The 72,089-nt window shown below is 38.5% G+C and overlaps 1 protein-coding gene across 1 annotated transcript; it reads right to left on the bottom strand.

Moving 5' to 3' along the window:
- Positions 1–40,935: 40,935 nt before the first annotated feature.
- On the bottom strand, positions 40,936–44,456 carry LOC132050102 (pumilio homolog 2-like). Its single transcript, XM_059441159.1, has 2 exons — positions 43,322–44,456; positions 40,936–41,156 (listed from the first exon to the last, which is right to left on the bottom strand). Exons 1-2 carry the CDS (start codon positions 43,472–43,474, stop codon positions 41,037–41,039), a joined length of 273 nt encoding a protein of 90 aa, XP_059297142.1. The 5' UTR covers positions 43,475–44,456; the 3' UTR covers positions 40,936–41,036.
- Positions 44,457–72,089: the final 27,633 nt, after the last annotated feature.

Genomic DNA, 72,089 nt, shown 5'->3' with positions numbered 1-72,089 from the left:
TCGGAGTCTAGGCATATGCATCCCTGACTCGAACTAAGTGGTAAATACGCCCTTTGAAAATCATCTTTTTGGCTCTAAGATAGGAAATAAATCTACCCCTGGGTGCTATTGAATTACCCTTCTATTCTATAAGTTCATCGAAAAAATCAAAGGTTACTATTTTGGTTCTACAACCCACTGAGGCATAACAAAACTCTAACCAATCCATTCCCATGATTACATCAAAGTCTACCATCTAGAATTCTACTAAGTCTGCTATGGTACTGCGGTGGTAGATTAACACTGGACAACCCCTATAGATACGTCTAGCTATAATTGATTCCCCAACTGGTGTGGATTCTTCAAAGGGTTCATGAAACTTTTTGGGTTCTACCCTAAATTTCTTAAAGAATATATGGGGTTACATAAGACAGGGTGGATCCTGGGTCTATAAGAGCATAAACATCGAAGGTGAAAGCGCATGAGCATACAGACAACATCTCCACGAGTTTCGTATCCCACGGCACCGCGCATACAAACGTATTTCTCCCGACCACCGTCCGTGTTGCCGACTTCTGTCGCCCCACACCTTTATCGGGGTTTCGAGAATCGCGGGGAGTCGTCGGAATCAGACCGGGGCTACATTACCTCTGGTATTCTTTTTTGCGGATGGGCAATCCCGCAAATAGTGACCCTGCCGACCGCACCCAAAGAAACCATCCATGCCTGAAAGGCATACTCCTGAGTGCCTCTTACCACACGTATTGTAAGTGGGGTGGTGGAAACCATGGTTAGCCACGCTGTCCAGTGACTGCAAGCCCGCTGCCCTGAAGTTTCGGCCTTTCTAATTAAATTTAGACCTCTGAAAAAGGGCACCGCCTGTAGAAAGAGCAGGTCCTGATGGCCTATTCTTGAAAAACTGATGATTTCCACCTCCTTGAGATCCTCTATGATTGAAACTACCTGCAGACTTGGCTCTCTTACTGAATTTTCTATCTTTTTGCTTCTGCAAGGCTTCTTCTCCCTTCAACCTAGTCTCGTTACCTTGCACAAATGCCAGTATCTTGGAAATAGTCATCATGTCATTCTGAGCAGTTGTATTGGCATCTCTATGTAATTCGGGTTGAAGCCCAAGTACAAATCTTCTAACCACGACCCTCATATCAGGAACCATGTGAGGAGCATGTCTGGCTAACAACACAAACTTGAGATAGTATTCCTAGACAGTCATGTCATTCTGCCTTAGGTTTTCAAACTCAATAGCCTTTGCTTCCCTAACTTCGATTGGCATGAAGTGCATCCTCCCCTCGGGGCTGCTCCTATGTTTCATACCAAATGTGGGCCACATTTTGCAACTAAAAAGCTCAAAATTCTGCTGCCTCTGTATCAGTAACATGCATCACACGAAATACCTTCTGGATCCCATCAATGTAATTCTGCAGGTCCTCCTCCTTCTTAGACCACATGAACACTGGTGGCTTCATGCGCTGAAATTCCTGAGTTCTAGAACTGGTTGACCCACCACTAGCACCTGAGCTAAGGACATCTTCTTGTCGCTGAGCCTGGTTAGCGACAATTTGAGTGAGTGTGCGAATAGCTCCCCCAACATCCGCGTACGGCACGGGCGGAGTAGGCCGTGGTACGGGCATCCGTAGCCTCTCGCAGCGTGCGCGGTCGTCCGAGCTCGAGTGTTCTCTTCGTAGCCGCATCAACGGTAGCCCTCTCGGCTAGTAGCCTTTATTCCTCTTGTTGTACTTTCTTTTAGGATTTCTAAAATATGTAATTCGCACGAGTTAGAAGAATTTCTAAAAGTACTGCTCTAACTGCACGAACTAGAGTATGAAAGAAGTGAAACAAATCCTGAATGTCTTGGTGGTTAACGGTTTATATGTGTGGGTGCCACACATATATAAAAGTGACCCCACTGGACACGGCTTCATAGACTCCCTAAGACACTTGAACCTAAGGCTCTGATACCAAGCTTTATCACGCCCCGAACCATGGCCTAGGTGTTACACAACACTCGGTGCTTAACTGCATGTGACCGAGCGGACCCATTGGCTGGCTGAATCAACACGTGATTTCAAAACATACTAATTTGCGAAAATAAAACTAACACATGCTGATCTACTAAAAGTCTGACTGTAATATATTAAATGCGAAATTATTTCTTAAGTATAAAACATCTGAAATCAATGCCAACAAGGCTATCACATCAAAGTTGTTAATATCTGACTGACTGGACTATGTCTATGAAGCCTCTAAAGAATACTGAAAAGATAATTGTCTAAAATGCTGGAAAGAAAGGCGAAAGCAGGATAATGCCCCGGAGGAACTACGGCTCACCAAGCAACTGATACGAGCAGTCCTAGCTAGCTGAATCGTCAACCTATATATTGTTGCCTGCATCGCGAGATGCAGGACCTCGAGCAATAAAAAGGGGCATTAGCACATTTGAATTGTACTGGCATGTAAAGCGAACTGAAAGAAAGAACCACAACTACTGAAACTGATAACTGATAACTGATAACTGAATATATAAAGTAAAGATATGAATACTTCCTGGTTCTGAACAAAGAATCACCTGTATCACTGTAAATATAAACTGTGGCCTAGGGCCTAAATAATGTGCACAAAATCAGTGTCCTCAGGACCAAGCAATACATATGCATAAACTGTGGTCTAGGGCCCAAAATACAGATATAGGTGTTCAACATTAAACATTTCATGATACTGAGACTGAGATATAACTGACAGCATGATAACTGTTTCTAATTATGGAACTTAAGCCAATAACTGATTATACACTGAATGTGACTCATGTGATTTTGATACAAAAGTCCATAATGATTACGTACTGAGTTCATGATATTCAAAATGATAACCATGAACGAATTATGGAACTATAACCCTAGAAGATAGCAGTTCTGCAATTATTCATGAAATTAGGGCATAACTATATTATGAGTCAAATCACTGATAAGCATGAAAAATGAGGTGTAGGGAGAATCATGAACATTCCCTAACGTAGATAGTTAGCCTCACATACCTGTATACGCTCCAAAACTTTTATCTATTGGTTTGAACTTGAGAAGAATCCCAAAAGCCTAAGTCTTGAACCCTTAGATGGGTTTTGTTAAAAATCCTAGGTTAAGAACAATGAATTCTTGCTTAACTTTCATTAATATATGTTAGAATCTATTTGGAATAGGCTAGGATTGCTTACCTTAGTGTTCTTGGTGATGGAGAATGAGAGCAGTTCGTTCTAGGGCTTCGAGATTGGTGAAAAGTGAATTTAGGACTGAACCCCTGATATTTATAGTTTTTGATGGACATGGGCAATGTACGGGCTAAGGTACGTCCCGTACTTTGCAGCCCATACTTGGATGCTAAATTCCACTGGGTGGCCTAGTTGGTCGGGTAATGTACGGGATGAAAGTACGTCCCGTACTTTGATGTACGCCCTATACATCACTGGGCGTACTTTTCCTTGCAAAACCAGTTAGCTCAGAACTCCTTCCCTCAGTGTATGTCTTCATTGTAAGTACTTTCGACGTAAAATGTACTTTTAATGTTCTGGCCCTATTTTTCCTCTTTTAACACTTTTGTCTTGGTTTCTAAGTCGCCGAATCATGAACATAAGCTAGTTAGGGGTACGAGGTGTTACAAGAGATATTCCATGTACCCACAAATTCCACTAATGATTGGAAATTTAGAGTTATACAAAATCTGTATCCGGCAGTAAGTAGAGAATTGTATTTTGAAAATAATAGGGTTTCGGGTCAAGGTGACGCGGCGGTTAGTGGATTTGAGTTTCATGATGTGGCTATTGAATCCCCGGTACATGATATGAATTTGAGTGATCTTCAACCGGTTCAAGTTGGAGAGGTTTTGTTAGCTTCTAAGAAGAGGATCGAGCAGCTAAGGGATTGTGAGTCTATTAAGTATGTTCAGGTAACTTCAATTTGTATATATTTTTTTAGTTGATTAGTATATTCTTTCCTTGTTTTTGTATGAATATAAAATAAATGAATTTAAAAACTACATAAAAGTAGTACATACAGTTAGAGCTGTTCAAAATTATAACCCAACCGCAAAATTGGCTAATTGGTTTATTGGTATTAGATGTAAAAATACGGCTGGCTTCTCAATTTGATGATGTTGGTAAAGATGTACCTGATTTTGAGTACACTCCCCCAAGCATTGCCAAATTACACAAAATCGCCACCCTATCCATCCCAAAACTCAAGCTGCCACAATTCTTTTCAATGATTTTCATGAAAAAGCAGCTGCGTACAGATCACAAGGTGCCTTTTCTTAACATATAAATTCTTGCTTATAGATAGTAGTAAAGTAATTTACAAACAATTAAAACGCCATATATGTATTCTTGCAATATAAAATCACAATTTTCGTATATTAATTAAATATCTCCATTAAGAGCATCAGGTAAAGAAAATATTAAATGAGATACAAACTACTAATAAATTTTTTATACCTCATTAAATAATAATACTCTCTTCAACCCATCTTAGGTGTTTTTTGGTACACCACTAAGAAATTAATTTACTATCAATTTTAAGAATTATTTGACTAATTTACTTTTTATCACTCTTCAAGCGTCAAAATACTTTCTAGAGAGTTGTGTTCCTCCAGTTATTTTTTACTTGTCCAATTTATATTTTACACTTCTATTTAGAATATATCACTAAGTGCTTATTTTACTAAGTTACCTATTAACTATGTTTTAAAAATATAAATTTCACTATTAATACTCCAATAAGTTTAGAAAATGATAACTTAAGGGTAAAATTGAAAAGCCAACCAAAACTACAAAATGCGTGAAGTATGCCCGAAGATGAGGCCGAGATCAGACCAATTAGAAAAGAACACATCAAAACAAAAAAGAAAAGAAAAGTGTGTGTTTAATAGGTGCATATCAGCCAACTTTAGGTGTTTAATAGTCGTAGCCCGAGAATGTAGGGCGAAGTGCATAGAAAGCCAACTTCAAAATCAATTTTGGTGGTGCGAATATGAAGTTCAAACATACATGTTTGAAGCTTGGCTTGACAAAGCTTAACTATAAACAATTTCGAAGCAAGCAACTTAAGACATTTTTGTATGAAGTTATTAATAAGGGATGCACGTGCATAGCACGTTTTCATTAACTATTTATTTTTTCGTTCTATTATTGTAATAGATTTTAGTATTATTTAAAGTTTTGATGCTTTTTAGACGTTTGTCCAGAAATAAGATGCTTGTCACGAATAGTCATCTTCTTCCTCTATAAATCAAATTACGTCATCCCTGCAAGAGGCTGATAATCCTGCCTGATGATTTGGCTTTGACGAATTTTGAAGAAAATTGTCTCTGTCTCCTAAAGAATATATGGATAATATTTTTTTAAGTACAATAATACTATTCACGCTTCACAACTCTCTCTCAATTTGTTTTTATCTCTTTCTTTTTTTTTAACGAAAAAGTCAAGTTAAAGAGTCTTTTTTCGTGGATAAAACTTAACGAGGCGAGATTTTTATTTTTATGTTAAATGCCTTTATATTTGTCTGTTCCCAGCTCCCATAGCAGAAATTAGAGGGTTTGCAAATATATGGGACTATCTACTATATAAAAATTTTGTTCTTATTATCTGTATTTTTTGGTTCTGAATTTCATAATTGCTGGGTAGTGTCATACAAAGAGGTATGATAAGTAGTACTTAATACTCTATATTTTTTTTATGTGTCTTTGTTTGATGACGCATGAAATTTAAAAATGTAAATGATATACCTTTTAATATTTGGTCTTATATTCTATATCATATAAAAAATAACCTTTGAATCTTATAGTTTGAAAGCATGTTAAGTGATTCCATAAGACCGTGTCACTAAGGGTAAAGTGAAAACACTAAATTAAAAACTTACTAATATTAAAAGATAATATCTTTTTCTGAAACAAATTAAAGAAGAATATAAACCTCAAATTGAGATCGAGGGAATATAGCATCAAAATAGTTTTTTCCCCTTTTTCTTTTAACAGCTATATACTTACAATTGTATGTTTTGAATATTCAGCATCTCTCAACCAATATGTTATAGTAACTCGCATGCTAAAAGTTCATACTTTTTTAAGATACCTTGTGTGATTTACAATACTTTTTGAGAAATAACATTTATTTTTAAACAAATATTATTCTTGATTTTCAAAGTATTATTCCCTTAATTATATTTTGTATGGCATTATTGAGAGTATGTAGATTAAGAAAAAAGAGAAAATTTAAAATTTATAGTCTTAAACATGTTACAAATATTTCTATGCTCATAAATTAAAGCTTGTCAACTATGGATAAGACCTTGAAAATTTCTTTTTCCAAAGTGTCAGTCTGATCGTCCTGGAACTTTTACGTTTTAAACAGTCTTAAAATGTGTTCTCCTATGTATGGTTCTCAATGATGGTGTAAAGTAGTCGTCCTCAATGTACGTGTAAGTACTACTACTATATATGGTGTACGTGTAAGTACTGCTACTATACATGGTGTACCCTAGCATTTAAATAAAATCTCCCTTTCGCATAAAAAATAGTAGGCCATGCGCTTAATTATTGCGTTGGGGCAGCTTTTCAATCACAATTTTTTTCTTTTTAAGAAATGCAAAATTATTTTTGGAGCGCATATATTCATGTTGTTAATTCCCAATTTGCACATTTTTCTTTTCTGTACCCTTTCCTTTCATTTTATTTATTTCGGCCACTCAAGTGTAAGGTCTGAGAGAGGCCACAAAACCTCCGAAAACATACTGATTCATGGGTAGTAGTTCCGATTTACACTACGGAAAAGGGCCAAAAATATCATTTATCCACCTTTTGGTCTGAAAATATCTAACCTGTTCTTTTGATTGAAGAATACCCATCAAACTAACAATATGAACGTTGGTGGTTTTTATAATTTAAAATAGCCATGTAGCTTGCTATGATTTGCCACATATATTACTTAATATAAAAATTAAATCCATTCACTTTTAAAACTCAAACCTGAATTTCATTTAAAAAAGAATTTGAACATCAATGAATTATTTCTTCTTTCATTAGAAGTTAAAACATACTCTAGAGACTGACAAAGATAGAAGTACCGGACAGATGCTTAAGCTGAGCATGTGATAACAAAGATCAATCTTGTTCTTGCATTAGTGCAGTTGGCCTTAACTTATTCCAAGAGTCCAGGACCTAAATGACCCAAAAGTAGCCATAATGATCAAAGTATTGGCCAAAAACTATTATGACAAAAGATACTTTTAAAAAACAAATTTAGTGCGTTAAAGGAGTTAACTGGACGGACCTAGCCTGACGGTCTTTATGGTCCAATTGATTCCTTTAACGCACTAAAATTTGTGCATTAAAGGAGTCCATAAAAACTAGGGCAGACACCATTTTCTTTCTTACTCCATTCCTTCATCTTCTCCATTTTCTCTCTTACTCCATTCCTTCATCTTCTCCATTTTCACTGTTACTCCATTAATCTTTGGCCAAAAAGATTAGTGATGTCTCAAGAGTCCAGAAACTCAACGTTTTCTACAGAAACCGACGTTTGTTTGTGCGCAGAATAATGTAGGCTCAAGATAGTAAGGACCCCCCTGAAAACCGGGGGTTAGATTTTAGGGTTATAAAGTGCCCGAAGTAAATTCTTTTACTACTATTAATTATAGAGTCTTTTATCATATTATCTACATGTTTTAATTTCAAATACTGAACTTTTTTGTTATTTTTACAAGCAAATGGTGGATGCGACTATTTTAGGTGGAATGATACAATTCCTGTTGATAAAACGGTTTTGGCGCGGTATCGAAAGCCTCCGGTTGATAAAGATACAACGACTCCACAAAGCAATGTGAAGTTTCATATGCATCTTAAACTTAAGGAAGTTGAAGAAGATATTGATTTTCTAAAGCGATTGCTAAAAGAATCGGAAGACAAAACAAATTACTTGAAAGATAAGCTTAGAGTCACTCAACACGAGAAAAATGTTTTGAAAGGGAAATTGAACTTTTGGAGGCTCATTTGTGGTCTCTCGTTGTTGTTTGTAATTTGAAATATTGCATCGTCGGTTAGGTTTATTATGCTTAATGTAATGTCTTTTTTATTTTTGCTTAGCCCAAAAAAATTGGTATGGGGATATTTTTAGACCCAAAGGTGAATGGAGGGTATTTATGAGTCATTTTCCATATGGTAGGTGTATTTTTTGTCCTTTCCGTTTATACTATGAGTGAGAATTGATGTTTTATGAGTTCCGAGTTGTCATTAAATTCACAACTTTTCTTAGCTAGTGGGTTCACAACTAAATATTGATATATTTAATAATTTTTAATATGAATATAGAATTTAAACAAAAGCAATTGGATTCATCAGAACCGTACATAGTACTCAACCTCTGCTTCTAAGAGGAAAAGTTAATGCTGTTTCATGTGAATAATGTTTGCTCAATTAACTTTAATTCCAAACAAGTTGGCACAAACAAGAGGACAATGGGTGTCAAGATATGTGACGAGAAAAAACATTCAAGTTTCTCGTTACATATAAATTGTTGAATTCAAGTTTTGATGATTAACAAACATTGCACAAGATTCAAGTCCTTAACAGATCTCTTAGAGGAACTAGTTATGCTGTTAAGGTTGCAGAAATTTTATGCAGACGTTGAAGAACCAGGTGGAGATGACTGTCGATCAGTAGTTACGAAGCATTAATCCAAATCAAAGAAGGGTTCCTTGAGGAATTGAGTTAGTATGTTAAACGCATGGATCTAGGAAACTAGTGCAAACATAAAAATATTTCTACACTTGCATACATGGAAAGAGCTTTGAAAATATGAGGAAACACGTGGAGGTTGAAACAAATAGCCTTCGTAACCAAATGATTTAAGAGCATGCAGCAGACGTACTTCTATACTCTGCCTCTGTAGATGACTTCGATGTTCGAAATTGTTTCTTGCACTTCCAAGAGATCATTCACGAGCCAAGCATCATGCACCAGCCCGTAGTGGATCGCCTTGAATCAAGGCTGTTATATCTCGCATTTTGTACATTTGGATATTCCGAGTCAATGGCGGAAAGTTAAGGACAAGGTCGTAAATTTTTGAGAATGCATAAGTTGCATATTCATCTTTATGGTATGGAATATTTAGGGCAAACTTGGAACTTGGAAATTGTTATTATTCATGACTTCTTGGAGAAGCTACAAGTGGTCGTGGGCTCCACCCCTAGTTTGGCCAATTGTTTTAAGCCATAAAAGGGGGTTATGTGTCCATCTCATATTTTTGTAAGGGTCAAAATATATATATATATATACAAAGATGATCATGCAAGACTAGAGTTCATCCTTTACAATTCAAGGAAATTTCTATAAAATTGGAGAAAGAAAAAAAAAAAAGGGAAAGAAAAGAAAGCATGACCGGCCATGTATATATATATATATATATATATATATATATATATATATATATATATATATATATATATATATATATATATATATATATATATATATATGATGATGATGACCAAAAAAACACAAGTCATCATAATTCTCACCTTCAACCTCTAGAAATTTCAAGAAAATTTGGAGAGGAGAAATAAGAGGCCATTCGGCCATAGACTCTCAAGAAAGAACCTTGGAAAACTTGATCAAAAAAATTATTTTCCTTAAGCATTTCAATTCATTAGAAGGTGAAGAACAACGTGGAGTGCTTGTTGGAGTAGCAAAAACAAGAATTAGTTCAAGGCACAAGTTTAGCTAAGTGGGGAAGACAAATGCTAAGGTAAGATTCAATCTTCTTTCTCATATGTTATGAATGATTTGTGCATGATATAGTATGTAAAAATGGATGAAAATCATGAAAACATGGATGGTGGTGTCGAACCGAGTATGTGTGGGTTGGTCAAAGTGTAGTGTGGTGTTATGTAGGGGTGATGAATTAATGGTATTTAGCATGGTTGCATGTTGTTGTAGTGGTTAGAAATGGATAGAAATCATGGAAGTTGTGTGTGTGTGTGTGTTTATGGCGAAATGGGTTGCCTAGTGTGGCAATGAATGAACAAAATCTTTCGTGGTATTTTGGTTGTTGTCATTAGGGATTCTATGATGAAAATGAGAATCTAATGATTCAAATTGATGTTGTGATGGTTAAGGGATGATTTGGAAGTTAACGCGATTCTTATGTAGATTTTATATTTATGATAATGATATTGTTAATGTGTAGATTATTAGTGTAGTTCATGAATTCAGAAGTGAGGAATGTGTTAATGATGTTGTTCTCGGGTTTGGAAGTGATTTCGGGTGAGTTGGATTTTTGTTTGGGTTATTTGAAATGTTGTATGAATTGTTTAAAGCATTCCCGAATATTGTTTGAACGGGTTCGGATTAGTAATTGAATGTATGAGCGTTTACGTTGATTTGAATGCGAGAAGTCGATTTGAATATAATGAAATTTTGAAGTATGTGGGAAAGAGTTACTAGTGTTAAAATACGTTTTGAATTGATTATTGATATTGCTAGTATGTTGTTGGTATGGTTGTTGATGAATTTGGCCGAATTGAATTCTCGGGGTGTTACATTTATAGGGGAGATACTGCCCAATTTTCTGTAGAATATGGTATTCGTTTGGAATCGGGTTCCTAAATGCCTTTAGCTAATGTTGGGTATGTAATGGCATATGGTAGATCTTGGGAAGTTCGTGACGTAAGTTTGGATTATCTTGGAGAATAGACGAGGTATGTAAAGCTCAACCCTTCCTTCTTTGGCATGTCTTAGTTGAAAGTAAGTTATGACACGAATCTCGAGGTAATTCCATTCTCGCGATCCGAGCATGTTTATGATCCTTATTTATTTCTTGATATTCATATTCTTAATGTAGTCAAACTATGGTCTTTATGTTTTTCGCATGAATGGATTTCAAAGGTTGCATAAAAGTTGTTTTCAAAAAGAGTTTTGTTCCTAAATGAATCCGAAACTACGAACGTCCGTAACTTTCACAGAAATGCTCGGATCGCTTCGATTTGTTCGTAGAAAGTTCTAAGGTGAATAATGATCATAACCTTCCGAGGCGGACTCGGATTGGTTTGGCATATGACTATGGCCCCTATGGTTTGCTAATATGTTATGATATATGTTATATTTCCGAATAATGTCCGAAGGATATTTGATATAGCTATGGTCCGATCTTCGAATGACATTCCGTATGGATTACTTCATTGAATCTGTGAGTATGATTTTATGTGCATATGGTTTCTCACTACTCTACTCGTGCAAGCTCAATATGTCTTTCACCGAGTCCCGGGCCGGGTACGTATTCGTGCACACTTCTCTGCACTGTTCACCAAGTCCCTCGCTAGAGGGCCGGGTATGGTATATGATGATATGACTATTCACCGAGTCCCGAAAGGGCCGGGTACGATCGAGTCCCGAAAGGGCCGGGTATGACCGAGACCCTCACCAGAGGGCCGGGTACGGTATGATTATTCACTGAGTCCCTTGCTAGCGGGGCCGGGACACGCTATTCACCGAGTCCCTCACTAGAGGGCCGGGTACGGTATGTATATATGTACATGGACATGCATACATGATTATGATATGATTTTGCTCACCGAGTTCCTCACTAGAGGGCCGGGTACGGTATATATGTACGATGATCTGATGATATGATTATGATATGATTTTACCTACCGAGTCCCTCGGCTGGGGCGGGACACGCTATATGTATATATGATGATTACATGATTTTGATATGCATGATAAATGTTTTCGAAGACAAGTCTTATGATTTTCTGTACTCTTTACTACAGTATGATCCCGCCTATTGTATTCCATGCTTTACATACTACATATTCGTCCCCCGCACCCCTTCTAGGGGGGCAACGTTTGCCACGCGAGGTACGCCGGCACGGTAGAAGATATTAGTAGAAGATGTTCCAGCGGGATTGGCGAGCTCCACTTCCTTCGGAGTAGTGCCGAGTCAGGATGTTTATGTTGCGGTTTCATGGCTATGTTAGAGACTTTGCAGACAGAGTCCAGTGTCGTATATGTCAGTCTTATAAGCGGCTATATAAGCCGATTTATGGTTATGCATTATATCACAGATTTTATACGATTATAGATTTTATTTGATTTGAAGTAAAAAGACGAAAAGCATGTTTGTTTTCCGAAAAAGTTCCATTATGTATTATGTTATGGTTACGGGCCCAGCATGACTACGAGTATTGCGAAAGTCTGCGGGTTCGCTCGGTCCTAGGTAAGGGTCGGGTGCCCGTCACACCCTATCGGATTAAAGGTGTGACAAATTGGTATCAGAGCAGTTCGTCCTAGGGGTTGTCTGCAAAGTCGTGTCACCAGAGAGTCCTGTTTATGGTGTGAAGCCGGCCACATTTATAAACAGGAGGCTACGGGGCATCTAGGATGGTTACTCTTTCTTCACATCTTAGATCGTGCCATAGAGCCAAGTCATAGGAAATGGGATTTCTTATACTAACTTTCGATTTCGGCAGAAGAACGACATCGGTAGAAGAAGGTGACCAACGATATTGGAAGCTATAAAGCACGCAGGTAAGTAAAGGTACGAAAGATATATGTTGAGTATGGTATTGATATACGATTGAAATGCGGAGTTGAAAATCGAAAGGGGAAAGTAAGTAAAAAAGGGGTAACACGTGGGGTCGTGTTGAACTTATGAGGTAAGTCCATTATTTTCAGACTTTTATGAATATTGAGAGCCCTGTGCGGCTGTGACACGATACAATATGATATGATATATGTATGTGATAATGGCCCTGTGAGGCACTGTTGGTATTTCTGCGTGCGAGTTTGGGATAGTAAGGAATACAGAGGAAACTCTGCCAAAATTTTTCTGGAAATAATACGAGAATGAAATGTAAGTTTGGAATGTGTTTTGAAAAAAAAAAGTCGTGTTAATAGCAACAATGGGATTTAACTGAGCCGTGAGTGCGGCTGCTTTTTAGGAATAAGTTAATTGGGGAGTCGGTGATAATAGTGAGCAGGAAGTTGATGGGAATATGGTAATAAGAAATTTAGAATGGACTAGCGATATTAAGAGGTGATCCAGAAAGGATTGGTAGAGTTGGATGAAAGGATATATTAAGGCACCGACTGAATCGGTAGGTAGGAGAAAAATATGATGAGATTATAGTTAAAGGAAGTAATGATACGATTAAGACAAGGGTATGAAGGAAAAAGAATTGTGACGGATGGGAACGTATTGATAAGACAGCTGCCAGGATGTGTTGTGAGGACGTTTGGGAATATGTTAAGATCTCGACTTACCCCAAATTAGGTGACGAAGGTCATACGGTGAGGTGGACGCGATCGAACCGGCATTAGCGCACCCGATTTTACTAAAGTTTCGAGGTTAAGCGTGCTGAAGTGAGGGGAATTTCAGGATGGGTGACCCCCTTGGGAAGTTTTCTGAAAGATTTACAAATTTCGACGTAAGAGCCAATGAGGAGGTAGAGTAATCTAAGGAAGATTAGAAGCTGCGAAGTGAGCAGAAACCTTAAGGAATCGTATAGGACGGGGCAGATCAGACCGGTAAAGAGAAAGGGAGCCAACGGAAGAAGGAGACAAGAAGGAAGCGAGACATCAGTGTAGTAATAGGTTATGACGTGTGACGGAGGACACGAGTGCCATAAGTGACGGGACGGTGAAAGACCAATTATAGGAAGATAAGAAACAAGGTAGAATGAGTGCTAGAAGATGACTGGTACGATACGGATAAACGCGGATGAACAGAATACGTTCTGAGAATGAGAGAAGGATTATGTAGGAGTAGTGTGTTCTGAGAGACACGGAGATAGTATAAGATTCCCCGTGTGTAGAATAAAAGACGGACACAAAACGGAAGAAACGACAAGGGATGCCAAAGAAAGCACCAAGGTATGCGGAATAAAGATAATATTCGAAAGACCTTTTGATACTTATTGTCGGAGTAAGGATATTGCCAAATTGGGGATCGGAAGTAAGGACATGAGGCGAGTATAGATAGATAGTGATATAAGTACACCCCTAAAGGGGGGAAGCGGGTGAAAGAAATGTAAGGATGAGATAGAAACAATTGACACGATAATGTGTTTGATATGGATGTCTGAGCTACAAATGAGACCCTCTTACGGAAATAAGCTAGTAAGATCGGAAAACCAGCAGTATGTGGATAAAAGTCAGGATGGTATTTAAGGCAGTGCGAGAAGTTTTTGCAGAAACCTTGGATGACGGGACGTTTGAAAACAGACGTGTATGGAGAAAAAGAGTATGACAAGAAGACGGTATTGAAAACCTGAGCGATCCTATACTAGAGTAAAGGCCAAGATGTTGGCTATAAAGTTGTTCGCTAGTGCTGTTGCAACTTGTAAGTAATACAGAAGAAGGAATAGAAAACCCTTTATGGTAGGAAGTGAGGAAGTCAAGAGCGATTAAAGGAAAGGGAAGAAATAGGACAAAAATAGGACGAGCGGGTTTTGGTATGAATAAGATATGCAGAGCAGGACGAAAGAACCACGTCTAAGATTGAACGTACTGTATATAAGTTGTACAAGGACAGTGATGCCATCTGTGAGTATTGGTGTGCTAAGAATAAGACTAAGTAAGTATTTGATAAGAAGAACGAAGGTTTAGCAAGGACAAGGCGGTTGTGACATTTCGGGGACACTACGAAAAAATATAACGATGGTTTAAGCCAATTACAAAATGGAATTAGTGCGGGGGGGACGGAGACGAGGCGCGGTATGATTGATTAAGGATGTCCCGACACCGGAGGTAAGACAAGAGAAGGAAGACAAGGTAGAACATAAGGACTAGTAAGCGACGGCGAGGTATCTCGGGGGCTAGTCTGAACACCTTCGCATATTCTTGTAGAGATTGCAACATAATGAGTGTCAGGAGAGTAAAGAGCGAGAAAGATTTTCGAGCTAAAGGTGCAAAAGGTGTGTCAGCAAAGATAATGAACCCGAGAGAACACTTGGAATGATGGTGACCGTCGAAGTAAAAAGAACGGCGAGTGATAGTTTGAAGAATCTTGGAGGAAGGAGAAAAGTTACCCTCACAAATGAAATAAAAGAGTCCACCGGATGCTAGAAGAAGGTTTATGGACCACTAAGTAATTTAAACATGAGGGCACATACCAGGGAATCATATGAGTCACTAATGTGGAAACGGCATTCAACTACAAGGATGAAAAAGTTCGCATCGGAAAGCCAACAAGGAATAAGGACTGATGAAAGGACAGTCAAAACTGCAATAATGGAGATAAAGATTTGAATAAGTGTCGTGGTGATAGAGGAAACCCCCCCCTCCAAGATCCTTAGAAGACCTTACGAGACTAGTTGAACATTCGAGGACGAATGTTCTAAAGGGGGGAAGGATGTTATATCTCGCATTTTGTACATTTGGATATTCCGAGTCAATGGCGGAAAGTTAAGGACAAGGTCGTAAATTTTTGAGAATGCATAAGTTGCATATTCATCTTTATGGTATGAAATATTTAGGGCAAACTTGAAACTTGGAAATTGTTATTATTCATGACTTCTTGGAGAAGCTACAAGTGGTCGTGGGCTCCACCCCTAGTCTGGCCAATTGTTTTAAGCCATAAAAGGGGGTTATGTAGGGGTGATGAATTAATGGTATTTAGCATGGTTGCATGTTGTTGTAGTGGTTAGAAATGGATAGAAATCATGGAAGTTGTGTGTGTGGGTGTTATGGCCGAAATGGGTTGCCTAGTGTGGCAATGAATGAACAAAATCTTTTGTGGTATTTTGGTTGTTGTCATTAGGGATTCTATGATGAAAATGAGAATCTAATGATTCAAATTGATGTTGTGATGGTTAAGGGCTGATTTGGAAGTTAACGCGATTCTTATGTAGATTTTATATTTATGATAATGATATTGTTAATGTGTAGATTATTAGTGTAGTTCATGAATTCGGAAGTGAGGAATGTGTTAGTGATGTTGTTCTCGGGTTTGGAAGTGATTTCGGGTGAGTTGGAGTTTTGTTTGGGTTATTTGAAATGTTGTATGAATTGTTTAAAGCATTCTCGAATATTGTTTGAACGGGTTCAGATTAGTAATTGAATGTATGAGCGTTTACGTTGATTTGAATGCGAGAAGTCGATTTGAATATAATGAAATGTTGAAGTATGTGGGAAAGAGTTACTAGTGTTAAAATACGTTTTGAATTGATTATTGATATTGCTAGTATGTTGTTGGTATGGTTGTTGATGAATTTGGCCGAGTTGAATTCTCGGGGTGTTACATTTATAGGGGAGATGCTACCTAATTTTCTGTAGAATATGGTATTCGTTTGGAATCGGGTTCCTAAATGCCTTTAGCTAATGTTGGGTATGTAATGGCATATGGTAGATCTTGGAAAGTTCGCGACGTAAGTTTGGATTATCTTGGAGAATAGACGAGGTATGTAAAGCTCAACCCTTCCTTCTTTGGCATGTCTTAGTTGAAAGTAAGTTATGACACGAATCTCGAGGTAATTCCATTCTCGCGATCCGAGCATGTTTATGATCCTTATTTGTTTCTTGATATTCACATTCTTAATGTAGTCAAACTATGGTCTTTATGTTTTTCGCATGAATGGATTTCAAAGGTTGCATAAAAGTTGTTTTCAAAAAGAGTTTTGTTCCTAAACGAATCCGAAACTACGAACGTCCGTAACTTTCACAGAAATGCTCGGATCGCTTCGATTTGTTCGTAGAAAGTTCTAAGGTGAATAATGATCATAACCTTCCGAGGCGGACTCGGATTGGTTTGGCATATGACTATGGCCCCTATGGTTTGCTAATACGTTATGATATATGTTATGTTTCCGAATAATGTCCGAAGGATATTTGATATAGCTATGGTCCGATCTTCGAATGACATTCCGTATGGATTACTTCATTGAGTCTGTGAGTATGATTTTATGTGCATATGGTTTCTCACTTACACTATTGCAAGCTCAATATTTCTTTCACCGAGTCCCGAGCCGGGTACGTATTCGTGCACACTTCTCTGCATTGTTCACCGAGTCCCTCGCTAGAGGGTCGGGTATGGTATATGATGATATGACTATTCACCGAGTCCCGAAAGGGCCGGGTACGACCGAGTCCCGAAAGGGCCGGGTACGACCGAGACCCTCGCGAAGAGGGCCGGGTGCGGTATGATTATTCAGCTCCAGTCCCTTGCTAGCGGGGCCGGGACACGCTATTCTTAGCAGTCCCCTCACTAGAGGGCGGGATAGTATGTATATATGTACATGGACATGCATACATGATTATGATATGATTTTGCTCACCGAGTCCCTCGGGAGGGCGGGTACGTATATATGTACGATGATATGATGATATGATTATGATATGATTTTACCTACGAGTCCCTCACTAGGGCGGGACACGCTATATGTATATATGATGATTACATGATTTTGATATGCATGATAAATGTTTTCGAAGACAAGTCTTATGATTTTTACGTACTCTTTACTACAGTATGATCCCGCCTATTGTATTCCATGCTTTACATACTCAGTACATATTCCGTACTGACCCCCTTTTCTTCGGGGGCTGCGTTTCATTTCACGCGGGGTACACCCAGTGTTGAAGATATTAGTAGAAGATGTTCCGGCGGGATTGGCGAGCTCGCTCCCGGAGTAGTCCGAGTCGAGGATGTTTATGTTGCGGTTCATGGCTATGTTAGAGACTTTGCGGACGAGTCCGGTGTCGTATATGTCGGTCTTATAGCGGTATATAAGCCGATTTGGTTATGCATTATATCACAGATTTTATACGATTATAGATTTCATTTGATTTGAAGTAAAAAGACGAAAAACATGTTTGTTTTCCAAAAATGTTCCATTATGTATTATGTTATGGTTACGGGCCCAGCATGACTACGAGTATTGCGAAATTCTGCAGGTTCGCTCGGTCCTAGGTAAGGGTCGGGTGCCCGTCACACCCTATCGGATTAAGGGTGTGACAAATTGGTATCGGAAACGGTTCGTCCCAGGGTTGTGCGCAAAGTCGTGTCCCGGTAAAGTCCACATTTATGGTGTGAAGCCGGCCACATTTATAAACAGGAGGCTACGGGACATCTAGGGTGGTTACTCTTCTTTCACATCTTAGATCGTGCCATAGCGCCAAGTCATAGGAAATGGGATTTCTTATACTAACTTTCGATTTTGGCAGAAGAACGACATCGGTAGATGAAGGCGACCGATATTGGAAGAGCATAAAGCACGCGGTAAGTAAAGGTACGAAAGATATATGTTGAGTATGGTATTGATATACGATTGAAATGCGGAGTTGAAAATCGAAAGGGGAAAGTAAGTAAAAAAGGGGTAACGCGTGGGGTCGTGTTGAACTTACGGTAAGTCCATTATTTTCGGACTTTTATGAATATTGAGAGCCACGTGCGGCGTGACACGATACAATATGATATGATATATGTATGTGATAATGGCCCTGTGAACCTTGTTGGTATTTTACTCGCGTGCGAGTTTTGGGATAGTAAGGAATACGAGGAAAACTCTTGCCGAAATTTTTAAAATAATACGAGAATGAAATGTAAGTTTGGAATGTGTGTTTGAAAAAAAAAGTCGTGTTAATAGCAACAATGGGATTTAACTGAGCCGTGAGTACGGCTTCTTTTTAGGAATAAGTTAATTGGGGAGTCGGTGATAATAGTGAGCAGGAGGTTGATGGGAATATGGTAATAAGAAATTTAGAATGGACTAGCGATATTAAGAGGTGATCCGAAGGATTGGATTGGTAGAGTTGGATGAAAGGATATATTAAGTAGGCATAGGAGGAATCGGTAGGTAGGAGAAAAATATGATGGGGTTATAGCCAAAGAAAGTAATGCTACGATTAAGACGAGGGTATGAAGGAAAAAGAATTGTGACGGATAGGAACGTATTGATAAGACGGTACACGGATGTCTTTGTGAGGACGTTTGGGAATATGTTAAGATCTCGACTTACCCCAAATTAGGTGACGAAGGTCATGCGGTGAGGTGGACGCGATCGAACCGGCATTAGCGCACCCGATTTTACTAAAGTTTCGAGGTTAAGCGTGCTGAAGTGAGGGAAATTTCAGGATGGGTGACCCCCACGGAAGTTTTCTGAAAGATTTACAAATTTCGACGTAAGAGACAATGAGGAGGTAGAGAGTAATCTAAGGAAGATTAGAGAAGGCTACACGAAGTGAGCGAAGCCTTAAGGAATCGTATGGGGACGGGGCGGATATCGGAGGCCGGTAAAGAAAGGGAGCCAACGGAAGAAGGAGACAAGAAGGAGCGAGAGACATCAGTGTAGTAATAGGTTATGACGTGTGACGGAGGACACGAGTGCCGTAAGTGACGGGACAGTGAAAGACCAATTATAGGTAGATAAGAAACAAGGTAGAATGAGTGCTAGAAGATGACGAGGTACGATACGGATAAACGCGGATGAACAGAATACGTTCTGAGAATGAGAGAAGGATTATGTAGGAGTAGTGTGTTCTGAGAGACACGGAGATAGTATAAGATTCCCCGTGTGTAGAATAAAAGATGGACACAAAACGGAAGAAACGACAAGGGGATGCCAAAGAAAGCACCAAGGTATGCCGGAATAAAGATAATATTCCGAAAGACCTTTGGATACTTATTGTCGGAGTAAGGATATTGCCAAATTGGGATCGGAAGTAAGGACATGAGGCGAGTATAGATAGATAGTGATATAAGTACACCCCTAAAGGGGGGAAGCGGGTGAAAGAAATGTAAGGATGAGATAGAAACAATTGACACGATAATGTGTTTGATATGGATGTCTGAGCTACAAATGAGACCCTCTTACGGAAATAAGCTAGTAAGATCGGAAAACCGGCGGTATGTGGATAAAAGTCGGGATGGTATTTAAGGCGTGCGAGAGGTTTTTTTTTTTGCGAAACCTTGGATGACGGGACGTTTGAAAACGGACGTGTATGGAGAAAAAAGTATGACAAGAAGACGGTATTGAAAACACGAGCGATCCTATACTAGAGTAAAGGCCCAGAGATGTTGGCTATAAAGTTGTTCGCTAATCTTTGTGCAGCTTGTAAATAATACGGAAAGAAGGAATAGAAAACCCTTTATGGTAGGAAGTGAGGGAGTCAAGAGCGATTAAAGGAAAGGGAAGAAATAGGACAAAGTAGGACGAGCGGGCTTTGGTATGAATAAGATATGCGGAAGCGGGGGCCAGAAAGAACCGCGTCTAAGATTGAACGTCTTGTATATAAGTTGTACGCAACGGGGCGGTGATGCCATACGCGGAGTATTGGTGTGCTAAGAATAAGACTAAGTAAGTATTTGATAAGAAGAACGAAGGTTTAGCAAGGACAAGGCGGTTGTGACATTTCGGGACACTTACGAAAAAATATAACGATGGTTTAAATAATTCTGAAAATAGAATTAGTGCGAGGACGGACGAGGCGCGGCTATGATTGATTAAGGATATCATCCGACACCGGGAGGTAAGACAAGAAGGAAGACAAGGTAGAACATAAGGACTAATAAAGCAATACGCCGAGGTATCTCGGGGAGCTAGTCCGAACACCTTCGCATATTAACGCATGAAGAGTTAACGACATAATGAGTGTCAGGAGAGTAAAGAGCGAGAAAGATTTTCGAGCTAAAGGTGCAAAAGGTGTGTCAGCAAAGATAATGAACCCGAGAGAACACTTGGAATGATGGTGACCGTCGAAGTAAAAAGAACGGCGAGTGATAGTTTGAAGAATCTTGGAGGAAGAAGAAAAAGTTACCTCGCAAATGAAATAAAAGAGTCCACCTGGATGCTAGAAGAAGGTTTATGGACCACTAAATAATTTAAACATGAGGTCACATACTGTGGAATCATATGAGTCATTAATGTGGAAACGGCATTCAACTACAAGGATGAAAAAGTTCGCATCGGAAAGCCAACAAGGAATAAGGACTGATGAAAGGACAGTCAAAACTGCAATAATGGAGATAAAGATTTGAATAAGTGTCGTGGTGATAGAGGAAACCCCCCCCCCCCCCAAGATCCTTAGAGACCTTCTGAGATTAGTTGAACATTCGAGGACGAATGTTCTAAAGGGGGAAGGATGTTATATCTCGCATTTTGTACATTTGGATATTCCGAGTCAATGGAAAGTTAAGGACAAGGTCATAAATTTTTGAAATGCATGTTGCATATTCATCTTTATGGTATGGAATATTTAGGTAAACTTGGAACTTGGAAATTGTTATTATTCATGACTTCTTGGAGAAGCTACAAGTGGTCGTGGCTCCACCCTAGTTTGGCCAATTGTTTTAAGCTCATAAAAGGGGGTTATGTGTCCATCTCATATTTTTGTGCGGTCAAAATATATATATATATACAAAGATGATGTTACAAGACTAGAGTTCATCTTTTACAATTCAAGGAAATTTCTAGAAAATTGAGAAAGAAAAAAAAAAAGGAAAGAAAAAAGAAAGCATGGCAGAGCCACATGTGCGAAATATATATATATATATATATATATATATATATATATATATATATATATATGATGACCAAAAAAAAAACACAAGTCATCATAATTCTACCTTCAACCTCTAGAAATTTCAAGAAAATTTGAGAGGAGAAATATAAGAGGCCATTCTGCCATAGACTCTCAAGCAAGAACCTTGGAAACTTGATCAAAAAAATTACTTTCCTTACGAAGTCATTAGAAGGTGAAGAACAACGTGGAGTGCTTGTTGGAGTAGCTAAAACAAGAATTAGTTCAAGGCACAAGTTTAGCCCAAGTTGGGAAGACAAGTGCTAAGGTAAGATTCAATCTTCTTTCTCATATGTTATGAATGATTTGTGCATGATATAGTATGTAAAAATGGATGAAAATCATGAAAACATGGATGGTGGTGTTGAACCGAGTATGTGTGGGTTGGCCGTGTGTAGTGTGGTGTTATGTAGGGGTGATGAATTAATGGTATTTAGCATGGTTGCATGTTGTTGTAGTGGTTAGAAATGGATAGAAATCATGGAAGTTGTGTGTATTTGGTGTTATGGCAGAAATGGGTTGCCTAGTGTGGCAATGAATGAACAAAATCTTTCGTGGTATTTCGTTGTTCATTTAGGATTCTATGATGAAATGAGAATCTAATGATTAAAATCGATGTTGTGATGGTTAGGGCTGATTTGGAAGTTAACGCGATTCTTATGTAGATTTTATATTTATGATAATGATATTGTTAATGTGTAGATTATTAGTGTAGTTCATGAATTTGGGCTTTGCGAATGTGTTATTGATGTTGTTCTCGGGTTTGGAGAGTGATTTCGGGTGAGTTGAGTTTTGTTTGGGTTATTTGAAATGTTGTATGAATTGTTTAAAGCATTCTCGAATATTGTTTGAACGGGTTGAATATTTAGTAATTGAATGTATGAGCGTTTACGTTGATTTGAATGCTAGAAGTCGATTTGAATATAATGAAATGTTGAAGTATGTGGGAAAGAGTTACTAGTGTTAAAATACGTTTTGAATTGATTATTGATATTGCTAGTATGTTGTTGGGATGGTTGTGGATGAATTTGGTAGAGTTGAATTCTCGAGGTGTTACATTTAGGGGAGATCTTCAATTACCGTAGAATATGGTATTCGTTTGGAATCGGGTTCCTAAATGCCTTTAGCTAATGTTGGGTATGTAATGGCATATGGTAGATCTTGGGAAGTTAGCGACGTAAGTTTGATTATCTTGGAGAATAGACGAGGTGCATGTAAAGCTCAACCCTTTCCTTCTTGGCATGTCTTAGTTGAAAGTAAGTTACTTGACACGAATCTCGAGGTAATTCCATTCCTCGCGATCCGAGCATGTTTATGATCCTTATTTGTTTCTTGATATTCACATTCTTAATGTAGTCAAACTATGGTCTTTATGTTTTTCGCGATGAATGGATTTCAAAGGTTGCATAAAAGTTGTTTCAAAAAGAGTTTTGTTCTAAAGCAGATACGAAACTTTAACGTCCGTAACTTTCACGAAATGCTCGGATCGCTTCGATTTGTTCGTAGAAAAGTTCTAAGGTGAATAATGATCATAACTTATCCGAGGCGGCTCGGATTGGTTTGGCATATGACTATGGCCTCATGCAGTTTTATAATACGTTATGATATATATTATGTTTAGAATAATGTCAAGAGAAGGATATTTGATATAGCTATGTCCGATCTTGAATGACATTCCGTCGCATGATTACTTCATCGAGTACGCGGAATGATTTTATGTGCATATGGTTTCTCACTACTCTACTCGTTAAGATCAATATGTCTTTCACGGAACCGGGCCGGGTACGTATTCGTGCGCAACACTGCACGTTGTTCACCGAGTCCACTCGAGGGGGCTTCGGGTACGGTATATGATGATATAACTATTCACCGAGTCCGAAAGGGCGGTGACAACCGAGTCCCGAAAGGGTTTGGGCACGACCGAGACCCTCACCAGATGGCAGCACGGTTGATTATTCAACGAGTCCACTTGCTAGTGGGGCGGGACACGCTCACCGAGTCCCTCACTAGAAGGGCCGGCCACGGTGTATATATATTTGTACATGGACATGCATACATGATTATGATATGATTTTGCTCACCGAGTCCCTCGCTTAGGGCCGGGTACGTATATATGTACGATGATATGATAATATGATTATGATATGATTTTACACCGAGTCCCTCACTGTAGGTCGGGACACGTTTATATGTATATATGATGATTACTTGATTTTGATATGAATGATAATTTTTTTCGAAGAACGGGTCTTATGATTTTACGTACTTTACTACGGTATATCCCCCGCCTATTGTATTCCATGCTTTACATACTCGGTACATATTTCGTCGACCCCTTTTCTTCGGGGTCGCGTTTCGTACCACGCGGTACGCCGCAACAGCCGATATTAGTGAAAGATGTTCCGGCGGGATTAGCGACTCCTTCCTTCGGTCACCCGAGTCGGGATGTTTATGTTGCGGTTTCGCTGTGTTAGAGAACTTGCGAGACGTAGTCCGGTGTCGTATATGTCGGTCTTATAAGTCGCTATATAAGCGATTTAGTTTGTGCATTATATCACGATTTTATACGATTATAGATTTTTATTTGATTTGATAAAAAAGCCTAAAATCATGTTTGTTTATCCGAAAAAGTTCCACATGTGTTATGTTATGGTTACGGGCCCCGGCATGACTACGGTATTGCGAAAGTGCGGGTTCGCTTCTGCCTGTGGGGGTCGGGTGCCGTCGCACTTTGCCATTAATTTGACAGAGACAAAGGCATCTGCCTAATGATAGCGTGTACTTCGATTCAGTACCCCTTATTGTCTAATTAACCCCCGAGCAAAAGCTTAGTAGTGAAGATAACGCAGGGCTTCAGTAACAGAATTGACTTAACACTTGTCTTGAATAGAAGATACGGTGATTTTACTCATCGTGAGATATATAAGTGATCCAACCAAACATCTATACAAATTCTGATCTCCAAAAAGCTCTCCTTCTTCTTTTTTGTATTTTGTATTCGCTTCCATTGGAGTAGGAACCTTCTTATGATCAGTAAGATTGGCTAACTGAACAAGATCTTCTGCATACTTTTGTTGACTTAATCGTATGCCTTCTTTTTCATAACTCACCTCCAAAGCCAAAAAAATATGTCAGCTTTCCTAAGTCCTTCATCTTGAATGAGGAGTCTAACAGGTTTTTCAAATGAGAACTTCCAACTTCATCATTTCCCGTGATAATCATGTCATCTATGTAAATGAGGATAATAGTAATGCCTGAGCTAGACTGATGTAGGAATAATGAATAATCTGAGCTGCTCTGAGTAAAACTGGCATCTAGGATTGTAGTTCTAAAATTTTCAAACCAAGAGCAAGGAGCCTACTTTAATCCGTAGAGAGATTTCTTAAGACGACACACCTGATTCGGACTCGAATATTTGTAACCTGGAGGTGGATTCATGTAGACCACTTCTTGCAAGTCTCCATGCAGGAAATCATTCTTCATGTCCAATTAATGTAACTTCCAACTTCTTATTGACTCTAAAGCAAGAAATATATGTGCTGTCGTCATCTTAGCTACTGGAGCAAAGGTTTCATCGTAGTCAATTCCATACTGCTGCTTGTACCCTGATTAATGGGGGAAAAAAACTATGCTCTGATACCAAGTTGAATAAAGAGAGAACAATTGGGAATAAAGAATATGATCTGATTCAATGAATAGAACAGTGAGATATACAGTAGATGTATACAAAAAAAATAGTCCTAATTGTCTCCTAATTACTAGACTAATCACATGGGAAGATCACTGATTAATGGGAAGCTCCCTCATTAATGGAGAGATCCCTGATTTTGGGATGCTAAATAAGGTCTATTCAACATAGGAAAATCTAGGATCTCTAGAATATGGGTGCACCACTAAAAAAAAGGAAGAGAAAATGTATTAAATGGGAATTGATCCCTAAGTTCTCTAGGTAAATAACTTAACCTTCAACCAAGTGCGCACAATTTAGGCTTCTTGTAACATGGGTGCCAATAGATAATATTATACCAATTTTAGAAAATATATCCATAAAATACCTAGTTTTACGGAAATACCATGAGTTCATGTTCCCCAAATTTAATACGTAAAAATGCCCCTGCTTGCTGCCAGTAATGATATCATCCATCTCCTTAGCTGAGATAACATCTTCGCATAAAATGAGACTGAGGAAGTAATAAATAAATTATACAAACAATAGTCTATCCGTGGGATAGTACACATTAACAGTCGGACGATTTTATGTACCATAACATATATAGTTAAACTATTCAATCGTGGAATTAATTCGTGAAATTTTAACCTACTTATTTCTTAATTAGGAAATCCATCCCTCAAGAAACGTAACTATTATTTGTACATGAGTCAATTTAAAGAAGGTTCCAAATCCTACTGACTTTGAGAAACAAAATGTTAAACATCAATAATCCTAATCAAATATGGAAAAGGACCATCGTGGAGGGATTTCAAGATGACTTCGAGATCATAACTGAAAGATTGACAGGACCACGATCGGATCTAGACATCGTCACAATATCAAGCATAGGTGGCATAGGCAAACCAACACTTGCTAGAAAAGCTTATGACCATCTCACACTCAGGTATAATTGACATTCTTGCTTGGGTTAAGTATCTCAAGAATTTCGAAGTAGAAATGTGTTGTTAGAAACTTTACATTGCATTTCAAAGCACACAAATATTGTCAATAAAAAGATTATGATACGAGTGAGAATGAGTTAGCCGACCTAGCGCAGAAAAAACTAAAGGGTCCAAGATACCTTGTTGTTGTTGATGATATTTGGAGTACGGATGTCAGGGATAGCATAAGAGGAATATTTAATAGGAGTCAAATCTTATTGACTACTAAGGAAAAAAAGTGTCACGACCCAATTTCATAAGTCGTAAAGGCACTAACTCCCACCAAGTTAGTAAGACATCACAACCAGCCCCAGAAACGATTTAATAAAGGAATTAAAGCAGAAAAAAAAATCATTCGAGTTATTTCAAATACTAGTTATCCTTATTTTCATAAAACACGATAATAGAGGTACAACCATCCCCGGATCTAGTGTCACTAGTACAAGAACGACTAAATGAAGTATAAGTCTAGGCATACATCAGGAAAGTACGTAAGTTGTTCGAAATAAAAGACAACCTTAAAGATAAATGAAGAAGATCCGGTGCCATAGATCAACTGATGGCTTGCCCCGAATCGTCCAGATGACCCTCACAATGGTCAGCATTGTCTCGAAATCACTCGTATCGGGAATAGAATCTGCACATGAAAAGAGTGCAGCACGTGTAGCGTGAGTACGGTGAACAACGTGTACTCAGCAGCATCGTCGACTGACCCTAACGAAAACGGAGATGAGGGCTGGCCTACGATTACTACTTCCACACTTAACCACCATTAGTTCACAATAGTAATAATATATCAAGCTATAATAATCTCATTTTAACCCTATGTGAAGCTTCTAATCCATAAGTACATTAGGTAACCGAATAAGCAACTAAGTCCTTAATCCATCAATCATCAAAAGCCGAAAAAGACAATTCAAACCACAGTCAAGGCATAATAGATAATTAAATCATTCAACCACTGTAACAACAAAAGAGATAGGATAAATGATATGATATAAAGTGCAAATGCATGTAATGCCATGCAATGCAATGCAAGGCCTTTCCATTACCGGGCATACACATGTTCGAATGTCAACGAATCGTGACCCATAAGGGACTCACGAGGTCCATATACCACTGCTACCAAAAATCGTCGGATCACGATCTCCATGCTCATATCTCAGCCCCTTAGGCTCGTATAAGTCATGTCTCAGCCGCTTAGGCTCATATACCTGTCAACTAGCCCATTGGCTTATAATTATCATCACTTCGTCCAGAATCATTTCCCTTCGGACCTTTCATTAGTGCCATCAATGCATATGAGAAGCCATGATAAATATGAATGTGACATGCTCAACAACAAGAAATCAATGCATACAGTAAAGGACCTTACCTTTAGTCATGATAAGTATATAGGAGATATATGATAAGCATGGATATGGCATGCATCACAATAAGAAGCAGGAATACACATAAGATTCCCATTTTCAAGTTCTCATAATCACAAAGGTTCCACCTTTAGCTTCTTATACACAATAAAGTTCTGTCTCAAGATATCATCATCACTCCGTCCGAAAAACATTTCCCCTCGGACCCACACATGTATACTCAAATATATACAAAGCATGAGATACCAAATAAAGCATGATTATGACATGCACAATAACAAGAAGCCAATAAATACAGTAAAAGATCTCATCTTTATTCATTATAAGCTGTAAAGGCCTATCTTTAGCCGATTAAGCAATAAAGTCATTATCTTAGCTTCTTTTCCACTTTTCGACGAGCATTTAGGAGTGATGAGTACCATACATAAAAAAAAAAAAGATAGACACGCAATCAAAAAGATAGAGAACTACGGGCTTCATACCCTACTCAGAGATCCATAGGATCATACTATCTACCAGCTAGTGCCCAAACATGGCATTCAGACCAACTATACAATTTAAATTGCACAAGTTCCCATAACATGTCACCGGTACCCGATACAAGTGCTCATCACCTCACGATTATTGGGACTCCCATATTATCCCCGTTACACTCTCTTATTTAGTTCAATTTATCAAGCACGATGCTTAAGTTAGAGTTTACAGTCTCAATATGCCAGGTAAGAAGTCCAGCCAAATCACAGCAGAGCCTTGCCCTTCCATAGAGCTTCCGAACGATCCAATCTACTCAAATACAAATTAAGCATAAGAATACGAGAAAAGCGACGTCCATATTACCTTATAGAAGATAGTGGTCCAAGAAGTCACCCCATAGACCCCTTTCCAAACCCAAAAAGTCAATTTCATAATTTTATTGGAGAACGGTTTCAATATGGTCTAATTAGCATTCTAGGGAGTAATACGAATCCATTGATACCCATAATAGCATTCTTTAATCCAAACCCAAATTAAGCCCTAAAATTAGGATTCCGAAACCAAAAGGGCAAAACAATAAATTGAACCTAGAATCATGTTCCTCATACTTAATACAACTCATAACCCATCCATTAATAACCACTAATTCATGCACAATCACCAAAAACCCTAATTCATAGGTTAGGGCCTAAAACCCTTCAATTACCTCTTTAATTTAAACATTCTAAGCATGAATTATAGGTCTAAATCATAGGAATAATCAAAATACCAAGTTAAGAAGACTTACCCAATGGTTTCTCCTTGAAATCTCCTAAATTCTCCTTAAAAAATGTTCTTAAGGCTTAAGGGTTTAGGATGGGAAGTCTACAGAAGAATGACTCCAAAAACACATTACGTTCGAGCGATTTCTGCTTTTGCACTAACTTGCACGCTACTTTTGCGCACTCGGCCGGCGAAAGACACCTCGCTGATGCGGAAGCTCAACAAATATCACGAGTCCCGCAGCGGCGGAACCTCGCTCGCAGCTGCGGCCTCGCTTCTGCGGGATAACCTTCGCAGAAGTGAAACCAGGCCAAGTCACCAATGACTCGCGCTTATGGGCCCCCCTCTCGCTGGGGCAATTCCGCAGGGGAGGAACACCCTTCGCCGGTGCGAATACACCAGAACTAGCAAAAATCTGGTTTTTGACACTTACACCCGAAAATCCCGAGACTCTACCGGAACCTCCCCGATACAAACCAAATATGCAGACACATGTAAAACTGCGCTACGAACTCGTTCGAGCACTCAGAATTCCCAAAAAAGGTCTCGTTGAAAATGTCAACCCCGAATGACCAAAAACTAACTTTCCAACCAACCTAAATTCGACGTTCCAGAGCTAATGGAATCGACAAAATTCCCAAAATGACACAGTGTCCCCCGATGTTGACTTTACTCAACCCAACACTTATGAAATGCAAAAACTCTCATTTTTCAACTCAAATCACATACTATCGCCTCGGGAATTGCGTCACCCTTCCCCACAAGTCAAATATACTCTAACCAAAGCTATAGGAAAAGTCAAAAGGGGTAAAATGGTCAAAAGCACTAAAATGACCTAATGGGTCGTTACAAAAAGGTAGCAATTTGTACAAATCCTACTAGCCCTCTTGAGATGAAGCTCTTGAAATTTGAAAATAGTTGGAAGTTACTTGGGGGAGTTTGCTGAAAGGCCACTTTAGAAACTTAATTAGCTAAAAGGCCATAAGTCTCAAAGAATTGGAGGAAAGGCCACCATTTATGGCGTTATTATTGTCAGACGCGTCAGTTGACAACCCTAGCCCCAAAGTTTTGAAAATTACACTTTGGTCCCACACCCCTAACATTTTAATTACCCGAAATAGAAATAAAAAACAAAATATTACCCTTCAAAAGCTCCCGATTTCTGCAATTTTCAGATCTCATTTTCGGCAAAAATTTTGACTTTTCGCCAGAAACTCAGTCCCGAACGACGGAAAGGTTGTACATTTCAGTTATTGTAAGTAAAAGCTGGTAGAAATTGTTGAGAAGGAGATTTCCTTATTGTTTTAAAAGCTCACTTTTCCAGCGAAAATTTCGGCCTCATTTCGTCAATTCTCTATTCAAATATCTCAGTTCGTAACTGGTAAAAGCTTTATCCCTGCCCTTTTTGGTTCTGCATCGGGTACAACTCATCGTTTAGTAATGGACCACAGTCATGAATGAGTCATCGACCAGCCATAGACTAAAGTGGTAGTCTATTATAGATTTATTATAGCGTCGATTGCAGAATATATTATTGTAGCTGGTGATTACATGGGTGAATGGGAGGAGACCCCAAAATATTTGAATTGGAATTCTGTGAGCAAGGTGACAGTGCCGATGGTTGTGCGTCGCAATGGTACGTGTAATGACTTGGTTATGAGCATAATGGAAAACAGGGAGTTAAATTTTGAGCCTAGCAACTTGCGCATTAGTTATATAATTAATGCTCTGCCTACTAGGGGAAAACCCCATCCTTCTTTCATAACGAATGATAGGCAGGTGGGATTGTACATGCTTGATGTTGTTGCTGATGGTTCTAGGCCTATTTTAAGAATAAATTTTATTGAGAGGTCTCAAGTCAGTTCTACATCAGTAACACCACCCCCACCCACAGACCCACCACTGCCAGAGCTGCCAACCGATGACGATTCAATACAATATTAAGGCATGGGTGATCATTTAATGGATGTAGATGATCATGATAGTGATGAAGAAGAGTGTGATGGAGATGATGGGAGTGATGGGAATCCAAGTGGTTCAAAAAGCAACCACAACTTCAATGATGGAACCAGATTTTACAATGGGCAAATGTTTGAGAACAAGGATTATTTGAAGGTTTTGTTGAAGAAATCTGCAAGAAAGACCCTTTTTTTTTTAAACCGAACATGAGTAATAACAAATATTATAAGGTGGAATGTACATCTCCTAATTGTGGTTGGATGTTGCGGGCCAGTAAGTACAAGAATTCGGATAGGTTTCACATTTACAAGTATGTTCGTGATCACACTTGCGGGGTTGAACATGTTACGAGCACTCATAAGCATGCCTCGGCAGTTATCCTTGCATCAGTCTTGATGAATGACTATATTGACAACAAAAGGCTAAGGATAGAGGAAATCTAAAGGACAATTTTCAGGGAGTTTCATTGTAAACCAAGCTATTAGAAGTGTTGAAAGGCAGAAGTAATGGCTAAGAACATGGTTAGGAGGACACCGGAGCATGGGTATGCTTGATTACCAGCTTATTCTTACATGGTTGAAACTCTAAATCCAGGTTCTAGAATTTGCATTAGCCTTGATGGTGCAAAAAGGTTTAAATATAACTTTGTTGCTTACGCAGCTTGCATTCGAGGATATAACCCATATGCGAAAGGTTATTGTCGTTGACGGCACACATTAATACGGCAAGTACGATGGTGTGTTGTTGTCTGTCGTCGCACAGGATACTGATAGCCATATCTATCTAATTGATTTTTGCGTGGTGAACAAGGAGTGCGATGAATCTTGGACCTACTTCTTCGAGCAGCTAAAGCATATAATCGCCTATGAACCTGACTTGTGCATCATCTCTGATAGGCACAAGAGCATAGCCAACGGTGTTTCCAGAATATTTGAGCATGCTTATCATGTACTATGCATGAATCATCTTGGTGATAACCTTCAAAAAATTAACAATGTGGAGAATCTCTTGATGTATACTATGATGCAGCAAAGGCATATGGTTATCAGGAGTTTAGTGAACATTTTCATCAATTCAGGGATAAATGCCCCGAAGTAGCTAATTGTATTGAGTTTGATATTGGATTTGACAAGTGGAGTGGGGCACATTTTCTAGCAAATAGGTATGATGTTTTGACCACAAACATTGCTGAGTCGCTAAACACAATGTTAAGGGATGAAAGAGAGTACCCTATGACTGCCTTATTCACTTGCATTTCGAGGAGGTTTGCTTTACATTTTTCGGCGAGAGGCGTGCGGATATGAGCGGTTCAAGAAATTTATTTGTGCCTTCTCCTGAAAAGACAGTAAGGGAAAAAATGAATGAGGGTTACTCCTTGTTTGTCGATAATATAAACGAGGATGCAAACGAGTTCACTGTAGTTGGTAGTGGCCTAACTGTCAAAGTCAATCTACTTAACAAAACATGTTCTTGTAGAGAGTATGACTTGGTGAAATTACCATGCACCCACACGATGGAAGCCTTGAGATTGAAGTACGGAGATGATTATGGTTCAAGCATCTAGGGGTATTCCTCGCCTATGTATGAAGTTCAGTCTTATATTCTTGCATCTGCTGAAACTACTTATGTAGTCCCTTTAGAGTAAGAATGGGATGTCCCAGAGAAGTATGCAAACATGTACATTCCTCCACCCCCTCACGACCCCAAACTTGGAAGAAAGAGAGTGAAGCGTATTCGCGACATCACGGTGTAATATCCCGTAAATTTGAGTTAGGTGTGAATGTAAAATAATTGGGGTTTAGATGTCATCATAGCTATATGGATCCTTTCAGGATGGGTACAGGTGTTAAATGATCTTTTCAGGGTCAAACGAGATAAGGAAGTTCGTTAATTAGAAATCCTGCAATTCATCTAAGTTTGAGAAAGTTTTCAGTTATGTCCAGTTTTTGGGTAGTTGTGTTGGGAAATTGAGAAAACTCAAAACATGAAAGTTGTAAGTCTTTGAAATACCTTCCAATCATATATTAAGGAGCTCAATCGGAGGTCTGTGCTAAGAGTTATGCCCATTTTACAGAGCACTACTCAGTCTGTGCGACAGGCTGCGTGAAGTGGCTTCGGTTGTGCGATCGAGCACCAAAGGCAATGTTACTTCCATCGCTGCACTAACAGCTACGCTAAGTGGGCCTCCAGCAGCGCAGCCGCGCATCGAGAACGACCCTTTTAAAATCTTAACTTTGTTATAAATTTTCCCTACTTCTTTTTTGTTGACTTTTTGGAGGAAAATAACCCTAGAGATCTCTCTCAAACCCTAAGGTGAGTTCCTAGTCAATCTCAATCAATTCTGCACCAAATGCAATCCTCTTTGACATTAGTTCATCTTCTCAAACCCTAGATTCTTGAAAACTAAAGGACAAAATAAAGAAGGGGCGAGTGGGATTCCATCAAAAGGTAAGACTTCTTATTTTTATGAGATTATTAATGTGGTTTGGACTAGTATAGAGCATACTACACGATTACCATTCACTAATGATTCACCTAAGGATTCAAGAATAAGCTTTAAGGCTAGAAAAGCCCTAGTTTTTCGAATAAGGGTAGAAATCCCTAGAATTGGTTAAAGTTCTAAACCTTGTTATTAATAACCATTGTAGAACTATTGTTGAACTTGAAAGAACCCGTTTTCTAGCTTTTAGCTGGAATTGAGGTATGTCTACTTTTCAAAAATCTTTTTTTTTGAAGTATGTTATCTTGTTTGAAATGTGTAGATGATTGTTCGTGACTTGAAATCTTTCTTTGGAATATGAACATGATTAAAACTCTTGTTTGGTGGAAGTTATTTTGAAATTAAAGATGATTTCTTTTAGACAAGGTCATGCGTGTGTAGGGTCAAGCCCGCATCGAACCTTATACGAACTATACTTTGTGAAACTTGTTTTTCCCATTATTGGATGATTGAACTCATTTTTCTAAAGGTTGGACCTAAAAATTATTTTGCTGTTGAATGGACTTCTTGAACTTGAAATTTAATAAGAGGTATGAATAAGATTTCTTCATCGGTTATGATCTGAAATGTCTCTATTGTGAGATGATGACTGGAGAAGTGAGATTTGGCTCTAAGCCTTGATTCATGATTCGATTAATATGCCATGATTTGTATTTTGTTTGTGTTTGGGCCTGTATGGGCAAACTGTGCTAGTCCAAAGAACGATTAGCCGTTATGGATCCTAACGTATCAATACGAGTATTGTTGTGTCAGGCCAGAGGACGATTGACCTCTGAGGCGTATCGCCCGGTGCATCTATTGCTATGTCAGTTCAGAGGATGATTGACCTCCGAGGCAGGTAACCCGGTGCATCTATTGTTGTGCTAGTCCAGAGGACGATTAGCCTCTATGGTTTCCTAGCATGGAGTATCGATTGATTGATTTGCCTGTGAGTGGCTTGTTTTGGTATTTTGGTTACTTGTGAGTGGCTTGTGGTAATCTTGAGTTCGTAAGTGACATATTTGACATGGTAAACGACAACGAGTTAAAGTTGATGTATTCTTCATTATTGGATTCTCTGATGATTTTTCTGAGTTTATGGCTTACTCTATTTCTGGGTTTACAAATTATTTCATTTATTATTGTTTTATTGATTATGATTGTTTTATGATTACTTTGATTTGTTTAACTATTTCCCTTAGACACTCACTGAGTACCCAGTACTCAGGCATACCATTTTTTTTTTTTGATGATACGTTAGGTAACAAAGAAGAGCAGGTACAGGAAAATCTCGCGGATTAGGGGTACTTGCTGCTTTTCAGACTTTTGGTGAGCCCACACATTCATTCGTGGGACACCCTCTATTTTACTCATTGCTTTTAGTTTCCGGGCTGCGTCCTGATGAGTTAGACGTTTATTCATTATCTTAGAGGCTCCTTAGATAGATGTTGTTTTGTGGGTATTGGTTGAGTCGAAGTATTTCTATGCTTTGACAAATCTATTTATTAAAAACTTTCGCTGATTTTATTTCTTAAATTATGGCATGAGTTTATTTAGTTATTTTTATAATGTCTTTTAATTAGTTAATGAATGATTATTAAAACGGACTTGATGGTTATTGATTCATAAGGTGCCTCCGGTGTTGTTCGTAGCATTAGATGCCTGTTATGTCCAGGTTCGGGTTTGGGGCATGACAAGCTTGGAATCAGAGCCTTGGTTTAGATGTGCCCTACGATTTGTCTGTGGCTATGGAGCTATGTCTAGTGGAGTCTTCCTTATGCAACCTGATCACTTGTATGATCAAAAGACTACCAGGACATTTATAGGTGTTTCTCACTCTTCTTTATTCTAGATTGTGATATAGAGCTTGAACTTCCGTTAGGATCTATAATGACCCGCTAGGTCATTATGGGGGTGACTTAGAAAACTAGACCTCAGTTGGGAATTTTAAGGCCGCGGGTGGGTCCGCAACATGTTTTTATGTATATGTGCATGTTTTGTTTTAAGGTCTGTAGGGCCTCGGATTAGTGTTGTGATTTTTGGGTGAAAACTGGTGGAAAAAGCCGAGCTACTTGTCAAAATGGATCGCCTAGCCGGTGAGGGCCTTTCCGGGGCCTGGTAAAGCGGGTGCCATGTAACTATTGCATTATTCCGCTAGGCTTCGAGGTAGGTTAATGCCTACTTGAGTTAGACTTAATTAGTTGATTAGATATGTTATGAAATCGATATATAAGATGATTAGGGCTTCAGACATAAAGTGCGTTCGGAAATTCCTTTACTTGATATTGGTTGATTGATTATGTGATTAACGATTATGATATGATAAAGAAGGAGTTAATGAATACTCTTCTTGTTGACTTTGTTAATCCCTTTATTCATGCTATCGAGGACCGATTGCTGAAGTCTTGATATGGATCAGGATACGCTTAATTTATGTTCCCGTATTGACGGTCGCATTGTTCACATTTCACTGATTGTGGAACGGAAATACATTGTGATAAAAAAGATCATATAAAATACGTAAAAGGCACATTCGGCTGCGCGACGGGCCTATACGTGGCTCAGCTTATCCCAGGTCGGGCTGAGCCGGTGGTACACGGACACCATGGGTTCTCAGAGGTCATGGCTATTTGGGCAAACATTAACATTTAGCGTAGTGTACAGACATGTAAATGGAATAGATAATTCACAGTTACTATTTCTATCGGACAGATACGGGTCAGAAAGCACTGCAATGATTGTTGTTGTTGCTGGCCTATATTATTCGGGTAATAAGACGCATTCTCGTTGATAAGTTCTTGTGGCTATGTGTTGTTGTGCCTATCTCCGCTCATTTTATCATTTTGTGATGTCGCGACAATAATTAATCTTAGTCGGCTAACGATATCTATAGTACATGGGCGGTTTGTATCGATACTATTCGCCGCATTCCTTTTAGTGCATTGTTATCCGTGAGTAGTTCACTAAACCTTATATTTACGTGAGTCCAAATAGACAAGACTGAGGGTAAGCTCCTATCCATGCCAGTCGCCTCAAGATCATTCTCATTTTCGATGTCTATTTATTTTACATTTATGTTTAGTTCGCATAAATTGTTCATTCTTTCGATGTATTATGTTTTAGAGTCCTTGTACGATGACTTTCGGATTTTGGGGTTGTAATAGTTAGGATTTTCGCTCTTTTATTTGTTTATGGAATGACTAGACGTTTTGGATGATTATTACTTTTGTTATATTTCTAATATGTCTAAAAATGGCTAAGTAATCGGGTAACGTTGGACGGGTTGGTTATGGACTGGGTTCGCTCAATAGGAATTAGGCGGGTGCCACTCACGCTTATTTGGGTTGTGGACAGATCATTCCGACGTGTCCGACACCTCGCGCTCGTTATAAGGCTTTCTTCGACCCGCGTGACCCGCTAGTTACGAAATAATGTGAAGTTTCTTGTTCATCATCTTGCGACGAGCCGCCGCAAGGATTGACTATCGTGGCAATGTACCGAGACTAATGGTAGGGTTGAGAACGAGAGTGGAGACCAACAACCACCGCGCTGGAAGACTAACCTGCCCAAATCGCTCCCCCGTCATGCGTACGATATCAAATAACGCAATGCAATTCGATGCTACTACTTCGTCATGTTCCCACCGCAGCGTGAGGGTTCCGCATCCGACATCAGGCGGGGGAAGGCTTAGCGTACTTTTTGGGGCCGAATCCGCCTAAGTCTTTGGTTCGCGAGAGGGGAGGACGATCCCGCATTTTTATGACGAGGACTTTCTGTAAGCTCTAAAGGCTACGGGTGTCACGCTCAACATGGAATTCGCATCATATTAATTGAAAGATGTTGCTCATGCTTGGTTCGAAGTGTAGGAGATTGAGCGAGGTAATAATGCTCCAGCTCCTACTTGGGCTTAATTTGAGGGGGCATTCATAAAGAGGTTTCTATCTAACGAGGAGCGGTTTGCTATGGCTACTAAGTTTGAGAAGATTGAGCAGGGCACTATGTCTGTTCGTGAGTACAGCTTGAAGTTCACCCGTCTGGCGAGGTATGAGCCGTATATGATTTCGATTAAAAAGCACAAGTTGACCCGATTTGTGCGTGGTTTAGTGCCACGTATCAAGTCTCTGTGTGTTGTTGCTGCTATGTCTCCTACTTGTACATTTTCATCTTTGGTTGGGTTCGGTGAGCAATAAGTGAATTATAAGGGCGAAGAGACGCTTGAAAGCGAACAAATTAATAAGGGTCGATCTGCGGGTGGTTTCGCTGGTTCGTATGATTGAGGGCAATGAAAAGGAAATTTCACCCGATTCACCGCCTCCGTTTCCGCAACGTGGCGTTCCATCGTGGGACAAGGTCGCAGGAACAATACCAGAACATACGTATCTCGTTGTAGGTGGCACAGACACTTATCCGGACGAGAGGATCGCATTATTCTATCGGGTGCGGGGCGGGTCACATTAAGAGGAGTGTAGGAAGTGGCCGCATAAAATGGCGCTAACCCCTTCCGGCTGCAGTGAATAACCCGTCCGACGTAATGCTAACAACACTCCTAATGCTCGTGGTAATGGGTCTGGTAAAGTAGTTGCTAACACCGCTAATGGGGGACAAGTTCGACTTTATGGTTTGACTCGTAGGGAGGTGGCGGAATACCCTGACGTCGTGGTCATAGTTATTCTAACTATATGTTCTCTTGAAGCATATTTGCAGATCGATTCGAGTTTGACTGTTTCTTATATAACTCAGTATCTTGTCCTTGATTTTAGTGTGGAATGAAACAATTGGTAGAACCCTATACTATGAATACCCTTGCTAGTATCCTCGTTATTGCTACTAGAATCTATAGAGATTGTGCTGCCGTAGTTAAGGGCCGTGAGACTACTTCTGATTTGTTCGAAATAGGAATGGTGAAACTTTGAAGTGATTATTGGGATAGATTGTCTTTCCAAGTGTTATGCAATTCTAGGTTGCCGATTAAAAATAGTTATGCTTGTATTTCTAGATGAACCCGTTACAGATTGGAAGAGTAATATCGTTAAATCTTGAGATAAACTATAGGTGTGAATCCCTTATTTCATTCTCGTGTTTGTTCCGGGTGTAGTCGTGGAGTCTCTGCGAGGACCATATGGTTATTGTCGTATATTAAATGAGATTCGTTTGAAGACAACTTGCAATACAAAAGAACTCTAGAAATTCTAAAAATTTGGAGGTTTAGTGAAAAATCTTAGGCCCTGACTTTCATTCGGGGACGAATGATCCTAAGGGAGGGATAATGTAACATCCTGTAAATCCGAGTTAGGTGTGAATGTGAAATAATTGGGGATTAAATGTCATCATGGATCCCTTCGGCGTGGGTACAAGTGTTAAATGATCTTTTCGGGATCAAACAAGATAAGAAAGTTCGTTAGAAATCCTGAAATTCATCTAAGTTTGAGACAGTTTTCAGTTATGTCCAGTTTTTAGGTAGTTGCATTGGGAAATTGAGAAAACTCAAAACATGAAAGTTGTAGGTCTTTGAAATACCTTCCAACCAAATCTTATAGAGCTCAATCGGAGCTCTGTGCTAGGAGTTATGCCTATTTTACTGGGCACTACGTAGTCTGCGCGAAGTGGCTTCAGCTGCGTAAAGTGGCTTCAGCTGCATGATCGTGCACCGGAGGCAGTGTTACTTCCATAGCTGCGCGAAGTGGGCCTCCAGCTGTGCAGCCGCACATCGAGAACAATCCTTTTAAAAGCCTAACTTGGTTATAAACTTTCCCTACTTCTTTTTGGCTGACTTTTTGGACGAAATAAACCCTAGAGATTTCTCTCAAACCCTAAAGTGAGTTCCTAATCCATCTCTATCAATTCTACAGAAAATTCAATCCTCTTTGACATTAGTTCATCTTCCCAAACCCTAGATTCTTAAAAACTAAAGGAAAGAAGAAGATAAGGGCCAAGTGGGATTCCATCAAAAGGTAAGACTTCTGATTTTAATGAGATTATTTAATGAGGTTTGGACTAGTATAGAGCATACTACAAGATTAGCATTCACTAATGATCACATAAGGATTCAAGAACAAGCTTTAAGGCTAGAAAAGCCCTAGTTTTTCGAATAAGGGTAGAAATCCCTAGAATTGGTTAAAGTTCTAAACTTTGTTATTAATAACCATGGTAGAACGATTGTTGAACTCGGAAGAACCCGTTTTCTAGCTTTTAACGGGAATTGAGGTATGTCTACTTTTCAAAAATCTTCTTTTTCAAGTATGTTATCTTGTTTGAAACGTGTAGATGATTGTTCGTGACCTGAAATCGTTCTTTGGAATATGAGCATGATTAAAATTCTTGTTTGGTGGAAGTTCTTTCAGAATTAAAGATGATTTCCTTTAGACAAGGTCAAGCGTGTGTAGGGTCAAGCCCGCGTCAAACCTTATACGAACTATACTACTTTGTGAAACTCGTTTTTCCCATTATTGGATGATTGAACTCATTTTTCTAAAGGTTGGACCTAAAACTTATTTTGCTGTTGAATGGACTTCTTGAACTTGAAATTGAATAAGTGGTATGAATAAGATTTCTTCATTGGTTATGATATGAAATGTCTTTATTGTGAGATGATGACTTGAGAATTGAGATTCGGGTTTACAAATTATTTCATTTATTATTATTTTACTGATTATTATTGTTTTATGACTACTTTGATTTGTTTAACTATTTCCCTTAGACACTCACTGAGTATCCAGTACTCAGGCATACCATTGTTTTGATGGCATGTTAGGTAACGAAGAAGAAGGGTACAGGCAGATTGTTACGGTTCACTTTTACGCGGGCACATAAAAGCTAATATGAGGTTGTTGGTGCTCTAATTGAATTTTACGTTTTTTAGAGTCGCCACCTAATTTATTTAAGGAAAACTAGGAAAAATCGGGTAAAAAAGATTTTTCAAGCAAGAGAGAAATATTTTGGTACCAAAGTTCGAGGTAAGGTTCTGGTGATCCCCTAGGAAAGGTTTTAAGCACCCTAGTATTAATGATCCATAGAATACGGTTGACCTACGAGCTTCAATGTGTGATTATTGTAATTATTTATTAAAGATGTTTAAGTTTTCCGCAAAAAAAGTGTCATTTATTCTTATCATAAGTTCGAGAAAAATTTCGGCAAAAATTCCCCTTAGAAAAGGGGTTTTTCGGTTTGAAAATCCTCGTAAGTGTTCAACTCACTTTATTGCCGGACTAGGACACACTACTAGAAAAATGGCCTACTGCAACGGTTCAACTACCGTTGCAATAGATAGGAAAACCGTTGTAATAGATCTATCGCGATTTTGTTTCGGGAATCCATAACAAAGTCGCAGTAATAGGTCTACCGCGACGGTTTTTAGCAACCGCTACAAAACCGTTGCAATAGACAATATATAGCAACAGTTTTCTGAACTGTTGCAATAGCAAAACCTGTTGCAACGGTTGTTTAAAGTAATGGGACAGTTTGGGAACCGCTGCATTATCATCTTATGCAAAGGTTGTTGTGTCATTTGCAACAAACTTTCGATACTGTAGCAACAGCTATGAGGGGCTATTGCAACGGTTATTAAGAGCTACTGCAACACTTTTTAGGAGTTATTGAAACTATTTGGTTGTCTATTACAATAATTATTCACCTAAATGATAAAATAGAATACAATAAAATTTATATAGATCCGCGAAAGTAAAATGTTCATCAACAAAGTCATAATCCAAATCATCCGATTAGTATTATTCACATGTAAAAGTAAAATATACAATATTGTTTGACAATTCAAGAGTTAACATAGTGTAAGTCTACAAAATTTTCCGAAGTAAAAGTTTCACAGAACATCTAAAAGGTCCAAAAACAATGAATAAATATTCTAAAGTAAAGGTCTTCATTGCTTTCATCAACTTCCTGTTCATTTGCCTTGCCTACAAAACCATCAAAAAAGTAATCTTTTATCAGATGTAGATACACTAATTATTTGCCCATTAATTAAAAATAAAAGACATCAAATTTGAACGCTAATACAAAATAGTAATGTCTGGGATATGCATTACTCCTGTGTAATAAAATAATTTAAATACTCAACCAAATAATGTTTCTTCTCCAAGCAAGAAAACAATTCATGGAAGAATTCTTAAGTTCTCTTCTTTTAACTATTACTAGTAATCATAGACAAAGGTTAAACCACCAAAGCATAAGCCACAACATAGTCCCTGCAACTTATCCTGTCCATATACCATTTTCAGCTGAAAAGGTACTAGCAAAAAGCTATATTCAATGAAATCTACTGCAGGTCTAATCCCTTTAATGTAATGCATCGGGTGTAGGAAAAAAGAAAGAAATATAATTCAAGATAACTATCTCATGTACTCACCCTTAAACACCTTTCTTTACAACTTAGTTGTAGTAAAAAGGTATCTGAATATTCAGCAACCATGATAAAAAGATATCCCCAACAAGCATTATTTGAAATTGTTCTGTGAAGAACACTATGATATTAGAAAAGAGAAGGCTAATTACCTTGCTAACTGGAAAAATTCAACATAGTCCCAAAAAATTAGAAATAAATATAAAATAGTGCGATAAAACTGATAATAGTAAATGATAAGTAACTTCATCAAAATGAAATGAAAGACCATCATTTTACCCGCTACAATATGTAAAACCTAACTTTAATGTAAAATTTGCTAATGCTTTGAATTTAGGCACACACATCTTAAATATAGAGTGCGGGGAACAACTCTTGAAATGCTTCTTAGTTATTACTTCCACAAGAAGAGTGATTTCCCCAGCTTATTTTTATCCACTTTTTAAATGAGAGCAGAGAGTAAACGAAAATCTGAAGAGCAAGAATACAAATTACCTTCCAGGACTTCCAAATCACATGTTAAGAAAACACCCCACAAATCACATGTTAAGAAAAGACTCCATGTACAGACCAGTCACAGGAGCATATTATTAAATTCTCTAGCTAGCTCTGCCTATGTAAATAGAGGTTTGTGAGTGCCAACTATACTCTTTTTTGTCCCAATTGATATATGCCCTATATATATTCAAGTCATATACAAATTTTTTTTTCTTAGTCTTCCAAGAATAGCATGAAGTAATAACCACTCATATGGAGATGTTCGCCTTTCGGGGACGCAAAAGTTAATTAGGCACTGATCTTAATGTAAATAGAATAGTAAAAGTAAAACACAAGTAGACAAAGAAATGATGTAGAAGAGGGGAGTAACGAAGTTTTGTTTGAACAAACAAAAGAGTACGGGTAGAAGCAAATGGCCGTTTTTTAACCGCCTTTCTTTTATTGTCCTGCAAGGTGAATCCCGAGAGGAGATGCTCATAGAGGTGTGGAAGGGCTTCACGTCAAACGATCGCACGAACTTACCAAGACATGTCATGTCCAATGCACTCAAAATGAAAACACCAAATAGAACTCATCCGATAAACAACATTCAACACAATAATCATATAATAAATTTATAATGGATTCCTTCGTATTACATTTCCAAGAATACAGATAAATCGAGTTAGAGTGAGAGGGATAGAGAGATAAACAACAAAGGAACAAAAAGAAGGCCATAAAAGAACTCATCATGGTGATGATGCATTAGAATTATACATAAACTTGTATATAGAATGAGGATGTAACAGCAAGTGCCCACTATATATGTGTATTCCTATCTTATCTTCATATACATGAAAAATATGAAAATAAAAAGGAGAGAAAGAGAAGCAACAGAAAAAAGTACAGCTTTCGCAACAACCTTCTTTTATAAATTTAGTCGTAGAGTTATCTATTGTCACAATTCGACTTTTAAGTAATTTTTAGCCTGAAAGTGCAGCAGTTTAAGATTTTACTTCTTGTCTTAAAAATGAACATTCAGATTGAACTTTTTATTGTTTCACAGATTTTGAATTCTTCAACCTTGGTCAACAAAGAAAGCTTTTCCAAACACATCCATAGTAAAAACGGAGAATGCCTCAACATAGCAAATAACAAACTTTTAGTTGAATCTTGGAATCTAAACAGCCATTGGTCAAAGTTGAAATTATAAGAAATGCACAAAATAAAGTTTCAAGTATGCACCTGGAACATCTTAGCAATGCTCTTCTTTTTACTACCCAGTCCTAGTCTTGGCAAACCGATGAGCCCATCACCGCCCCATTCCATTAAACCTTGCAATTTATCCGTCTCGTTCTCGCTCTTAGCTTTTTTCAAGTTATTAAATCCAGGAGGCATCGCAAAGGATGACCTCCCACCTTACAACCACTATCATTCTTGTTTACTTTCCTCCTATCACCGATTGCGGAACTCCCTCCTCCTTGCAACGCCAATTTTCTCTGGACAATAGTAATACTCATGAGTGACAAAATAGGATACTGAATGAAACAAAAACTGAAACAATTTCACCATATATAGTTTATGTCCTTGCTCAGAGCAAAATAAGTACTAATCCAAGTTAGGGGCAGACAAATAATTCCAACATCAGATTATCTTATTTTTTTTAAATCTAAAAAAAAAAAAGGAAGAAGCCCAGATTCTCTTCATAAATCCCCAATCAAAAAATGGCCCAAAGCATATCTTCTAATTTCTACTTAATTTCAGTTTGACTAATTGATATTCTAAGACTGAATAAATAGCACAACGAACCACTTCCTAAACTCTAATAATTCAAACAAAACTCTTTCATGACGATCACAAGAGAGGGGGAAAGCATTTTTCAATGCTCAAAATGAGGATCGAGCAGACTTCGCACAGAAATTAATACAATCGACACATATTTTCTTGTAGATTATTGTGGGAAAATGCTTACAGGCTTAAACTGATAAAATCAGCCTATCACCATCATCGTTGCTCTCTTTTCAGAACCCTACTTCTTCCCACAAAATCCGTGTCCGGCTTCTGTATAAGAAAAATTTGCAGTTCCTTTCTATTATTATTACTCAGAATTCAATATACAAATCAGCAGAGAAAGAGCATGAAAAAGCCGAACAGAGAAGTACTGGAGTGGAAGATGTAGAAAGGGAGTGATACGTGTCTATTTAGGCGAAGGATAAAAGACACGTAAACTTAATAGTGAAAGTCAAATATACCCTCAACTTGAAATTGATTGACACCTAAGCTGACACGTTGAAACCAGATAAGTTATATATATATAAAATAAATATTACAAAAATGTATATGTTTCTAAATATTAGCTTTATATGTTTAATGAAAATATAGGTAATAAAAAAATACCTTTCAGAAAGTTTACAAACAAAAGAGAAGGGAAAATCACTATCTTCATTGTTATCAGGTTCCATCACCTTTTAACTTCACCAATACTGGAAGACCGTGCTTATTTTCTCTTTTGAATTAACCGTATACACACAACTGTGTAAAATATTAACTATCAAACACCTCAAGGTCATCAGCTCAATCATATAACTTAATTACACTACCATACATAGAGGAAAACACGAGAATTGAGAGGTGTAAGGCTAAGCAATGCGTACCTTTTCATAGCTTTACCAGAATTTTGATCGAAGGATACATGCTTGCCAGAAAATCTAAAATGCTACCCTGCGCAGTTGCAACTAAAGCTAGAGCTTGGGTACCGACGAAAGTTGTGGAAGATTTAGGAAAAGCCTACATGGTCATGTTTTTTTTATACATGGTTATACATGGAGTTGTAAAATATTATGGACACATTGCTTAAGTTCTAGTCAAAAGATGAAATTGCCCTCGATTTAGTATTTGTTGATCCCAAGCACACATGTCGATCCGAACTTATACTCATTCTTCTACAATAGTTAAAATGTTGAAAATTATAATGTAAAAGCAATTAAAAATTTATCAAGAATTGAAGAAATTTGGGAGAAAAACAGATCAATTTGTCATGTGAAGAATTGATAGAAACAGGGGAAGTAGTGTGAATCAATGTAGTAGAAACAAGACATTGAGTTTGATAATTGTTTCAGTTGGGAAAAAGGCTCTAGCTCTAAAAGCATGTAGTCTATCTCACTTGGGTAATAACTCTGCTTTTAGTGCTTCAACTTTTGATAGTTCTTTGTTGATTTCTTATCTCCATAGTCGTTACTTTCTTTAATTTTAACCAACAAGATAAAAGCTTGCCAAACCATGATAGTTCAGTTCACCTTTATCTAAAGTAAACAATTTAGCTACGAGCATAACCCCAAAATAAGTATCAAATAAGATGATCCAAGCATATCATCAAACAACTTTGGTGCGTAGCCCACCTCAAACCATTCCGCAACTTAACAATGAAAAAGACTAATTAGGTGAAAGAAAGCACTATTTATGCAAAACCTAAAAATGGAATCTTAAAACAACAAGATTGGAACCTATGCCAGTGCAAAAACGTGGAGAAGACCATGTAAGAACAAAAATCGTAACTTATCACAAGAACCAAAACTTGGTCTAGATCTACATGGAGCTTGATTGAAGCAGAGTTCGTCTAGAATCTAGATCTATAAAAACCATAGTTGCTCACAAATGTAAACAAGCAAAAAAAATCTTAAGAAACAATGAAATCAAACGAGTATGGAGATAATAGAAAAAGTGACCTGAAAATTGACAATGAAATCAAACGAGGGATGAACTGTTCGAGCTTGGCAACGAGATTGCAGTGGTACAAATTTATCAGTGTGTTCTACCAAATAAAAAGCTCTGAATGGGCATCCTGAATCAATTACACCATAGATTATTTAATGAAACCTAAAATTCGCTCTTAATAAGAAAATGATGGACAAGTCGAAGCGCTATGGAGAGATAAAGAGAAGTAGAAGATGGGGAAGAGAGAGAATGACCAGAAGATAGGGGGATAGGGTTGAAGCGGATAGTAATAAGCAAATGAAAAAGGACAAAAAAAAAAGAAATAGAGAGAGAAGTCAACCGTTGCAGTAGAAGTGTATTGCAACAGTTATGCAACCGTAACAACATAACCGTTGCAATTGGCATCTTATTGAAACGGTTTCATAATCGTCGCGAAGTGCCTGTTGCAATAGACATCTATTGCAACGATTGTGAAATCGTTGCAGAATAACTGTTGCAATAAATAGTCTATTGCAACGGTTCAACAACCGTTGCGACAAAACCGTTGCTATAGTACCTATTTCTAGTAGTGACACACCCGGGATTTCTTCCAAGTAGAGTCGCTACTATTCCAGTCCTAATAAGATGAGTTTAGTTCTTACGGGTTTTTAATCTTATATAAGAAAATATGGATATATATATATATATATATATATATATATATATATATATATATATATATATATATATATAAGTAAATACAACTTTTGTTTAAGTCCAATTCCTTTTATTTGAAGCTCATAATATCACCCATATTCTTCGAGAAACAATTCATTTCGACTCTATTATGGAAATCCTACCCCCATCGATCTTCACATTATGCAAAGTTCCACTTCTTCGTTCCCTTCCATTAGTAGCTCTGCTACCCCGGCCCCTTCTTCACGTTGAAGTGAATCGTGGCAGTAGCCCAAGGTGGGAATGAATCCTTCTTGTGCGCTTTCTAATTCTAGACCGTCTCAATCTCAAACTAGCCCAACAAGTTTCTCTTTTTGTTTTTTGGTCCAAGGTCAGTACTGGGCTTTCAAGCCCAAAATAGCCTTTATTTTTCCCAGAATTTCGTTCAAGTCCAGATCTAATTCTTAAAATTGTCCAGATTAGCTCAAGTCCAAAATTCGTTTTTGGTACACAACAAATTACACATTTTTTAAAGTCAAGTCATTCCTTAAATTAGTTTTTGGAAAAAAACACAATTATCCAACGGTTTATCATTCGAATCACGGGCTTGAGGCCCAAAATCTATTACTAAATACAATTTGCTATGGACGAAAGGACCAAAACTGTTTGCTAAATACTCCTAAAAATCATTTTAGTTCTTCAATAAACTTTTACTATTATGAATTTCTATTTCGTGCCATTTAGAAATGATTAAGTTTGAAAGTCATTTTTAGCGACCTTCCTAAAATACTACGTTTTCCTAAATTCTAACATGCATAAGGGTTCCATTATTTTACATACTTGTCATATATTCAACATAAAAATAAACACATAATGTGAAAATGAAAAGAGGAGGGTATTTAACTGATGGGCCTACCCAAGCCCCTCAATGCCATCTTCACCCATGACTGGGCCTTCAAACATATTAGCTTCCATCTTTTGCTTTCCTCGGACTCGATCAAAAAATGATGTACGAGGTCATAGGTAGAAGTGGCCCAAATGGCCCAAGTTGGATCACATGCACAATAAAATAATAAGGATTAGAGTGTTTATATTAAGTAATGACTAGTTGGATGTATATTTCATATGTACAAGGAAAAGAAGCAAAAAAAATACAAAGCAGTCCATAACTCAAAACTGAGTGACACAAACAGAAACCCACCTAGCATTTTAATAATAAATATGACTAATGGCCCAATAACACAAGGAATTAATCGAAGCCCAAACGCAGTAAAGCAAACAGTCAAGCAGTTATGTCATGGAAATTCAAGTATGATTTAACCCAATATGATCAAAGTATGGATTTTTAAAACAAGATCATCTAGTCACACTTAAAAGGGGAAGAAATGGCCCAAACTTTAACAAGATGAGGACAAATTCAACATTTACCCGAGAATAAACCAAATATATTCCATTGTATACACTTCCATGTATACAAGTCCTGTATACTTTGTATATCCCCGCTCAAGGTACAAGTATAGATGACACAAAGCAGGTAAAAGCAGAATTTTCATAGTTATTACTCAATTTACATATAACAAACCAGGCCAGTATACATTGAGGATTTCATAGAGAAAAGGAATGCCAATATTTCCAACTTACAATTACTGTCAGACAAACAAGACCTTCTTAATATGGCAAAGTTTTTAATCTTCCCAGAATATGAGACAGAGTTACCAAGGGACTTGTTTTTTTTTTTACCATAAGTCAAGTATGGATTTCCAAAACTGACTCAAATTACACTTATTTTAAATATAGCAACAGGCCAAGTGTGCTGGGTCTATTCATAGAAGTAACTGATAATAAACGACTATGATCTATAATAACTATTATAGACCATTAAGGTTGATTATAAACCATGGTAATAAAGGCGACTATTGGAATGAGAAGCCTGCTAAATTTGCATAAGTCCAACAGTATCAAGTATTTTTATTTATTTTATTTTATTTTATTTTATTTATGCCTTTTTAGACCAATATTGTGATTTAAGGACCATTATGTGTGCTTAAACTCTTAGGATCATGTGTCTAATAGATGGGGACTCTCACATGATGTATTAAAATGTTATTATAATGTTTAAATAGTAACAAGTCTTTTTATTTATTTTATTCTATTTATTTGCCTTTTTTAGATTTAGGGTTTGGGGTTTGCCCTTTTTTTGTGGGGGGGTGGGGGTTTGTTGGACTTGTGCAAATTTAGCAAGCTTCTCATTCCAATAGTCGCCTTTATTACAATGGTTCATAATCAACCTCAATGTTCTATAATTTTTTTTTGGTAATTAAACAATTTTATTTACCAAAGTAGTATTTAAAAATCAAGGTTCCAAAATCGAACAGACAGAAGGCCCCATGTTTGCAAGCATCGTATCTCCTTTTATCTATCTACTAAGATAGCTAATTATTACAACCTTATGGATAGTAATTAAGCTTCCTAAGTTGTGTATCGAATATCCTCCTTAGAGCTCCCCTGCAGATTACCTCCTGAATGATTGATCTGATAATGTGGTAATGTGGTCTATCTTTGCTTTGAAAAATCCTTGTGTTCCTCTCTTGCCACAATTGGTATATACACGCAGCTAGTGTCATTCTATAAATCACAAGAGTGGCAGCATTCCCATTTGCATGTGTTACAGTCCATTGGAGTTCACCGGGCCAATCAAAAACTGATCTAGCAATGCCTTGCCATTCCAACAATTTTCTCCACACATCTGCGGAGAAAGATCAACTAAAGAACAAATGGTTTATAGTTTCATTAGCTACCAAGATTAGTAGCTATCCCAAAGCTAGCCAATCTGTCTCTTGTTAGCAATCATTTTTGAGCAGTCACAATAAAGCTCCACTTAGGCAATTCACCATTATTACATGTGACTCTCCTCCATTGCACCTTTGGAAAGTTTCCTCTCAGTAACATACATAGCTTGTTAATAGAAAAGTAATTTCAATCCAATATCTTATCAACACCCAGTCTAGCAGTTTGTAAATATTATTTTGCTTTAAGTATTTTCCGGACTACCCATGATACTAGTTTGGGTGTATTCTCCAACAATGGTTGATGCCTCCCATAGTAGATGGGGATCCATTATACCCATAGCCTATCTTTCTTCTTTCAAAGACATCATAATAACTTATGGATAGCTGCTTTGTTTTAGGTGTACAAATCAATGACATTATAGCCACCTGCTGATAGTGGAAAGCACACAGTGTCCCATGCTAACAAGGCCTTTTTGGACTGCTCAGTACCTCCTGTCCATAAGTAAATTTTGTAATTTGCTTTAATAGCCGTCAAAACCTTCTTTGGTAGTACAAATATTTTTGACCAATACACTTGAATTGAAAACAATACTGTCTTGATCAAGAGTAACCTCCTTGCATATGAAAGAAATTTAGAGGTCCAGCTATTAATTTTGTGAAGGATTCTGTCAAGAAGTGGTTGATACTAAGAGATGGACATCTTCTTTGAATCCAATGGAACTCCCAAGTATTTGAATGGGAGTTCTCCTTTAGAAAAACCAAGTGTTTGCAGTTATCCAGTTGCTCTTCTTCTGGCACACCTCTAAAATAAATGGAGCTTTTGGAATTATTAACAATACGGCCAGATACGCTAGAAAATCATGTGAAGCAGTCATAAATCATCTGGACTGATAACTTATCTCCTCTACCGAAAAAGAGTAAGCCATCCACAAAACTCGACTAAATGCATCCTCTCACATTTGGGGTGATAATTGAAGTCAGGTATAGCTTGAAGTGACTTTAATAGTCTAGACAAATATTCCATTGCGATTACAAATAAATAGGGAGACAAAGGATTTGTCAATGAGTTATTATAGATCATAGTCATTTACTATCAGTTACGTCAATTAATAAACCAAACACACTTAGCTTTATTTCAACTGATAAGCGACATATTTTTTACAACGGTAATAAAATAAAAAATTCTTAAATTTACAACGGTAACAATACACCCTTCCCTATATAAAACCGACTCATCATTCATGTCATGACCCGACTACGGGCCATGACGGGTATCCGGGGCTAACCACCGAACACCGCTCATTCTGTTACTTATCTGCTCTCATTCATAATATATATACTTATAATCATAAAAGAACTATCATCATATGAAACATATTTACTTTTATGAACGTAAGCCCTTCGGCTATCAAAATAATATATACATGCATATACATGAAGACTGTGAGACCATACTACCCACACTACGTATCTACGAGCCTCTACTAGAGTACTAGACATATGGACGGGACAGGACCCCGTCGTGCCCAAAATATATATACACAAAAATACTGTCTCAAAATAGCACATCCGGAATAAAGGAGAGCTCCTGTAAATCTGCTGATAGCTACTATGGATCTACGCTGTCTCCCTGTCTACCTGTGGGCATGAACACAGCGTCCAAGGAAAAGGACGTCTGTACAAATATTTTACTGAGTATGTAAGACATAAATAATAATAAGACATTAAGGAAATGCGATGCATCGTGGATCATGAAAGAATAATGCGTGCGGCTTACTCTCATAATCATCATCATGTCATGTATGCATAAATGTATAAGCTGCCCGACCATATAGGTACGGTGTGATAATCAATAACATTAGCATTAGCTTGCGTCCAGGCCTCCCGCGTCCGGGGTACCATCTCATGCCGCCCACTAGTGGTGTCTGCCCATGCCATCTGGCCATGGTGTATATAATTGCCGCCTTGGCGGTGACTGCCTGGCCATATAGGCACGGTGTAATATCATCATATGCTCGTCATAATATATTTATCATAACTCATCATAATGCATGCAAAAAGGCTCATAAACAATCATACTTTATCGGGGTGACATAAGGTCGTGAATCCCCCGATTTCATTATGGAGTACTCATAAGCATTCTGCCTCACCTTGAAGGAACAAGCATAAGGTGAGTGTATCTAATGATCAACATCAATGGATTACGGATAGCTTCATTAGCTTTATAGGGACATCATATCATAGACTACAGCATCTCTAGACTTAGGCTTGTCATTATCATTATCATACTCATAGCATGTCTCTTATCTCATAGGGCTATTCATGAACAAGGACTCATAGTTTTCTTGAAGATGAGACATTCATAAGAGAGGAGGAAATTCATGCCATAGAATTCATGCCTTAGAAAGAAAGGACTAGCCTCACATACCTTTGTCGTTTAACTATTCTATTGCTTGCTCGTTGTCCTTTAATGCACACGTTTTACCTTCAAGAAATTCGTATCGGCATTAGCTACACAATTATATGAACGGGTTTATTAAAGCTAGAGAAAATTGGGTAGAATTTCCTTTGTTTATATGACTTCCTCCATATTCCATATCAACTCCCAAACATCCGTAATATCATTCATAATATCATAAATAACAATCATCATTTATCTACATTATCCACATTTCACAATTTCACTTCAATTTCCCCATAATCATGGTCATAATTTACTATTATACTCTTCCATGTATAATTCTCATTCCATGTTCTAAATGTCATTCACAATCTACCTACAATCACAACATATCCATTTTCATGATGCATTCCAAACTACTACTCAACACTAGCACTATTCCCACATTTATGACCCATTTTCTATGTTCTAGTAAAATCCAAGTATTTAAACTTTTCAATACTTCAAATAATATGAAAAGATCATGAAACTCACCTTAGATGGTGTAGGAATAAACCTTGAGTGGTAATACTCTCCTTACACAAAAACCCTTGTTCACTTTTCTTGGGATTTCTTGACTTAGATGAACTTTGATGAATTTCTTACACTTGATTCACTTGATTTCTTGGTATTGATCTTTGATTTCTTGTGTGTGAAGAGTGGAGAATATTCTAGAGAGTTCTTGACTTTGTGTGGAATGAGAATGAAATGAAATAATTGAACGTGGGTCTCCTTTTAATGACTTAAAAATCTGATCCCGTCGGGCAATTCTACGCCCATTTTGACGGGCCGCATAAATTCCTACGGTCAAAATTGTCCGTAGAACTGCCCAGTCAAAAATGGGTCACCATGACCATTTGACGCCTTTTGTTTCTCTTTGACGGACCGTATAATTTCCTACGGGCCGTCAAAAATTCTATGGGGCGTCAAATGGTCCGTAGGATTTCTCTGCTCAGACAGTCTATCGTAGAATGGCCATAACTTTTTATTCGGACATCGCATTGACGAGCGGTTTGTTGCGTTGGAAACTAGACTCGATGAAATTAAATTTAGAAAAAAGAAACACACGAAAAATCCTCATATTCTAGGAGATATTCCCCCACCAATGTGGACCAAAATTTTGTCCGAAAATTTTGCCAAGTTTTACCAAAGTTCCCATAAACTCAATTCCTTTATTTGTTTGTTCTTAAATCCTTATGGAACCTTCTTAACACTTATTTAACACTTCATTAACAATCCAAGGGACATTATAACTCTCCTCCATAACTTTATTAAGTCATCATTAATTCGATATTCGTAAATCTTGCCCGACACATGACATATACCTTACTTTCCTTAACAACTTTCATCTCCTACTTCAAATGTCTTTGAAATCTTAATTAGGACCATTAAAGACTATTTATTACTTTCCCAAACATCATATACGTTGTACCCTTCATCAGTCTGTTCACTGCACGCTAACGGGAATTTTTTTTTCGAGGTGTAACATACTTCCCCCCTTTTGGAACATTCGTCCTCGAATGTTAAGTCATCGGGAATTCTAGAAAAATTTTGCCAGAGTTTCCCCTATAATATGGCACTATCATCCTGTCACAACAACCCATAATAACATTGCCTCACAGGGCCACAACACAATAGCAATATAAATTGGCCACACACGACCCATATGCATAAAAGAAAAGTATACATACCTTATAATCTCGATGTCTCATCATAGATCTCTTCCGGGGACTGAAATAAATGTGGATATATGGATTTCATCTTCTCTTCCGCTTCCCAAGTCATCTCTTCTCGATTGTTATTCCGCCACAAGACTTTGACTGAAACTACTTCCTTATTCCGAAGTCTTCATACTTGCCTGTCTAATATGGCAATGGGCACTTCTTCATAGGCAAGCTTTTCTGCCACTTGGACGTCATCTATTGGCACAATCTTCGTAGGATCTCCTACACACTTGCGGAGCATTGAGACATGAAAGATTGGATGGACTAGTTCAAGCTCTGAAGGCAAGTCCAATTCATAAGCTACTTGACCCACCTTGCGGATGATCCTATAGGGTCCAATATATCGAGGACTTAGCTTTCCTTTCTTACCAAATCTCATCACCCCTTTCATTGGTGATACCTTCAAGAACACCCAATCGTCGACCTGAAATTCTAGATCTCGCCGGCGGTTATCCGCATAAGACTTTTGGCGACTTTGGGCTATTAATAATTGATCTCGGATCACTTTGACTTTTTTCACTGCTTGTTGAATCAACTCGGGGCCTATTAGCTGCACTTCTCCTATTTCAAACCATCCTATTGGGGATCTGCACTTCCTTCCATATAAAGCTTCATACGGAGCCATTTGGATGCTGGAATGATAGCTATTATTATATGCAAACTCGATTAGGGGTAAATGGTCGTCCCAGCTACCACCGAAATCTAGAATACATGCTCTTAGCATATATTCCAAAGTCTGAATGGTACGTTCGGCTTGTCCATCAGTTTGCGGATGGAATGCCGTGCTGAGCCTTAATTGAGTACCTAGACCTTCTTGGAAGAATTTCCAGAACTTGGCTATAAACTGTGCCCCTCTGTCTGTAATAATGGATATTGGAATACCATGAAGTCTCACAATCTCCTTAAGATACAATCTTGCATAATCTTCTGCTGAGTATGTGGTTCTAACCGGAAGGAAATGAGCTGCCTTCGTCAATCTATCCACGATCACCCATATAGAATCATACTTGCCTCGGTAACGGGGCAATCCTACAATAAAATCCATATTGATTACTTCCCATTTCCACGTAGGAATTTCTATTGCTTGCAATAATCCCCCTGGCTTTTGGTGCTCTATCTTCACTTGCTGGCAATTTGGACATTGGGCCACAAATTCTGCTATGTCTCTTTTCATGCCATCCCACCAATACATCATTTTGAGATCATGATACATCTTTGTCGTTCCTGGATGGATAGAATACCGAGAATAATGGGCTTCTTATAGAATTCGGCGATGCAATTCTGCAACGTTTGGAACACATAGCCTGCCTCGGTATCTAAGAACTCCCTCTATAGAAATTTCGAATGGAGACTTCTCTTTTGCATAACATGTATCTCTATAATGGCTCAATTGAGGATCTTCATATTGCCGCTCTTTTACTTCCATGTTCAAGGATGACTCTGTAGGATTATTAACACTAACTCCAGCATCACCTGAATCGATTAAACGTACTCCAAGATTAGCTAGTTGATGGAGTTCATGAATCATTTCTTTCTGCTCCGAAGGAACTTCACATAAACTATCCATTGATCGGCGGCTAAACGCATCGGCTACTACATTTGCTTTCCCGGGGTGGTATAAAATATTCACATCATAATCTTTCAATAGTTCTAACCACCGCCTTTGCTGCAGGTTCAACTCCTTCTGTTTGAAAATATATTAGAGACTCTAGTGATCCGTATAGATATCAACATGCACACCATACAAGTAGTGTCTCCACATCTTTAATGCATGAATAACGCACGACAATTCAAGATCATGAGTTAGGTAATTCTTTTCGTGTTTCCGGTGTCTCGAAGCATAAGCAATAACTCTACCATGCTGCATCAATACACATCCTAACCCCACGCCAGAAGCATCACAATGCACGACATAGCCATCTGGCCCTTCTGGAAGTGTTAAAATCGGAGCTGATGTTAATCTTCCCTTCAACTCTTGGAAGCTATGCTCACAAGCATCATTCCACTGAAATTTTGCTGACTTCTGGGTTAGCTTCGTCAATGGGGCTGAAATAGATGAAAAGCCCTCTACGAATCTTCTATAATAACCTGCCAATCCCAGAAAACTACGAACTTCTGTAGGCGTCGTTGGCCTTGGCCAAGTCTTCACAACTTCGATTTTCTCGAGTGTCAACTCGAATGCCATCATCCGAAATAACATGACCCGTAAGATGTCACGAATTTAACCAGAACTCGCACTTTGAAAATTTAGCATACAATTCTCGAGTTCGAAGAATTTCAAGGACAATACGTAAATGATCTGCATGTTCGAATTCTGTGCGAGAATACACCAGAATATCATCAATGAACACTATTACAAATAGGTCCAAAAGAGGCCTAAACACATTATTCATCAGATTCATGAACACGGCCGGAGCATTAGTTAACCCGAATGACTTCACCCGAAATTTATAATGGCCATATCTCGTTCTTAAGGCTGTTTTGGGAATATATTCTTCTTTAACCCTTACTTGATGATAACCCGATCTCAAGTCTATTTTGAAAAATCACTTGGCACCTTGTAATTGATCAAATAAATCATCGATTCTTGGAAGAGGATATTTATTCTTTATGGTCACCTTATTCAGCTGCCTGTAATCAATGCACATTCGTAGGGAACCGTCTTTCTTTCTCACAAATAGAACTGGTGCTCCCCACGGGGATGAACTGGGTCTAATAAACCCCTTCTCAAGCAAATCTTTCAACTGTGCCTTTAACTCTCTTCAACTCCGCCGAGCCATTCGATAAGGAGGAATAGAAATAGGCTTGGTATCCGGCAACAAATCAATAGCGAAATCGATTTCTCTTTCTGGAGGAAGGCTTGGAAGTTTATCTGGAAATACATCCGGAAATTCACTCACTACCGGAACGGATTGAAAAGTTGGCGACTCTGCTTCGGTGTCATGAACCCGAACTAAATGATAAATATAGCCCTTGGCTATCATCTTTCTTGCCTTAAGGTAGGAAATAAACCTACCTCTTAGAGTTGCCGTATTACCTTTCCATTCAAGCACGGGCTCTCCCGAAAATTGAAATCGAACTAATTTCATCCGACAATCAACATTAGCATAACATGAGGCCAACCAATCCATACCCATAATCACATCAAAATCTAGCATTTCCAGCTCAACTAAATCAGCTTTAGTTTGGCGGTCACATATCACAATCACACAATCTTTGTACACTTGTCTAGCTATCACGGGATCACCAACCGGAGTAGATACCTCAAAAGGTTTAATTGGCTCGGGTTTCACCCCAATACGATTAGCAACATATGGAGTAATATAAGATAGTATGGAACCCGGATCTATCAATGCATACACATCATGAGAAAATATAGACAATGTACCTGTAACCACATCTGGGGAGGACTCGAGATCCTGTCGTCCGGCTAAAGCACACAACGGGCCGAGTGGCACCTCGAGTAGATTCCCCCTCGGCCTCTACCTCGGCCCGCTGGAATCGGGGGTCGCCCTACCGGCGCATTGAAGAAGAACCGGCCGCGATCCCGTAGGCCGGGACCCCAACTCTACCACTCGCTGACAGATAATCTCTCATCATGTGCCCAACCTGACCACAAGTATAGCAAGCATCTGAACCCTGGAGACACTGTCCCAAGTGTAACTTATCGCACTGACTGCATCGCGATACTGGAGGTCTCCTCTAACTATAGTCTCCCCCAAACTGTGAACCTGAGGCCCTCGAACTCTGACCCTGTCCTGAACGGAAGGAGCGATCAAATCTCCTACCTGTAAATCGGGGAGGTGCACTAGTCACCGATTGACCCGAGTACCTGGAATGCGTTTGCCTCGATCCCCCTTTATAATCACTACTTGTGCCCATAGATCTGGCCCTTTTGCTTTGCCCTCTATCAACATCACGATCACCCCTTTGCGGAGGTTGTTGCCCTTCTAGATTTTGGGCATGAGCTTGAATGCGGGAAATGTCCATCCCATCTTGTAATGAAGCCGTTAAACAATCTTTAAACAAATGTGGCCCTAAGCCACTGACAAATCTGTGCACCCTGTCACCCATGTCGGCTACCATTGTAGAAGCATATCTAGCCAAAGAATTAAATTGAAGACTATACTCCTGGGCGCTCATATTCCCTTGCTTCAAATTTAGAAATCTATCCTCTCTAGCTCCGCAGATCTCGGGCGGAAGATAATGGTGAATAAAAGCATCTACGAATTCTTGCCAAACGGGAGGAGACGCATTCTCTTTTCTTGATGTCATCCAATTATTATACCATAATACCGCCACATCCCGGAGTCTATATGATTCCAACTCCACGGATTCGATCTCGGAAGCATGAATAATCCGCAATGTTCTCAACGTTTCATCAATAAAGCCTTGTGGGTCTTCATCCAGTTTTGACCCAAAAGAACTCTGGCGGATTCAAACTTGTGAAGTCACGGGCTCTAGTACTAGCTGAACGATCACTTGGGCCCTCATTTTGTCGTTGTGCACAGGCGGCAACCAACTGTGTCAATAAATGAATGGCCTCGGTCACTTGTTGACCCGAAGTAGCCGGTGGAGGAACTAAAGGCATAGGAGCTGGAATCGAAGCCCCTTCTTGCTCTGCCGTAATAGGTGGAGTAGTGGAGGTATTAGATAAAGCCTCATGGTGTGATTCATCCTCGTCTATATTCATAGGCGGCTCTCTTTCTGCCCGCCTTTTCGTAGTAGTCTTGCCCTTCTGGGCGGCTTTAGCTTTTCCCTTTAGCGGCATTTCTGAAATCACAACACACTATTAGGGAGGATAAATTCTTATACACAGCTCTATCGCATGATCTCATAAGAAGAAAGATGGTCATTTTTCCTAAATGCCCTGTAGCCTCTTGTTTATTAGCGTGGCGCGCAACACACCATAAACAAGACTCTACTAGACACGGCTCATAGACACTTCCTAGGACTGAACTGCTCTGATACCACTTCTATCACGATCCCTCTACGGGCCATGACGGGTATCCGGGGCTAACCACCGAACACCGCTCATTCTGGTTACTCGTACCGTCTCATTCATAATATATATGCTCATATTCATAAAAAACTATTAACATTTGAAACATATTTACTTTTATAAACATAAGCCCTTTGACTATCAAAATGATATATATATATATATATATACATACATACATATACGTGCAGATACATGAAAGACTGTGAGACCATACTACCCACACTGCGTATCTACGAGCCTCTACTAGAGTACTAGACATATGGACGGGATAGGACCCCGTCGTGCCCATATGTACACAAAAATACTATCTCAAAATAGAACCTCCGGAATAAAAGAGGGCTCCTGTAAATCTGCCGATAGCTCCTACGGATCTGCACCGTCTCACTGTCTACCTGTGGGCATGAACACAACGTCCAAGGAAAAGGACGTCAGTACGAACATTGTACTGAGTATATGAGGCATAAACAATAATAAGACATCAATGAAATGAGGAGACATCAATTAAGGAGCAATCTGTAACTGACTGAATCATAAAAGAAATAATGCATGCTGGCTTACTGTCATAATCATCATCATGTCATATATGCATAAATGTATAAGCTGCCCGACCATATAGGTACGGTGTGATAATCAATAACATTAGCCCGCGTCCAGGCCTCCCGCATCCGGGGTACCATCTCATGCCGCCCACTAGTGGTCTCTGCCCATGCTATCTGGCCATGGTGTATAGCTGCCTGCCTTGGCGGTGACTGCCCGACCATATAGGCGCGGTGTAATATCATCATCATTTGCTCATCATAATATGCTTATCATAATTCATCATAATGCATGCATGGAACTCATAGATAATCATACTCTATCGGGGTGACATAAGGTCGTGGACCCCCAATTACATTATGGAGCATTCATGGACATTCTACCTCACCTTGAAAGAATTAGCATATAAGGTGAGTGTATACAACAGTCAATATCAATAGATTATAGATAGCTTCATTAGCTTTATAGGAACATCATATCATGGACTATAGTATCTTTAGACTTAAGCTTATCATCCTCATTTTCGTACTCATCGTGTATCTCTTATCTCATATGGCTATTTATGAACAAGGACTCATAGTTTGCTTGAAGATAGGAGATTCATGAAGGAGGAGGAAAATCATGCCATAAGATTCATGCCTTAGAAATAAAGGACTAGCCTCACATACCTTTGTCGTTTAACTATTCTATCACTTGCTCGTTCTCCTTTAATTCACACGTTTTACCTTCAAGAGAATTCGTATCGACATTAGCTACATAATTACAAGAATGTGCTTACTAAAGCTAGAGAAAATTGGGCAGCATTTCCTTTATTTATACGACTTCCTCCATATTCTATATCAACTCCCAAACATCCGTAACATCATTCATAACATCATAGATAACAATCATCATTTATCTACATTATTCACATTTCACAATTTCACTTCAATTTCCCCGTAATCATGACCACAGTTCATTATCGGGTTTTTTCTCGTACAATACTTATTCCATGATCTAAATGTCATTTATAACGTATTTACAATCTCAACATATCAATATCCACAATTCAATCCAAGCTTCTATTAATGACACTATTTCCACATTTATGACCCATTTTCTATATTCTAGTACAATCCAAGTGTTTCAACTTTTCAATACTTCAAATAACATGGAAATATCATGAAACTCACCTTAGATAGTGTAGAAACAAGTCTTGAGTGGTATTACTCTTCTTGCACTAAAACCCTAGTTCACTTCTCTTGGGATTTCTTGACTTAGATGAACTTGGATAAATTTCATACACTTGATTCACTTGAATTCTTGGTATTAATCTTTGATTTCCTTTGTTTTCTTATGGATGAAGAGTGGAGAATGTTCTAGAGAGTTCTTGACTTGTGTGGAATGAAAATGAAATGAAATAAATGAACTTAGGTCTCCTTTTAATAACTCAGGATCTGATCCCGTCGGGCAATTATATGGACACTTATACGGTCCGTATAATTTATACGGTCCGTATAAGGACCGTGAAATGGACCCTTTTGTTTCTCTTCTCTGTGACCATTATACGGTCCATTATACGGGTCGTATAAATTTATACGGTCCATATAACTGACCGTATAATCCCACCAGAGAGGGATGTTCACTGTGATGGTTCTACGATCCGTATAACATTATACGGTCCGTATAATGAGCCGTATAATCCATCAGTTCACTGAATCTTATTTTCATTACTTCGTTTGATCTCCGATCCTTATGGAACCTTCTTAACACTTGTTTAGAACTTCATTAACAATCCAAGGGTCGTTATAATTCTTTTCCAAGACGTCTCTAAACTCTCGTTATTTCAAAACTCAAAATTCTTGCACGATACACAACTTATAACTCGCTTTCCTTAGCAACTTTCGTCTCCTACTTCCAATGTCTTTGGAAATCATAATTAGGGCCATTAAAGGCTATTTCTTATTTATCAAATCATCATATACGTCTTACCCTTCGTTATCCTATTCACTGTACGTTATCGGGAAATTTCCAAGGTGTAACAACCAACCTTTAGTCCCTTGTTTAGGTCTATATGATTCCATCTTTCTTGCAATGTGACTTTAATTCTTTTACATCCTGGATCTTCTGTAACTAAGATTTTTGCATCATCCATAAGCTTTTTCTTTCATGTTTTCATCCCTAATTTCGCTTCATTTCTCCATTACCCAGCCTTTCGTAGCATCCTTGTCTTAGAACTTCGAGTAAGGCTTTCCTTGAAATCTTCCAACCTTATCCTTTTTTGAAGTGGTTCCTGGTTCCTCTTTCTTTTACCTTAGTTCTACCTTTGTCTTATAGTCATGTGTCCTTATATTCGTACCTCCATACAACATCCTTGCCAATATATTTTATGTCATAAAAGGCCTTTGTCGATATTTGGCTCTTTTAGTAACGTACATCGTTCTCTTACCCCGGTTACCCCTTTGTACTCATAAATCATTAGCATATTTATACTCAAGGGTCGTATTTAAACATATACTCATCCCTTCCACTTCTTACCTTGAGAAAAAGTTACAATTTCCATCTAATCATCCTGACGTCTCTCTAATGAAACACTTTGAAAGGTTTAATCGACTCAAGTTTTACCCCGATCTGACCAGCAATATAAGGAGTAACAGATAGCAATGTAGGAGTCGGACTAGCCAATACATATACATCGTAAGGAAATATTGACAATTTACCTGTAACAATGTCGGGTGAAGACTCAAGACCCTGTCGCCTAACTAGTGCATAGGTATGATGCTAAGGATCACTCGACCTGGATGCTCCTCTTTCATATCTACCCCGGTATGCTGATGTTTGAGAGCATGCCCTAGAGGGCGTACGAATGATGAAGAACCGGCTGTTAATCCTGTGGGCTGGACCCTACCTTTACCACTCATCCATGGACAGTCACGCCTATTATGGCCTGGCCGAGCACAGGCATAGCAAACATCTAACCCCAATTGGTATAATCCAGAATGCAGTTTACCATACTGGGTACATTGTGGTATAGGTGGTCTTGTCTGACTAGAACCAATCCTAATCTGAGAACTGGAAACTCTGGAGCTCTGAACTGGCCTAGAATAAACGGATCAATCAAACCCGGGTCCAGGAAACTGTGGAGGTGCACTAGTTATTGAACGAGCTGAGTGCCTAGAGAACGACTGCCTCGGTCCATATCTGAACTCACTGTTAATCCTTGAAGACCTGACCTTCTTCCTTTGACCCCTATTACCGTGGCCCGTACCCGGTGGCTGATCTTGAGCTGCTACTAACCGGGTCAGCAAAAGGATAGCCTGTCTCATCTCCTAGTCCGCGACACCTGGTGAAGGAACTAGGGGTATTGGAGCCAGAGTGGAGGCCCCTTCATGCTTCTCTGTAATGGGTGAAGTATGAGAGGTTCGAGATGGAGCCTCATTATGGGACTCACCCCTCTCCATGTCTGCCGGCGATTGTTGCTCAATCCTCCCTCCAGCCACTATCTTGCCCTTCTGGGCAGCTATTGATTTCCTCTTCATAGGCGTCACTGAAAACATAACGCACGGTTAAGAAAAGGGAATCCTAATAACATAGTTCTATCGCACGATCTAAGATGAGAAAGGAAGGTCAATCATTCCTAAATGCCCCGTAGCCTCCTGTTTATAATTGTGGCGCGCTTCACACCCATAAACAAGACTCTGCCGGAAACGGCTTGCAAACACCCTAGGAAAGACCTGCTCTGATACCACTTTGTCACACCCTAACCTAGGTAAGGCGTGATTGGCACCCAGTGCCCTACGAGAGACAAGCGAACCAAGCTGTACCTCGTATCTTCTATTTCTCAAATGGCGACATAAGACCAAAGAGACTAAAGGCGAACGTAATATCATGCATATGAGTGTGTACAATCGGCCTACGAAGCTGACATAACTACAGGCAAAACATAACTAGACAGCATACAGGAGACTGTCTACAGAGCCTCTATGAACATGACTGAAGTGTAGAAGTCGGGACAGGGCCCCGACATACCCTCAATACAAAATACATATACAAACTCAGACTCAATAATGCTCCAGGAAGAAATGGAGCCCACTAAGCAAAACTAGTACCTGAAGGCAGCCTACTGTAGAGGGTCCTCGTCTTGTCTGTCTATACCTACGGGCATGAACGTAGCGTCCACAAGAAAGGACGTCAGTACGAACAATATAATGATCATGTAAGTCAAGAATAGCGAAATAACAAGAGATATAAAGCATAATATGAGATAAACAGATAACATGTACGTCTAATTTCCTCTTAAGGCGGATACCATGCATGCTTGGCTTTTTCTTAGAAACACATTTCTCATACATACATACACAAAATAGTAATGCTGCGGAACGTGCAGCCCGATCCATAAATAGATAATATTGCCTCGGAACGAACGACCCGATCCATAAATAGCTTATATTGTCGCGAATCGAACGGTCCGATCCATAAATATATTAAATTTCCATGAAACGAACGGCCCGACTCATCTATCCCATATATCCCCACGTCTGGACATCCCGCGTCTGGGACGATATCATAGTATACCAACTGATCAGGTGGTTCTGCATATATAACGCCTCGCCCTTTTTCTCATGTCCCATATATATATATATATATATATATATATATATATATATATGTATAAACATATATAATATAAGTAGCATGCATGAGAGCCCAAATAAAAGTTGTCACTTTATCGGAGTGACAAAAGGTCGGTAACCTCCGATTTATATTATGGAACAACCATCATCATTACACCTCACCTAGAAGGAACAATTCATAAGGTGAGATCAACCATAATAATGAAATCAAAGCAATCATGAAATAAGCTCCATAGTCTCATAATGGCATCAATTGATAACTTTGGAATTGCTAGAAATAAGATCATCATCATCATCATCATTATTAAACATACTTCATCTTCAGAATTATAAAAACCTTAAGAATCATGAACTTCTAGCTTTTGGGGCATAGGGACGTTATGGAACACATATACGGGATCATAAGAAAAGAGTCATGCCTTTGGAAAGAAAGGGACAAGCCTTAACATACCTTTCGGTCTCCTTTGCCACTCGACGTTTATCTTCCTAAGCTCGTAAATCTACATATAAACCATTCATACTATTTTTAGGCTCAATATCATATGCCCATCTTAAATCCTTCATTTAATTCTATTTATAATTGGCCAAAATTCGGGCAAAGATCTCCCCTATTTATATGCCTAGCCCGAAATCACAATCCAACAAACAACAACAACAATACCAACATCACAACAACATTATCAACAACAATAGGCTCCATAAAACGTCCCACACGATGTTTTCCAAGTTTCTCAACTAACCACCTTGTTATACGACTATTTAATAACTTTATCTCCGTAAATAAACCTAATTCAATATCAATAAGGGAAGATTCATACCTTACTTCTGCTAGAACTGCAATATCTTCACTTCTCACCGTGAATTCAGGCCAAGACTCGCCGCAATACTATTTTATTATCACAACTATACGCTGTCAGGACCAGAATCTGGGAATTATTGTTACACCCCGTATCTTAGAACTAAGGTTAGACTCATATCATTAGAGTTTTAGCGGAAAAATTGAAGGCTTGAACGTTTTGCGAAAATGGTTGATAGGCCTACTTCGGGCAAAGGATAACTCTTTGATTAGTTGGGAATTTGGAAAAGTACCCTCAATGAAAGTTGTAGTACGTAAAAATAGCTTCCTAACGATATAAGGACTAGGCCAATCAGAGATCAGAGCAAGGAGATATGATCGTCTCAATATGGCTAATAGTAAGGCGTTTAAAAGTCTATAGAATCGGCTAAGTTTCGATGCGTCTACCTTCCAGTCGAATTTTGTGAAGATCCGTTGGGAATTTGAGGAAACGTAAAACATGAAAGTTGTAGCCCTTTGAAATGGCTTTCCAACGGTATATTATGGGCCTTGAACAGAGCTATGTACAAGAAGTTATGCCTATTTTACCGAACACTGTGTAGAACCAATACGTGCGGGCTCGTGCGATGGCTCCGCATCGTGGGCCGATCGCGCAATCTGAGTATTTACCTGCAGAATGTCGCATGATGCTGGTGTATCGCGGACCCATCTCGTAAAAGGTCAGGTTTCGGGTCAAAATTCACGTTTTAAGTTATATTTAAGCTTGGGGTTTATTTTCCCTAACACCCCATTCACGAAAAATCCCCCTAAATCCATAGAGAACAAGTCTCAAACCTCAAGAACACCAAGGTAAGCCTACTCTAAATATTCCAAGTCAATTCTAATACATATCCTTGTAATCTAAACAAGAAATCATCATTCCCAAAACTAGGATTTTCAAGAAAACCATCTCAAGGTTCAAGAATTCAAGATTTTGGAAATCCTCTTCAAAGCTCAAGTCTTTAATTCGAGTTTTGGAGCGACTAAGGTATGTAGAGTTACTATCTACGTGTGGTAATATCATTGTTCTTCCCCACGCCTCATAATCCATAAATTATGATTCTCTACTAAAACTAGGATTTCTATACCATGCTCATGATAACCCTAGGTCCATGTCTATGACTATATTATGTTTGAATTGCTATTATTCTATCATTGTGTTCTTGATACTCATTATAATTATTGAGAATCTATCCGTAATCCATGAAAACACATATTGTGTATTCCATGGGTTCTTGCATACATGTTTTGACTAAGAATGATTATTTCATGAATATCCTATATATTTACAAGTTTTCATGCAATTAAATCGTATAATTATTTTCATGCCATGATACAAGAAAAATACATGCTAAATACAAGTTATTTCATAAAACCATGATACAAGCTATGTTACAAGTTACTTCGTGAAATCATGATTACAAGTTATTTCACGAAAATCATGGGCTTCTTAGCCAACTATATTGTGGTCATGTTTTTTTGGGAGTTGCACAAATTACCGAGAAGGCTCAGATAGCCTGAAACTACGTAGCCACCGTAGGACAAGGATCGCTCTAGCCAGATAGGATGATACCTTAATTTTACACTGAATGGATCCATCAGGCACGTTACCACCTTATACCCTGGCAAGGTATGGGGGCTCTGCTGGTCCGGCGAGGTACCAGACTCCACGTACCCACGTGGTGATATTATATTGTTGGTTATGAAATGTTCTCCCTAACTACCATGTTTTACTCATGCTTTATATTATATATGTATTCATGTTCATGCTCATAACCAGGTTTCAGTTTCACGTTTAGTTCTTATCTTTGTTACTTTATGTCCCATGTTATTTCATTCAGTTGCTTTACATACCAGTACATTCAATGTGCTGACGTCCCCTTTTATTGCCCGGGGGCCTGCATTTCACGATGCAGGTATTGATATACGGACGACACATACTTGCTCGGTAGAACAACATTCGTATCGACTTATTGGTGAGCCCCATCTCATTCGGGGTTTAGTCAACTTTTGTTTTATGATTTGTTATGCATCTAAGGTATGCTGGGGGCCTTGTCCCATTAAGTATGTTTTCCAGTCAGACTCATGATAGAGGTTTCATAGACTAGACAAGTCAGTTATGTTATGTTAGACATTCGGAGTCGTATAGCCATTTTGGCTCATTCATGTTTTTCCGCACTCATGTTTAAACAGGTATTTTTATTAAGTATTATGACTTACTACGTTTTATAAAGGCTCATCATGCATTCATGTTATATTTTGCTCATGTTATGCCTCGCAGATGATTCAACAAGCCATGTGGTTCGCTCGGTCACATGTAGTAAGGCATCGAGTGCCGTGTTTCACCCAGGCCATGGTTCGGGGCGTGACAAAGCTTGGTATCAGAGCCTAGGTTCAAGTGTCTTAGGGAGTCTATAAAACCGTGTCCAGTGGGGTCACTTTTATATGTGTGTGCGCGCCACACATATAAACGGTTGACCACCAAGACATTTAAGATTGTTTCACTTCTTTCAACTCTAGATCGTGCAATAGAGCTGTGTTCTCAGAAATCACTCGAACTCATGTGTTGTTTCCTATTCTACCGAGTACGTCTAGTCTCAATGGATGAGGAAGATGTAAAGCTAGTCGTTATTGATGTGTTGCTTTCCGATGGAGGCATCAGGAATTATTCTAACTCGTGCCATGAAGCTTAGAGCAGTAAGTAACATTCTCTTTCCATCGAATTCTAAACGTATCGAATGCGTAAGTGGCGAGAAGGAAAATTCGAGACCCAAGACTTACCAAATAGTGCATGGTGTGTTTATCAGGTGATAATACCCTTTTAAAAATAAGTTTCGGTATGGCAGTACACATAGGTTATATACCTTATAGAATAAGTTTATTTGGATTATCTAACCATGGAGCTACAGTATAAGGATGATAGTTCTGATTTAAGACCCTACAGAGTAACATGTTATGAAATTAGGCACGACAATCATAAATTGTCCACGGTAGTTTTGAGCAGGAAATAGCCTAAGAGCCAACCACCTGTAGTACTAGAAAGTCTCGACTTTTTTTTTGGATATATATATACATTTCTGCCATATGATCTATGTACATGACTAGGAAGGGACTGATGCGATAAGAAAACCATGAGCGAGACGATATTGAATTTTTTTGTGGGGTTAGTTTTAATTTATTTAAGCTTATTCGGATCAAACACAGAGTATGATGTTAGTGAGTTACTACGAAGCGAGATATTACTATGAGATAAAAGATATGACAATTCTCTCTTAGGTTATGTGATTAAGTATTTATCCCGATATGTATAGTGTAATATAATTTTGAACTTGTATAGGGAGTTTGGGAGTAGTTGTTCCAATTTCTCATTTGAGAATTTGAGACGGATAAAATTTCCCTAGGTGTGATCCGTGTCTATAGTTCGGAAAGATAGTATACAACCCCGAATAGAGTCGGATAAGGAGGAAAAGTTAGAAATAACCTTATGCTTCACTTTAGTACTCGAGAGAAGAATTAGATAATGTGATGCTAGCAAGTGGTTAACGAAGCATAGTAAGTAAGTTTGAATAGATACGGTTGAATTAGAAATTTTCAGCAGAGTTAGTAGAAGTACGATTTGAGTACTTAGTCAAGTTAGCACTACTAAGTGGGTAACTGTCAAAATACACCGAAGGCGTGTTAGAACCCAAAGGGTTTAAGTTAAATTTGTGGTATAGAAATTGGTGAAAGAAGAAAACTATCTAAGCAATAAGAGAGCAAGCTACAGAAGAAGAGCCTTTAAAGGTTATTAGAAAAGAGTTTTCCTCAAGACTGACAAAGCTAGTATGCCGGTTATGTATATTAGAAACCCGTTCGTTTAAGTAATCCAGTTTTCCCAGTAAGTAAGACTTGCTTGAAGTAAGCCGAAGAAATGAGTCGTCAGTATGTAGAGGAAATTAGCAGAACCACTAGATGACCACTTATCGCTAACTCAAGGGATCCACAGGCTTTAAACGTCAGCTTTTGAACTAAGGGGGAGATCGTGCGATAAGGTGGCGATATAAACTATGTGTTTTGTAAGTTGATAGGTGCTAAGGAGATTATGTCAGAGGGTCACAGTTTCATGTAGCCAAGATAAGGTGTGTAGAATGTGATCTTTGTCATGCTGTTGAGATCAAGTACTAGGTAATTATGTTATAAGATAAAGTTCTAGATCGAATAGTGGATTTTAAGGGTATAACAGTTCCAATTCCAGAGTAATTCATGTACTATGTAGTACTAATGCACAGACGTACTCTACTCATGCCTTTCGTACTCATATCATGCCCATGTTAGAAGCTTTACACTCCACATTTAAGATACGAGAATTAAGACTTCATACGATAGTAAGCTATGCAAGGGAATGTCCTTTCATGTTTCACACATCAGGTGTGCTCATGTCTAAAGTTAAAAACCGCATTCAGGTCTCACGTATCTATCATGCTTTTATACTCATGTCCATGTTCTAGCATCTAAGTGCTTTTCAAATCTGATATGATCTTGACCCCTATGATTATGTTATCCCTGTTACCACATACTCGTTCCCCAATTTATTTTGCTATGCATTCCACTTATAGCGGTATCGTAACAATGATTTTGTGAGATAATAATGAAGGTGAACCAAGATGGATGTCCTACCCATGATTCTATGCAATTCGTGCTTATGTTCCTTTAGCTAATGTTTTACGATCATAATGACATGATTCCTTTTTTTTCTTTCGCTAAGTATCTAGGCCTCGTTATGTTCAAGGTAACTTTCTACCCATGTCTTAGATGCTCGAGGAACGAGTTATACATGCCTATAATCCATTCTTTCATGTGCCTTATTTATAACAAGGGTGTTTACTCACGGTAATCGAGAGTAAGCTATGTTGAACCATGTCTACTCTTTCGGTTTACCTAAATTCTAAAGGTAATGTTTTATCCATGCCTTACGTCTGCGAGTACCCGGGAGTTAGCACTTTGCAACTTGTGCACTATGCAAGTTAGACTAATGCCTTAGTCTTACTTCAATACTCATGAACTCAAGTCCATACGCCATGGTATGTAGGTAGTCATATAGACGCCATATTTTTCATGGTCCCATGCCCCATGTCATGCTATTCACGTTTTATGCCATATGGATCACGTTCCCATGTACGCATGTTCCACGTTACGTCCTCCATGTACAATGCACCATGTCATGTCTGTTCGCTAAAGCAAAGTATCTCATGTGAATAGTACCAATAATTCCTTTTCTCTCAGTCCTCTATAATTCGCTCACGCGAATGAGCAAGATGAGCTAAGGTATTCATAATCTTGATTAACAGCTAGCAAGATAATCAGAAGTAAGGTGCATTCCTATATTCAAATAGATATCTTTTCATGTACCCTATTGTACTTATCTCGGGAGTATTCTACTCAGATTCGACGTATTCATGTCATGCCTATGCTAGAGATTTATGAACACCTATGTTAGGATCATATTCTTGTTATACGACTCGAAGTACGTCGCATTCACATCGAGTTACGCTTACATTCAAAGCCTAAGTTATACTCCTATCTCATATTACCGTGGTGACAAACGAGCATCTATGATCAAGTCTCTAAGTATCCAAATCCTACCCGCGCTTAGTATTCAACCCTCATGTTGTAACAATCATGTTTTTGACATTCGGATCCCGTATTACGATATCCGTGTTTACACGTATCCGTATCTCGCGCGATTTAGCACTCATGTATTCACTGTCATCGGTTTCATGTATTTATGTACCACGTCATGCGCCTCATGCCCAGTTAATCATGTCATGCTCGTGCCTATTTACAGTACTCACGTCATTCATGCCTACGGATTTTCTTCCAAACCACGTGTATAGTAATTATGTAATCATTCAGCCAATATCCGTGTGTTCAAGCTTGACTCAGTATTTATGTTAGATACATTCAAGATTCAGTAATCACGTTATGTCACATCATGCGTATTAAGATGCTATGTAAGTTGTGTGTTGGTATTTTAGTTAGTTGTCAGGCGTTTGAGAAATGTCGTGACGATCCGAATTATGAAGGAAGTCCTGCCAAAAATTTTGTAGATTCCAGAGTTAGTAGCGATTCTTAACCACTAGTCATAAATCGAGGAAAAATGTTTCATGATTATCATTCATGTAGGCGGTACTCAGTTTAATGTTCCCTATGTACATGTTTCCATGTAATCACGTATTCAGTTCTCATGATCCATGACCATGTTCCCACGTAACCATGTCAAACTCTTATGTTTTACGTCATGTTTCTTTTATGTTCAGGTATTCAAGCGATGTCCAGCCACGTACTTAACCATGATCCATCATTTGAGGACGAATGATCCCAAGGGGGAGATAATGTTAAACCCCGTATCTTAGAACTAAGGTTAGACTCATATCATTAGAGTTTTAGCGGAAAAATTGAAGGTTTGAACGTTTTGCGAAAATGGTTGATAAGCCTACTTTGGGCAGTGATAACTCTTTGATTAGTTGGGAATTTGGAAAAGTACCCTCAATGAAAGTTGTAGTACATAAAAATAGCTTCCTAAAGATATAAGGACCAGGCCAATCAGAGATCGGAGCAAGGAGATATGATCGTATCAATATGGCTAATAGTAAGGCGTTTAAAAGTCTATAGAATCGGCTAAGTTTTGATACGTCTGCCTTCCAGTTGAATTTCGTGAAGATCCGTTGGGAATTTGAGGAAACTTAAAACATAAAAGTTGTAGCCCTTTGAAATAGCTTTCCAACGGTATATTATGTGTCTTCAACAGAGCTATGTACAAGAAGTTATGCCTATTTTACCGAACACTATGCAGAACAGATATGTGTCGCGCGTGTGGGCGCGTGCGATGGCTCCGCATCTCGGGCCGATCGCGCAATCTGAGTATTTACCTGCAGAATGTCGTGTGATGCTGGTGTATCGTGGACCTATTGCGTAAAAGGTCGGGTTTCGGGTCAAAATTCGGGATTTCGCGTTTTAAGTTATATTTAAGCTTGGGGTTTATTTCCCTAACACCCCATTCACGAAAAATCACCCTAAATCCATAGAGAACAAGTCCCAAACCTCAAGAACACCAAGGTAAGCCTACTCTAAATTATTCCAAGTCAATTCTAATACATATCCTTGTAATCTAAACAAGAAATCATCATTCCCAAAACTAGGGTTTTCAAGAAAACTATCTCAAGGTTCAAGAATTCAAGGTTTTGGAAATCCTCTTCAAAGCTCAAGTCTTTAATTCGAGTTTTGGCGCGACTAAGGTATGTAGAGTTACTATCTACGTGTGGGAATATCATTGTTCTTCCCCACGCCTCATAATCCATAAATTATGATTCTCTACTAAAACTAGGGTTTCTATACCATGCTCGCATGATAACCCTAGGTCCATGTCTATGACTATATTATGTTTGAATTGCTATTATTCTATCATTGTGTTCTTGATACTCATTATAATTATTGAGAATCTATCAGTAATCCATGAAAACCCATATTTTGTATTCCATGGGTTCTTGCATGCATGTTTTGACTAAGAATGATTATTTCATGAATATCCTATATGGCTACAAGTTTTCAAGCAATTAAATCGTATAATTATTTTCATGCCATGATACAAGAAATATACATGCTAAATATAAGTTATTTCATAAAACCATGATACAAGCTATGTTACAAGTTACTTCGTGAAATC

This window comes from Lycium ferocissimum, chromosome 3, assembly GCF_029784015.1.
Source record: "Lycium ferocissimum isolate CSIRO_LF1 chromosome 3, AGI_CSIRO_Lferr_CH_V1, whole genome shotgun sequence".
In the NCBI taxonomy this organism is placed as follows: Eukaryota; Viridiplantae; Streptophyta; class Magnoliopsida; order Solanales; family Solanaceae; genus Lycium; species Lycium ferocissimum.
Note: the sequence above shows the minus strand (reverse complement) of the source record. Positions and strands in the feature narration are given on the sequence as shown.

What these genes read in the sequence shown, in the direction of transcription:
- LOC132050102 (XM_059441159.1), bottom strand. Translation starts at nt 43,474, where the DNA reads ATGCCTCCTGGATTTAATAACTTGAAAAAAGCTAAGAGCGAGAACGAG. An exon ending in GCATTGCTAAGATGTTCCAG is followed by an intron (nt 41,157 to 43,321) that starts GTGCATACTTGA and finishes ATGGTTTTGTAG; the next exon opens with GCAAGGCAAATGAACAGGAA.